Here is a 72,089-nt window from a genome sequence, read left to right on the forward strand (position 1 = left end):
AGGGATTATTTGTTAAATATAACAAATAGTTGTGGGTCTGATTGGTCCTAACACTTCAATTTGATACTTCTGGGATGTTTTCAACATTAAATAAAAGGATAAAACTTGTTTTTGAGAAATGCTCATTGTCAATTGCTCCAATTGGCAGCTACATGGGATTTTGTATGGCAGTATGCTTCAAATTCTAAAAAAAAAACCAAGCAGGATAAATTTCCTTCAAAAATCTACAGTTAGAGTAGATATCTATTATTTCATGTACAAGAGCTTCATCCAATATATTTGCGCATATGCTGATTTTATCTTATGTTTTATTTGTGAAGTAAAAGCATGCTGAATGGAATGATGTGAATCTCCGGCAGGGACGGAGCCAGGGGTGGTTCATTAGATGGATTGCCTGAGGGAAGAAACTGTTTCTGTGTCTGGTCGTTCTGGTGCTCAGAGCTCTGTAGCGTCGACCAGACGGTAACAGCTCAAAGAGGGAGTGTGCTGGATGTGAGGGGTCCAGAGTGATTTTACCAGCCCTTTTGCTCACTCTGGATGAGTACAGTTCTTGGAGAGTGGGGAGGGTTGTACCAATGATTCGCTCAGCAGTCCGGACTACCCTCCGTAGTCTTCTGAGGTCAGATTTGGTAGCTGAGCTGAACCAGACAGTTATTGATGTGCAGAGGACGGATTCATTGATGGCAGAGTAGAACTGGTTCAGCAGCTCCAGTGGCAGATTGAACTTCCTCAGCTGGCGAAGGAAGTACAACCTCTGCTGGGCCTTTTTAACAATAGAGTCAATATGAATGTCCCACTTCAGGTCCTCAGAAATTGTGGTACCCAGGAATCTGAATAATTCCACTGCAGTCACAGTGCTGTTCATGATAGTGAGTGGGGGGAGAGCAGGGGGGGTTTCTCCTGAAGTCCACGATCATCTCCACAGTTTTGAGCATGTTAAGCTCCAGGTTGTTAAGACTGCACCATACAGCCAGCTCCTTGACCTCCTGTCTGTAAGCAGACTCGTCACCATCCTGAATGAGGCCGATCAGTGTGGGGTCGTCTGCGAACTGCAGGAGCTTGACAGAGGGGTCTTTAGATGTGCAGTCATTGGTGTAGAGGGAGAAGAGCAGTGGGGAGAGAACGCAGCCCTGAGGAGCTCCAGTGCTGATGGTGCGGGTGTTTGGATGTGAATTTACCAAGCTTTACTAACTGCTGCCTGTCTCTCAGGAAGCTGTTGATCCACTGACAGACAGTGGTGGGGACGGAGAGCTGTATCAGTTTATTCTGAAGGGTGTCTGTGATGATGGTGTAAAAAGCGGAGCTGAAATCCACAAACAGGATCCTCACATAAGTCCCTGGTCTCTCCAGATGCTGCAGGATGAAGTGCAGTCCCATGTTGACTGCATCATCCTCAGACCTGTTTGCTCTGTAGGCAAACTGCAGGGGGTCCAGTGAGGGTCCAGTGATATTTTTCAGATAAGCCAAAACCAGTCTTTCAAATGATTTCATGGCCACAGACGTTAGAACCACTGGTCTGTAGTCATTAAGTCCAGTAATTTTGGGTTTCTTTGGGACAGGGATGATGGTGGAGCGTTTGAAGCATGAGGGGACTTCACACAGCTCCAGTGAGCTGTTGAAGATCTGTGTGAAGATGGGGGCCAGCTGGTCAGCACAGATTTTTAGGCAGGCTGGTGACACACCGTCTGGGCCTGGTGCTTTCCTTCTTTTGTTCTTCCTGAAGACCTGGCGCACATCTTCTTCGCTTATCTGAATTGTAGGTGTGGGGGAGAGGGGGGTTGCTGGAGATGTGAATGGTTGTGTGGAGAGGTGTTCAGAGCGGTTGTGGGGTGATTTTTCAAAACGACAATAAAACTTGTTCAAGTCGTCTGCTAGCTGTTGATTCTCCACAGTGCTGGGGGATGGTGACTTGTAACTGGTGATATCTTTCATACCTTTCCACACTGAAGCAGAATCACTGGAAGATAATTTTTTCCTTAACTTGTCAGAATAATTCCTTTTTGCCACTCTGATCTCCTTATCCAGTGTGTATTTGGCCTGTTTATACAAGACTTTATCCCCCTTTCTGTGAGCATCTTCTTTGGCCCGATGGAACTGTCTGAGTTTTGCAGTGAACCATGGTTTGTCATTTTTGTAGGTTAAATGAGTCCTGGAAGGAATGCACATATCCTCACAGAAACTGATATATGATGTTACAGTCTCTGTGAGCTCGTCCAGATCGGTGGCAGCAGCTTCAAAAACACTCCAATCAGTGAGAAAGAAACAGGCTTGTAGATCCCGCTCTGTTTCATTAGTCCATCTTTTAACAGTTCTTAATACAGGTTTTGCAGACTTACGTTTCTGCCTGTAGCTCGGAATAAGATGAACCAAACAGTGATCAGAGAGTCCTTAAGCTGCTCGTGGAACAGAGTGATATGCGTTATTGTTGTGTAACAGTGATCCAGTATATTACTCTCTCTGGTGGGACATGTGATCTGCTGTCTGTATTTTGGCAGTTCGCAGGAGAGACCTGCTTTATTAAAGTCCCCGAGAATGATTAAAACAGAGTCTGCGTGTTGTTCTGTGTCTGTGATCAGATCAGCGAGTTTCTGTAAAGCTGTGCTCACGTGCGCTTGCGGTGGAATGTAAACACTCACGAGAATGAACGAGCAGAACTCCCGCGGCTTGCAGTTAATGAAGAGCATTTCTAGATCTGAACAGCACATCTTCTTTAACACAGTTACATATGTACACCACCTCTCACTGATGTAAAAGCATGTCCCGCCGCTGCGCGATTTCCCCGTTGATTCCACATCCCGATCTGCTCTGATCAGCTGGAAGTTAGCCAGATGGAGCACGCTACTATGGCGGTATGTCGCCATTCAGCCAGGTTTCCGTGAAACACTGAGCAGCAGAGTTAGAAAAATCCTTGTTTGTCCGAGAGAGCAGAAAGAGTTCGTCCATTTTGTTGGGTAGAGAGCGAAGATTCGCCAGATGGATGTTAGGCAACAGCATTCAAAATCCATGCTGTCTGAGCTTCACGAGCACGCCGGCTCACTTCCCCCATCTGCACGTCCTCCTGAAGCGTTTGACCAGAGCTACGGCTCCGTCAACTACAGTGTCCAGCAAAAATGACCGAATAGTCAAAATCCGGTAAAAACTTTTGTAGTGTGTTCTGCCGAATGTTCAGCAGATCATCCCTGGTAAAACTGATCATATTTGAGAAACAAAAAACAGGAAAAACAAACAAAAACCGTACAAACACTGAAGAGCAAAGCACAGTAGCTGCCATCTGCGGCGCCATCTTAGTTGGTCCACCACTGATCTAAGCTTGGCCACCCCTTTGGCCACCCTGCTCAAAACTGCAGTTTTTGTCCCCTTTTTCTTGACAAGAAATGCATTAATTAAGACGTGGAACCTTTGTATTTTTTTGCATCCACATCAAATGGGAGACTTTTCAGACGCGTGCTCCAGCTTTGCCTCAGCGCCAGGTCGCGAGTCAAATGAGCGCGGAAAAGGTACACCAGCCAAATGTGCTTCAGTAGAACAATGAGATGCTGTTAGGCTATATGTCAGTAAAATAAACTTTCCTGTCTTGTTAGCCGTCACTGTGCTCACGGCGCACGCTCTGATCGTGTCATCATAAATAAGCGCACAAGAAACTATGACTTAGTTCACACTCCAGGTCTTAATGCTCAGATGGGATTTTTTTTGCTGAAATCCGATTTTTTTTTGCACTGTTGTTCACATTGTCATTTAAATGTGACTGCCATCAGTCTCATGTGTGAACCATATATGGCCCTGAAGTGACCCGCATGCGCAGAAGACATGACGTCAGACGCAGCGCACTGTGTTTGCGGAAATAAAAATTGATGCTGCTCGTGTTAGCGGCATGTGTTTAGTCATTTTTAAGTTAATGTGCAATCGGAGCCTAAATAACGAAGTGATATTATGGTCTATATATTATATGCCATTGTGATTTTAATCTTCCCGCCTCCTCCAGCGCAGAATTGTGACGTCTGTCGCATTTCAATGATGTAAAAATCGCATGAAATGCGACATGGCCGTTCAGACTGAAGTCACTTTGCAAAACATCCGATATGTATCCGATTTAGGACCACATATGAAAGTGGCCTGGGCCTGATTTGAAAAAATCGTATTTGTGCTGTTCAGACTGTCATAATAAAATCAGATAGGGTTACATTTGGGAAAAAAAGTCGGATTTTGGCCACTTTAACCTGCAGTGTGAACTAAGCTTAAGAGCATACGACTGTCGTCAGTTAATTCATGAAATTACCAAAAAGGTGATTAATGCTGCAAACTGTGGATGCATGTATGTATGCAAAACATTTCATAACGTCTCTCATATGCATACTAAAATATAGGCTATCGTGCAATTCGAGATCACAATTAGGCGCAAGCTGATATGTATTTTAATTTGAAATTTAATGCACAAGTAAATGTGAGCACAGTGCACTTATACTAGAAAATATGCGCTATTTACAAGTACAAACGAAAATGAAACCATTTAAATGCATAAAACAACTAATTTTACATTCTGGCATTTATGTGCTGTTGTCTTCCGGCCTTTTTCACATTCTTATCACTAACTGCATATCTCATCCATGAGTATGTAATGTTAGAGAACAAGTTTTGGAGGGTTTTGAGAACCAGAACCAAACTGACTGAGTAATAAAGCTATAGTGAGCCCCTTTATTAAAATACCTGGAGGTGAGGAATAATACAAAAATTGTCATATTCACTCAGTATTACTTGATATAATAATTCACAAATATCTCAATTACAATTAAGTAGAAATTAATTCTATCCAGCTGTGTTTTAGGCACTAAAATAGTCTAGTACTTTATAGTCAACCACATTTTTATATTGAAATAATGAAGATTTCTTTGCCACCCCAGGCTGGTTGCTGCCCACTCCCTGGCCACCCCTATGAAAACATTCTGGCTCCGCCACTGATCTCTGGCTTCAACAGCTCTGGGCTGTTTTTCCCAAAAGCATCGTAAGCTTAAGTACACCGTAGACCCAGTGAAACCAATGGAGCTATGATCAACATAACCTTATGATGCTTTTGGGGAACGCAGCCCTGATAAGTAATAACGTGATATGCAGCCTGTGTTAACATTTATTATAAGAAAACATTACAAATGTTTCCTGTGTTAACATAAATATTTCTGACTTTCAAAATAAAATATAAATATACGGTAACACTTTATTTTAGGGTCTCTTAACTAGTTGCTTATTAGCATGCATATTACTACAATATTAGCCATTTATTAGTACTAATTAAGCACATATTAATGCCTTATCCTACATGACCTTATTCTACATCCCTAATCCTACCCAATGCATAAACTTAACTACCTTACTAACTATTAATAAGCAGCAAATTAGGAATTTATTGAGGGAAAAGTCGTAGTTAATAGTGAATAGTGTTGCCTATTCTAAAGTGTTACCAAATATAATGTAAATCAACGTCTTTATAAAATAAATCAGCACTTATGACAAGTGATTAATTTGATCCTAATTTGAAACTGGTTTGTACAATAATTCTTTATAATAATTCTAATAATTTCTGTTAAAACTGCTGTTAAAACTACCATGAATGAAGCACACATGCTTATGTAACCCCGTCGTCCCAAGAAGAATAAGGGAAACTCAAGTAGGCAGCAACAACAGTGTGTTCTTTGTGAATATAACCATATAAATATTTTATTGGGCAATATTAAAACAGCACCACTGAAATTAAACATAACATTAATGTAAACAATATAAAAAATTAAAAAAAAAAAAAAAACATAACTCCAGTCTCAGCAGACCACAGGGTTTCATATGTGCTGGCAATAGGCCTATTGTTATTTGTACATGCTCAAATTGGTCAGCGGGTCATTACTATGCCTCTTCAGTGGATTGTTTGAATATAATCTTTTGATTACAGCTGTTAATAAGAGCTGGTATCCACCTCTGATAAGCAAGAAACAAGTTAATAGGGGCTTGCCTGCCTCATGGAACCTGGACAGACAATTGTTATGTGAATCTTTTACCCAAATCAAATTCCCAAAAGAAAGAAAAATTGAACGGAAGATACTTCAACTTTTGTGAGACCTACCTCACACTTGCATCACACAAAAGGATTTCAATGCGTCTTTGCTCGCAACTCCCAGCAAAAGTCCAGTCCCGCTGGAAAAAATAAAGTAGTAATAGTGATTTCACTTGCTGAGATTTTTAACCTATTCAACACCTGAACTCCAAGCATGATGCGGCTGTCCAAAATATTACACACTGAGAGCTCCACTGACAGCTGCAGATAGTGTTTGGAGTGAAGACCATAAGAACAAAACCATTCGAATGACATATACCAATCATCTTGCCAGGGTGGTCCAGCAGATCAAGGACAAACTGGAGGAGGCTGTGGATGTGTTCCAACGTGTAGATAAAGCACAGACTTTTTTAGAGAAAAATTATTGAATAACATGTTTAATTCTTTGAGTTCTTCCATGGGGACACCATTAAAATTAATTAATAACCTCACTGTAGCCATTATGGGTCACACCTCTTACCTCCTACTAACAACCAAATTGTCTTTTCATCTGCTATTAAACAGCCCTGTAATACACCATACAGCTTCGCCTGCATGGCACATGGTAACCAAAAGGAGGATTAACATGGTAACATGCTTCCAGTTCATAATCACCTTTTGTACATGGTTAGGAGAGCCACTGAAGGCTCCAGCTGTGGGCCACTGATTCCAAGATAGTGACATGGCCTGGGACTCATCTGGGACCAGTTTAAACTTGCCATCACAGTTTCTATATTGCTACTACATTCTGTTTCTCACTCCTCAAGCTTCACTATCCCTCTCTGTCTCATTCCTCCTCAGAGTCATGTATGACTGAAGGTCAAACTTTTCAGACTGACAAACCCATCATATTTAAGGGAGAAATTTGATAAAGCAAATGTGACAGGGTTACTACTACTACTTTAATGTAATTCATCCATACTTGGAACACCAAGGAAGTGTTATATTATGGAAAAACCCTTCAATCAAGAAATAAAAATGGATTGTCAGTTAATGTATCAGGACACAAAACTTAACATGGATATTGATAGTACTTAGAGTCCAAATTCTCAGAATATTTGAACTGCATTTATAACAATTATTTGACTGCTTAGTTCTCCTATGCATGTATATCACAAATACCTAAAAATGGGGATAAAGTGGTGATACCATAATTGATTAAAATTGTTTATTTTTTGTTTGTCAGTTGTAATCAAAGGTCCACACCAGGGATCTCCAATCCTGCTCCTGGAGTTGCCATCCTGCAGACTTCAGTTCCAAACCTGCCTGCAATTATCAGGTAGTCCTGAACACCTTGATTATCTGGTTCAGGTGAGTTTGCTTGGGGTTGAAGTTGAAATCTGCTGGATGGTAGCTCTCTAGGAGCAGGGTTGAAGACCCCTGGTCCAGTGCCTCATGGATCTGACTCAAATGCAATAGGAACCTGGCAGAAACCTCTAAATAACACAGTTATTGGAGGTAAGATTTTGCACTGCATAGAGTCAATATTTACACTTCTATTGTATTGCAATGTTTTTGTCATATCTTATGTTATTACAGGTACAACCATTAGCACTAACTATGATGCATTGTAAATTCCTGCCAGGGGCTGCTCATATTTTTTCATTTTGTAAGATTACAACTTTTTTTTTTTTTTTTTTTTTATTGTTATAGTTTTGGTTTTTGGTATAATCAAACATATAAATAAACAAACAAATATGTTACTAAGTATACCTACAGTATATATAAATTATAGCTATTGTAAATGTGGTAATTAAGTTACTTACAGTTATACACTAGTCCCCATCAGTAGAAATCACATTCCAACTCCCACTCCCTCATCAGCCTCTTGGAATCATCCTAACCGTTCCCTCTGTTAAGAGCGCACCTGCCAGTCTATATCTGGATCCCACCAGTTATAGCAAAAAAAAAAAAACCTTGTAAGAGTGAACAATGACACTCTTAAATTCATGCTACATAACTTTACTGATGAAATACAATTTGTAGTTCAAATTATGTAACATGAAGAGTGTGAACTGTTGTTCATTTTAGTTTATAGTGTTTTGTTTTCTTATAATCCATAGAAGTGCTGTTTCGGAAGCTAGAAATGATTGCAAGTAAAATTCACAAAATAATATTTTATTACAGAAAACACATTTGCTTTTGGTAGTATGACTAAATCAAATGAAGATTAATAATTAAAAAACGACTGAAGCTCTAATTACATCTACTTCATTCAATGCACATGAAACTGCCGTTAATCACGTTACTTTATGGTATAAGTATCCATGCAGTGAGTACTCCTATAATTGCATATCAGAGAACAGGGGTTGCTGTTCAGGGAACCCTGCTACTGTCCTGCAGAGTTCAGCTCCAACCCTAATGACACCTGAACACGCTAATCAAGGTCTTCAGGGCTACTTGAAAGGAAAGTCAAAGAAACAGAGTTGGAACTGAAGTCTGCTGGAGTAGGGTCACATGTTCTCTACACATACAAATAATTTGCATACCATGACAAGTATATTAATGCTGCAAAAAGCATGGGAGGTCATATAAACAATATTATGAGGCTACAACAGACAGGTGAAGGTTCAGTGGGTTGAATTTATTCAAGTCCTAATTAAAAACAGATATGAAAACAGCTATGATAACTGAATGACAACAGTGGCCAGTGATGAGTCAGGAAAGAGAGGAAACATAAAAAAATACACATTATCTTTTATATAACTAGTATTGCAACACTAGTCAGGCCTCATAAGAAAAGGAGGAGTCCATTCACATAATACACAGATTAAGTTTCTTCAAATAGTGAATTTTATAGTGTTTAAATGATCTTCTTGAGCTCGTCGTACAGAACCAGGACGAAGGCTCCACCCATGCCTCTGAGCACATTGGACCAGGCACCCTTGAAGAAGGCCTTTCCACCCTCATCACGTGCAATCTTCTTCCAGCAGTCAATAGTGCCGCTGTACATTATGTCAGCTAAAATAAGAAGTAAAAAAAAAATTAACGATGATATTCAAGACTGAACATAACCAAAGAGCAAAATGGCTTCTATAATTTGGAAAGAACATGGAAAGAAACAGGGGTTGACTGTTACCTCCTTTACGCCCAGACTGCATCATCATACGACGGCGTACTGTGTCAAAGGGATACGATGTGAGACCAGCGACGGCAGTGACTGTCTGAGCAATCATCCAGCTGACCACAATATGGGTGTTCTTTGGGTCAGGTAGCATTCCTGTAAAATACATATATTTAAATTAAATACCAAATTTAGTTTTACCATGCTATTGTTCAATACAGATTAACCATTTTGCATTAGTGGCTTATTAAAACAATTTTCAGAACTACAGTTTCAAGGTGTTATGAAAATGAAGTGGCCAGACTTTGTGTGGTGTGAAGAAGTGTTAAGCTATAACAGTTCTGATTGGCTGTTATTGTTTCACAGTTTTTTGTTTTTTGTTTTTTTTTCCCCAGAGTGGACAGTAATGATTAAATTATTCGTATTATCTAGCTGGGCTCTTGATGTGCGATAAAACTATTATAAAGGAAATATAAAAATACTAAAATAAAATGGAAAAATATAAATTCTCACCAAAGGTGGTAAATATTATGCAAAAATACTGAATATGCTAAATTGTGAAAAACACTGCTAAAGTTCTAGACTAAATGTTAACATGCATTTACTCATCTCACGCACAAAAACAGATTCAGTATTCCAAGCTCATAATATGATGCAACAATTCAATTGGTTAAATAGTACAAATATCAAATGTAATTAATCCCATTTTATTAGCCAATGTCTGACCTTTGATGATCCAATTCAACCATACTAATATGCAAAAATTACTTTAGATAAACAGCTTTGCATTTCATTTTTTTTTTTTTTTTTGCTGTAGAGTGTTTATCTTTCTTCTCCTGCATCCTATTCTTCATGCAATCCAGAATAGAAGCACAACTGAAAGGTTTGCTTGAGCCATGGCCTCTACATTTTCTTCAGCCTGAGGCTTATTCATTTCTCTTTTGGTGTGAATGGGCTTTTACTTTTATCAAAAATATAGCTTTCTTATATCAAAAACAAGCAAGCAAGCCCAGTCCAGTCCAGATGATAAAGTAATGGAAAATTAACATAACACATTACTTAGTTACATTTTATGGAAAGTAATGCAATTAGTTATTTTTAAGGGAATAACGCAATACTGTAATGCATTAAACCTGCATACATTTGACTTTGGACATTATTAGCTATGTGTTGTGCATAATGGTAAAAAACATAAAATGATAAGAATAACAAAGAATCAAATTTAGAGTTAGTCTAAACAGTTTAAACGATTTTGAAATATGCAGCTCATGATGTTGCAATCTGCCTTTTGGCTAACTCTAATAAAACCTACCTTTTGCAGTGTCATAGATGCCGAAGTAAGCCGCCCTGTAGATGATGATGCCTTGCACAGACACGTTGAAGCCCTGATACAAGCCTCTTAGACCATCAGACTTGAAGATCTTTACTAAACAGTTTCCAAGGCCTGTGAATTCTCTCCCTGCACCAGCTTTTCCGACATCAGCAGCCAAACGTGTTCTGGCAAAGTCAAGGGGGTAAACAAAGCACAGAGATGTGGCTCCAGCAGCACCACCAGAGGCGAGGTTACCAGCGAAGTACCTCCAAAACTGGGTACGCTTGTCAACACCATCCAGAAAAATCTTCTTATACTTATCCTTGAAAGCGAAGTTGAGAGCCTGCGTTGGGAAGTACCTAATGACATTGGCCAAGTTTCCTCTCCAGAGGGCCAGGAAGCCCTGCTCCTTAGGAATGCGTACTATACAGTCAATAATACCTTTGTATTGTTTGTCTACTGTGATTTGCTTGCTGGCATGCTGGACCTGTAAGAAAAGGGCACAATTTTACAACCAATTAATGTATAAAACATCAGTACATCATTGAACACAACCATTTCCAATGTTCTGCATGACCACCAGTTGCACATAAAATATTTCAAAATCTATTCTAAACTTTTTTTGGTCATTTTTTTTTTCCAGAAAAGAGACATGCTTTTGAAACATACTTTTGTCAACATTAGTACAAAAACGGAACCAAAGACAACAGACACTGACAAGGACACAACATATTTAGTAGCAGTGATGGTCTTGGTTGCGACCCTCCATAAGGCTACAACAGGCCTGGTCCTGTAAATAGATTCTCCTTGCCATGACTTTGTTTACAACTATAGAAAATTCTGGTTGATCGCTAACCAGAATAAAATAATGCACTTGTTGATTAACAGCGATCACAACAACTCAAACATCCACAGAAACCTTAAAATGCTCAAATAGCTTTAGACAACTAGCTATAATCCAATAGACCTCTAAAATTAACAGATGCAACAGGGTTCCCACACTTTTTGAATGAATTACCCATTCACCCCAAAGGGCAGAGCATTATAAGCAGGTGCCTATGAAGGGAGCAGGGTAATTGTGGCCTGGTTGGAATACACTTGGCAATGGAAGACCACATCATTTCCACATTATCTTCATTCAGAATGTTACCATGACAATGCAGTGGGACATCCATCACCCATTAGCTGTAGAAATCAGATTTCTGTTAATACTGTTGTTGTCCACTCTGACACGTAACTCGTACTTCAGCAAAGGGTTAAAGGCATAAGTTGAACTTTTGTGTTGCGTCCCCTTTTCACCCTCGAGGGCGCAAAATCCGTTTAGAAACGACTACTAGGCTACTTTTAGATGGCAGATCAAACTTGATGTAAAATATCATACTCATTCATAAAAATGACCTTGCACAAGTGGAAACGAGAGCGCCTCAAAAACAGATCGTATGTAGTTTTATTGTGTGATAACACTCGCTGTCATATGCATATAGGCTTTGAACAGCAGTCTCTCACTCTCGCGAATGCAGTGCCAGACATAAGTTACCTGAAGGAGCAGCTTGACTCTTTCTATGGGAGCAACAGCAGTCTTGGAGATCGCGGCGGCGATTCCACCGGCCAAAAAGTCCTTGGCGAATGAAAGAGCGGTCTCACTCATTGTTCCGTGATGCTGTGTACAGAAACGCTATTCGCCAGATCCAAATGACCGAATTTATAGATGTTCTGTGACTTTTCTAAAGCCTAGATTGCGAGATATAACTGGAAGTCTGTTATTTTGTTATTGGCCCATCTATACTTTAGGGAGGAGAAAACCTTACGTCTATAAATGCCACACCTCCTAATGTTATTGGAGGATTTTTTTTTTCGTACTTAGACAGAGAGCGAATATTTAGCATTCTTTAATGTTTTTGTAGGAGCAGCAAGCGTGTCACTGCACAACATGAATTTTGTCCTTGTCAGTGTGCCTTTAACACTGAAAACAAGCCTGTTATCATAACAGAAACACAGCTTCATATTTTTATCACTTTTCCCCGCTACTTGAACCTCTCTGATCTATTACTTAAAATACCCCTAAAAAAATTAATGTTTTAAAATTAATTACAGCATGTTTGATGAATGTTTATGTTTTCAGTTAACAACTATGTCAGTAGCCTATTTATAGTCTATTCAAGTCCATTTTATTTTTATAGCGCTTTTCACAATACACAGGTTGCAAAGCAGATTTTCAATTTTTAGAAACTGATTATAAAAATGCTTATAATATTTTTGATGCTTTATTTTCCATATTGAGCAGTCCAGAGCTGGGTTATGTGATAGTTAACATTTGACAACGATAAACAATTAGCTACACATTAATTACTGCAAATGTACAGTATAGCCTACTATACAGTATATTCAGGTAAAGTTGGGTATATGTACAATAGTTATCAACTGAAGTAATTATATTTACTAGGTAAAGTTTTCATTTCGATTCACAACATTTTGGGTGTAGTGATAAACTAATACTATTAAGTTATGTGCATTATGCCATGATTAAAATAATTTATGTTCTGCATCTCCCACCGGTTGTCAACAGTAGTTTATGTTCTGTTTAGTTCATCAGACTGTTTTTGAATTCTACTTGGATTTTAGTTCAGGGTTTATCAGTTTCCTTGGTTTTTGATACATATATGCTGCCTTCAAAAATCGAATGCTGCCAACTGGATTCAAGCCTCTTCGCTGTCTGCCACAAGGTAACAGTTTACAAAATATCTCTAGATGCCACACAAGACAATTCTTCTCTGGCTATACAGTTATAATACAATGACAACAATTACCTATATATTGATTAACTGTAAGATTAGGGAGTGTCTTTAAGGTACAGAACTGAAGGGAAGGAGCAGGTATAGCGCCCGTCTAGAAGCAGCAGCAGTTCCCCCACTGTGAGGTAAATTATAAAAGGCTGAAGAAATGCAGATATTGATCCATTGAAATGCACTGGTTGCAATTTGAAGACACTGGACAATGGACATCAAGCTGTGCCAGAGGTGCAAATGGCCGCTTTTATCATGTTCGTTTTGTGATCACGCTAGTTCCAGTGACTTATTTCTTATTAGTTTTCTGGTAACTTCCCTTTGTTGGTGAAATGATGGGGTTCCGTGACAAGGTTCCAGAGAGGCGTGTAAAGGGCGGGTTTTAGTGAAGCGCAGCAGAGCTTCTGGCCTGACGGTGGAAACGCATCATGATTTTGGGCTCGGTGCTACAGGTCCGAGGCTATTGGCCCGACAGTGGAAAAGCGGCTAATCTCTGGGAAGGCCATCGTCTCATCTGCAGACTAAGAGTTCCTTCCTGGGATCTTTCTATAGTCTAGTGGTTCCCAATACTGGCTGGACATTTTAGATGTTTCTCTAATCAAGCACATCTGATTCAACTCAACAGCTCATTAGTAAAGACTCCAAGATCTCAAAAACGTGCAATGTTGAGAGTTCTCCAGGACCAGGTTTGGGAACCACTACTATAGTACTAGAAGGTTTATCAGATGCCATTCGAGCCCATGGAGTCAGCTCAGAGAAATTTCTGACCCTTAAAGTTGTTAGCATTAACATCACTTAAACAAGTAGGAGATTTGCAGGCCCTTTCAGTAGCCCCATCCTTCTTGGGCTTTGCCCCTGGACTGGTCAAATTTATTCTGCAAACCTAACCCTAACCACTCAGTTGGTTATACTTCAAGCCTTATTCCCTCCATTGTTTCAATCACCAGAGCAAAAAAAGGCTTCATTTATTGTGTCTAGTCCAGGCTCTGAGAATTTATGTGAACTGCTCATCCCAGTGGCATAAATTAATTATTGGTATGCTTTGGTGGGCACAGCAAGGGTTCTGCAGCTACCAAGCAGTGTCTATTGCAATGGATCACAGATTTCCTTGGGCTACGAGGTATGTGGATTGTCTTCACCTCTAGGATTAATGGCATCCTCTAGGGCTGCGGTTTTCAATTTTGGTCCTGGGGACCCACTGCTCTGCACATGTTGTATGTCTCCCTTATTTAACACACCTGATTCAGATCATCAGCTCATTAGATGATGGCTCCATGAACTGTGCCAGATGAGACATACAAATTGTGAGATGAGATGAGATGAGATGAGATGTTTGTGCTGTGGCAGACTGGTCCTCTCTGCACACATGTATAAGGTTTTACAGTTTGGACAAGGATTCATCCCCAGGTTTTTCTGGGTTAATCCATTTTTTTGCTTATAAGGTATAAACAGGCATCTTTTCAGTATGTCGGTGTTGGTACACATATTCCCATAGCACCAACAACATGCCGGAGTGTCGAAGTTCCCTTAGTGGAAGAAGTGGATTGAGAAACAACGTGACAAAGCTGATCAGTATGAGAGAACTGTCGTGCTGGGGGACTCTACTTCTAGTTCCTCTGCAAGAGAAAGTGAGGCGGAAGGAGTAGCTGCAGCCGCAGGTCCTAACAAGGCGAGGATGTTTACGAACATTCTCAGTCAGGACATCTTTTTAGCACTAGATCGTACCAAAACCAGCAATCGTTATACAGTCCACACGCACAGTCTACTGTGCTCCATGCTTCTGGTCAACAGGTTGACGAGTTCAATATCAACCGCTTTTCTGTTCCGCGAGCTTTTCAGCAGTACCGTAAGGAGCGCTCTGCACTCCATGAAGCAGTGAATGATTGGGGTTTGGAAAACGGGATTCAGTCTATTTGCTTCGCCACAACCTGAAGCAATACAGGTAGGAAGAACGGAGCTTGTGTGTTGTTTGAGCGACTGTTGGGACAAGATCTATTGAACTTGTCTTGCCGCCAACACCATATTCACAAGATTATGTTGGAGGAAGTCATTCACAACAACCATGGGTCCATCAACGGGTCAAGATATTGGCATCCTCAAGAGATTAAACAGAAATTGGCCCCAAATGGCCATGCTTAACTACAAGCCCAGAATTGATGACAATGTTGCCAGTGTTTTGCAGAATGGGGCAGACAACATCCTTCAGCTCTGCTTCCAGCAGATAAAGGTAGTTTAGCCTCGGGATGACCATGAGATGTTGGAGCTCATCACCTTCTTGCTTTGGGGCGTCCCACTCAGAGGAGTTCGCTTTGCCAAACCAGGGACAATACATCAGGCTCGCTTCATGGCACAATTGATTTATGCCCTAAAACAGTTTTGCCTTCCGAGACCCCCACAAGCTCAAAGAATTGAAGGAGCTTTGTGTCTGAGGGGTGAATCTCTATGTAAAGTCGCGCCTCCCAATCACTGCACCCAAAAATGATCTGGACCTCCTGAAGTTGATGGCTGCAGCAGATGACAGAGCAGCAAAGGGTGCCCTGAAAAAACCTGTGAACCAACTCTGGAATCTCAGTGAGAAAGTGGTTGCACTGGCCCTGTCTGATCCAGATGTTACAGTGGAGGAAAAAAAGGCAATGTTTGCTGCAATGGAGACTGAAGTACACAAGTAGCTAGAGAAGAGAGTGAATGTAGACCTAAGTATCGGTAAAAAGAACACTCACAACTTCATTATTCTTGATTTCTGTCAGAACTTCCTAAATGAAGATCCTGGTACCTGGGCAAAAATCACAACTTGTATCACAGCTGAGGAGATTGAAAAAAGCCAGACGGTGACCAATAACAAGTCAGAAAGAGGCGTTGTGCTTATCCATGAGTACAACAAACTCCTCTTAAAGACTGAAGAACAAACACAGTTCATTATGCAGATTGTCAGAGAGCACCGAAATCTGTTTCACGATGCCTGCAAGAGTACTATGGCTGAAGGACTTGTTGGATCATCATACATATCTAGTTCTAAGTTTACTTTCTTCACCAGTGCAGTAATTTCACATTTTAACATTCTGCTTTTACATCTGCAAGAACTTTGTGGCTAAAGGACATGATAGACTGTCAAGGATCACGATCTAGATCTAGATCAGATCACAATTTTTCTAAGATCAGTTCTCATCAGCAGCATTGTAATTCAACATTTTAAGACTAACAACATTATTTTGTGTTCTCATTTTTAAAGGGGTGGTTGACTTTTTTCTAGGCTTGATTGTGTTTATAGGGTGCAGTCAAACATGTGTTCATGCTTAGTTTTTTTTTAAAAACGCATTATTTTTCACATAATTTACCTTTATTCTACACTGTTCTGTCCCTTCTCCGATAAACTCCCCAATTATTTCCTGGTTTCATGAAGCCCCTCCCTCAGAAATACGTGATGGGCTCAGATTGGTTAGCTGGCCCAGTGTGATTCGCTAAACCGCATCTAGTGCGCGTCCAAACTTCCCGTCCCTCACCTTCGGTTATCAGTTTGAGCCTGATTGAGAAGCAGATGATGTTAGTGAAGAGGATCACGCAGGACCTGTGCAAGCACACGGCTCTTAATGGTATGTTTTTTTGTTGTTGATTCATACTTTTAGATACATTGTTATTTGTAAGTGCTACTGTTAGCTTTTAATATACGGTTTTATCCTGATTAAAGCTTTAATACAGCACAGCAACCGCACGCATGTCCATGTATAACGCTTCTCATTGCTATGTGAAAATAAGTGCATAACTGGAACAGTTTGACGGTCTGACGATCTGAATGAGAGAGAGAGAGATGCAGAGCAGGGGGATGCGAGGAACAGTATTAAGAACTGCTGCCTTAGAACACTGATTTTGAAACTTGTGAATCCATTAAAATCGTTAGAAGACAGAATCGCGATTCATATATGAATACATTTTTACGTGCACCCCTAGTCTTCCTCTTCTCTAAAGCAGCACAACATGGCCTCGCCCCCTTCGCTGCATGTTCCTGGGGGCGGGGTTTATCTGGGTTTGTGATGTAACGGACCTGGGAAGTAGCTCATTGTAGTCCCTATGAGACGTTTTTGTAGGCATTAAACTGCCATCATTTTAAAAGACCATATCTCCGTTTGCATTGAACTTTCAGCATCATAACTTTGCATTTTTGTTTCTGCTCAAACTGCAACATTACACACTAAGTAACATTAAAAAAGTGAAATCGCAATCAACCACCCCTTTAACCTAATTCAGTGTTTACTAATGGTCTTGACCTGGCCAGAGACCAGCATTATTCTTTCCGGAAGTTCATGAAGAACTCACCAAGTCGTGGCGTGCCCCTTACTCAGCTCATGTCCACACTTCTGCCTTCACCATTCTTCACCTCTATTAACGGCACTGAGCAAACAGGGTACAAAAAAACTCCCCCTCTTGAAGTGGCCATCTCTGCTCATCTCTGCCCACTCACGGCCCGGGGATGGAAAGCCAAGGAAGTTCAACCATCCCAGCCCTGCAGGAGCCAAGGAAGTTCAACCTGAAATGGAAACTCTACCAGATAACAAATTAAATGATATGGGATGTCTCTGAGAAGTCAGAGGTCGACCTCTTCGCCTCAGAAGACAATTTCATTGCCTAATAATTTTCTCAACAGAGCTTTCCAACCTGGGAACTAACTATGGCCATCACGCAAAATTGGTCACCCAAATTTCGGCCCGTTTTGGCTTTGCCGTCCATCAGGTGAGTGGGTGAACTGCAGATGCTCTCGATGAGCACTTCCTGCCTTAATTTTGAGCCTAAAGACTGCAAATTCTTCCACAAGCCAAGGCACGCCTACATGCCTAAGGTGCTCTCCACTCCATTTAGATCACAGGTTATTACACTCTCAGCTCTTCTTGCTTCAGACGATTCTGATGAAAATGGCATTCAACGCTGACTTACCAAACATTAACAAATATGTGGCACTATGTGGTGTACTGTTCATTATGTGATGCTAATGCTATTTACATTACTGTTTAAACATTTCAGCTTGATAAAAGAACTAACCAACACTAACCAGTACTTTTAACAGTTAGCTTTTTACATGTTTCAAATCACCTGTTACTGAATTAAAAATGATACAGTAATACAGGGTACAATTGTTACATTAGAAAATACACTTACATTATGTATTATTATGTATTGTACCTGCAATGTGAGTCACAAACAACCATCAGAATTGCGTTGCTGGAACATCTTGTGACCAGCAGATGGACCCCTACCAAAAAGTGATAAGTAGCTTGAGCAAGAATTCAAGAGGACTGCTGATCATGTGCTAAACAGATTTTATTCTATGTTGTGGGCTAAACTCAAGAACACCAGTTAAGATGTGTTCTTTTGCGAAGCTATGGTGCATACCTTGTAAATCACAAATTATTTGAATTGAATTGAATTTATTATTTTTATTGTATTGCTTTATATAATGTTATAATAGAATGTTCATGAAAAGAAAATCAGAAATATTGAAGGAATTGAGTTCGTTTAGAACTATATTCTAAAATATCTAAATATGAAAGATTCCATCAGAAGCAAAAATAAATAAATAAATAAAGAGTCAATTGATTGACAAGTGTATGCTCAGCCAAAGGCATGCTATCACATACACAAACATATGCACACACAAACATAAACAGAGGCAGCAGGTGCTCTTACTTGGGTTTTAATTACATGATCTCTGATTCATCTAATTGATATGCTAATGAGGGTGTAATTAATGCATGAGAGAGAACATCCGCAACCTCTATTAATTAATGAATAATCATCATATATGCCCTTGCATATTTAATCACACATGCATTTATCAGGTTTTTGTTTGTTTGAATTTGTTTTTGCAGAAATGTTTCAAGAATCACTGTATCCATGCAGTTTCAGTAATACATTAAACATACATTTTAAAAAGTATGGAAAACATAAGACAGATTCCCTGTTTAAGACTGAGCCTTGAATATCCAGAAGATGTAATACCAATAATGCACTTATAGAGAGATGTTTAGTGCCCTCCTAAAACAACAGCAGAATTGTGAGTTACTTATACTACTATCATTTTCTTCTTAATAACGTCACCTCATCCTCCTTTTTCTTATCATTTCATCCCAAATGTGACTATTGAACCCAACCACCCAAATGTGAGCGCAACAGTCACTTTCTCTTTTGTCTCCCTCACACAGTGCTCATCTGTGAATGGAGAATTAAACATATAGGTAATGATATTATATGACTGCAGGCATGCTTTTACATCATTGTCTTAGACTGAATGCTGCTTTAGAGCTGTGGGTGATTGATGGCTCAACAGACTCCAGACAATTAGCCAGTGGATTTTCCCTCTATTGCTGGGCATTGTGTGGTATCCATCTGCTGCCACTGGGTATGAGTTTAATTTGTTATTCAACCAGAAACCGTCTCAGCATAATTAAGACTTCAGTTATGTCAGTTCACCCAAATTCATCTCTCCCAGTGCATAAACTCTCATATTTCAGATATTTGTTTTTTGTATATTGTCTTTGCCTAATCACTACCTATATGGTAAATGACAAAAAAAAAATTGATTTAATATATCAGAAAATTTAGATAATTTCTGAGGAAAATTCACTGCAATTTCTAAATCCTATATCATACTTTTAGAATCCACCCCATTCTCTAATGATATTTAATCATAATGACCAAGTTATTCAATAAAATATATTGGATATTAGCAATTTTAAAAATAAAGTCAAAATGGTGGCAGTTTTATAATAAATGATTGTTCTCTGAGAAAGTGGTTTGGAAGCATGCAAGCATATTCTATATTCTAACAAAAACAAGCAATGAAGCACATGCACTACATATTTATGTGAAAGTGGACGTGTGGCCAAAATGTATTGAATGCATGTGTGTGAGAGAAACATTCTATTTTTGTTTTGAGAAACACACAAGGGACTCTGTATTCCATCTGCCATTGACGCCCAGGGGACCCAGAGAGGAAGTGTGAATCTGGAAGAGTTATAATGTACCTCACTAAAGGATTCGACAAAAGTGTGGCAAACAGCCTTTAATATTTAAAAAAAAAAAAAAGCCTTTATCCTCCAAATCCATGGCCCAAACCTTTAACCCCATTTAAATCATTTTGTCAAAAAAATTCAGCAGCTCCGAAGGTATCTCAGCAGAACTTAATTGCATCCAAACATACACATTTTACATGAGTATTTATGCAGGTTGTTGGCCATGTCAAAGTACTGGTCTCAGAGCTAATTATTGAGATTATACATAGAGGACAGGGCAGAATATTAGGTCTGTATTTATTTAAATTCCTCTTCCAACTTACTGTTAATACGAATGAACAAAAAGCATTACAGGTATACATTCTTCATTTCAAATCTGGTGACCATTTTCAGCAATACTGAGAAACTGTTTGTCTGTGTGCTGTATACACATTTAGGCAGAATATATTAAGTCATACCTGCATATATACAGCACATGCATTGATTTGTGCATTGCGTTATAAACAGATGTTGTTTTCATGTATAACATTAATTTGCTGGTCAAAATAGAATTTAATTTACTGATCCTGTTTGTCAATGCTCCAGTCTATCAGTTAACATCTAATGACACAACCATTGTATGTTTGTAACAACTTCATCAAGACATTTTAACTTTAAACCGTCACTTCTGTCCAAAATACCACTTCATAATCCATTATAATGCTTCCTTTAGTGAAAAAGTCCATCACTTGTCTTCTCAAACCAAAATCCACCCACATATTTGTTTAGAACTGTTTTTACTTGTTAACGCTGCTTGATCTGTGCACATTTCTCCTTCTAGTAATGGTTTTAAAAACACTTTAATGATGGATTTGTTTATTACAAACAAAGATTTTCACTTCATATGAATTACTTGTGGATTTTTATCAGCTGTTTGGATTTTCATTCTGACGGCACCCAATCACTGCAGATGATTCATTGGTGAGCAAGTGAGGAAATGCTAAATTTCCCAAAATCTGTTCCAATGAAGAAACAAACTCATCTACATCAGGCCTGAGGGGAAGTAAATTTTCAACAAATTTTCATTTTTGGGTGAACTGTTCCTCTAACTACAGCCCTGTCTTTGGTTTGTTTGAAATAACATAACTGAAAAACAAGCTCTAATGTTTACTGAAAGGAAGAAACAGATGGGAATTGATGGCCATGTAGAAGATGAAAGTTTTCGTGCATCCTAGAAATATTTTGAAGTGCTACTAATATGAAAACATGCTCATAAATAAGATCTGATCTATTGCTACAAATGCATAATCCGCAAAGAGTGTCCGATCGAAGATAATCTGAGAGTGGTGGTGATTACTTTAGTGTTGATTCCTTGAACAGAATACGTAAAACTACTTAATCCTTCATGTTCTTGCCCTCTTGACTTAATGTTGACAAAGTATATACTTTCTAACAAACACGTTCTTAATAAAGTTCGAAAAGGATAAAATATTGCCTGTATATTTAACAACAAAACTCGTTTACATAGTCACTATTTTAATACGAATAACAAAATGACAACATGTAAAATGTTTACAGAAAAACAAATACAATTAGATAACAATAACAATAGCAGATACAATTATGGTTCCTTATATTAGTACTTAACCTAAAAATATAACTTATATAGTTTCTGTCATTAAATAAGTCAATATATGAGGTAATCAGTTCATAAACCTAAACCTAAATAGACATTTTGTGTTTCTCTAAATGAAAAGCCTGATATATGCTTTCAAAAACACAATTTCAGTTTAGGGATGTAGATCTATCGGCATATAGTAACAAAAAAAATCTCAGTTTTGACACAATTGACATCCCTTTTACTGGCATCTACTGCGGTGAAAGTCTATTGACCAATATGCCTGCTGAGAACATATGGCCAGAAATGTGTAACAGTTCCAAGTCTCGTGTTTTCTAATAAAATTATTCCTCTTTTGGCATTTTGCGGCAGGAAGAACCTTTAAAAAACACCATCCCTTTGGCAACCTCACAATCAGAGGCAAACGGTGTTCATAGAGTGGACATGTTTTATGAAGGTTCCCAAAATCTTTTGAAGATGTGGTTGTGGTTTCTAATACTCTTGATGGGTCTTCATCAGAAGATTAGACAACTGTATCTCATTCTCTCAGTGTTGCTTGTAAGAGACAACATTGATGTCTGTCCAGTTCTAGCCACTAACTGTAGAGCTTATGACTGGAAAAGACTCATCCTCTACATTGGGGGAACCACAAGGCCTGTCATTGCTGCAAATGAAAAAAGAAAAAAAGAGGTTATACTGAATAACAGTAACGTATAGCTATTCAGATAGATAATTCAATAAACAGTTACTACACTATGCCTATACCGCCAAAGCTAGAGTTACTGTCGACACACAGACAAAATGTTATGAAACCAAAAAAATGAAAGTTTGCTGAAAATTTACTGACCATCAGGCCATCCAAGATGTAGATGAGTTTTTTTGTTTTCTTTATCGGTACAGATTTTGCAAAACATTCATCACTTTAACATAACATCACTTGCTTATCAATGGATCATCTGCAGTGAATGGGTGCCTTCAGAATGAGAGTCCAAACAGCTGATAAATACATTGCAATAATCCACAAGCAATCCATATGACTCTAGTCCATCAATAAATGTCTTATGAACTGAAAAGCTATGTGTTTGTAAGAAACAAATTCATCATTATGCATATTATGATGTTTTAACATTGCTTCGGACACAAATTCAAGCCCTCTATCCATAATATTGCATTCTCCAGTGAAAAAGCTTCTAAAATTGGTGGATTTTAATGTTGGGATGGATTTCACTGGAAGCAATTTTATGGATTATAGATGCAATTTTGGCCAGAAGCAACATTAATGGAGAAATTCATCTCTGGACTGGATTTGTGTGGATTATTGCGATGTTTTTATCAGCTGTTTAGACTCTCATTCTGACGGCACCCATTCACTGCAGATAATCCACTGATGAGCAAGTGATATAATGCTAAATTTCTCAAAATCTGTTCTATAAAGAAACAAACTCTGAGGGAGAGTACATTTTTTAATTTTGGGTTAGCTATTCCTTTAACAAGCAAAGTATCCAGAAAGAATGCCTGAACATTTTGTAAAGTTTAAAACAAATAAGTTAATAAATTATGATTAGCAAATTTAACAAAAAAAAAAAAAAAAACTTTATGGGTAACACTTTAGAATAGAGAACACATTCACTATTAACTACGACTTTTCCCTCAATAAATTCCTAATTTGCTGCTTATTAAAAGTTAGTAAGGTAGTTGTTAAGTTTAGGTATTGGGTAGGATTAGGGATGTAGAATAAGGTCTTGTAGAATAAGGCATTAATTACTACTAATAAATGGCTAATACTCTAGTAATATGCATGCTAACAAGCAACTAGTTAAGAGACCCTAAAATAAAGTGTTACCACTTTATGAAAAAACTTTCTTGCCCTGCCACTAAGGGTTTACAGAAGCTTGAACAAAAAATTGTTTGGTAAAGTTAGAAAGAATATCTCTAGTACCTCTAAAGCTGGGGCCTCCTGATGTTTGGCAAACAGGTGATGGCGAACCTTGTGGTCTCAGGACAGGAGCAAAGGCACTTTTTTGTTTGTTCGAGGATGGGAAAGATGTGAAGGTCAAAAGGGAGGATGAAGAACTGGAGCCAGGTACAGTGGGGCTAGATGGCATGACTGAAAAAAAAAGTCAATACTTATTTGATTGTCAAAATTCATTCTGTATTTTCAACAGAAGGATAATTAAAAATGACAGGAAAAAAGGTGCAAAGGATCCAAGTAAAACTGAAAGGAACTAAAACTCACTAGCATAAGGAGAGCTGTTTGGTGAGGCACTGTTAAAGCCAGGTGACCCTGAAACACCCAGACTACTCATGGGCACTGCTCCGTAACTCATGCCCCCATTGGATCCATAACCTGACTGCTGAGGGGTCGATGCTGAAGTGTAGCCCCGTGGTGACAAACTGCTTGGGTTTCGGGTGTAACCTTAAAAAAAGAGAAACTGCGATATTAAGCCGATAAACCAATAAACTTTTTCTTTAAAAAAAGTACAAGGAAACAAATGGGGGGGGGGGGGGGTCATATTTCAATGCTATGTCCTCTGAAGAGCTTGCGCGCAATTGACTGGTTTCAGCTCTCTGCCTTGTAAACGACTCCTAATTAATATCGTTAACATAAAACATCACCAATCATCATAGTTTAGAACAGCGAGCTGAAAGAACAGCTTATATTTTTAAAAACCTGCAATACTCCGACAATAAAAAGTGCGTACGTCTGCTCAGACCCTGACGTGACGCTAAGCACTTTTCCACATCAAAGACTGTCTTTATAAATATGAACGTTGGCGTGGATTTAAGCGTACGCACACTCTATGATCACGTCTGAGCATACGCACGCTTTATATATGAGACCCCTGGAGTAAGTTAAAGAAGAGTAAGAAGAATAAAAGACATGTATAGGCAAAAACTTTTTTTTTTATTTTATTTTTTTATTCACCAATCAGTTTAGGTCTCAGGCTATTTTTAACCAAACTTTGATTCTCAACCATGGTATGAAAAATTTAACAGAAAGGTCTGATATAATATTTAACTATATGCAATATGTGTAGAATGTCCATAAATTGGTACTCCCATTCTATACAATGTATTCATACATTGTATCTAATTTGAATGTTAATGTGCTTTTGGGGCAACATGAAAATGAAATGAAAAGAGAAAAGAGAAATTTGGTCAAAAGTCTATGCCTGTTTCTCAATAGAACACACACACACACACACAAATATTTGGAACACCAAAGTCCATTTGTTAAACATTCGTTAAAGTTACTTACTGGACAATGTTGTGTCCTAAAATGCCTTTAAGACTGAATGCAGCCGTTTGTGAATCCAATTCACGTCTGCGATGATAGGCGTGTGAAGTGCAGACACCGATGCGGGAGAGGTGTGTCAGACTCTGGGCTACTTTTCTACTATAAGTTAGCATTTCTAACTTGGTTTTGGGAAAATCAGCCTTTGGGAAACTACAGTTTTAAGGAGAAAATACTGTGCAATGGTGTTGATTAATGGCTTGGCATGTGGTTTGTCAAAAAGCATATTAAAAAACACCACATAGACAAATAAACAATAAAAAATAAAAACGTCATTTTTACTACAGGCCGGGAGACATTAAAGATTTATTTTTTTGAAGGAGGAGAGCAAATTATTAATTATTATTCATTAATTATTCATTTTTTTTAATTGAAGGGATGTCATAGAATAAATTCTGGCTGTGAGTTCCAATGTATTTTAAGATGAATTGGTCCACAGGTTATGGCCAATCAAGTTTAATGATTCAGTAGGTTATGGTGTATAATGAAGATGTTTGAAATGTATGTGGTTATTTAATAATATTATTTAATTAAAACTATTATTAGAGATGAAATTTAGTAACATATATGGTAATCTGTGACAATGACTAAGACAAAAACTTCTGAATCGTAGGGCAATTGTCTTAGGGTCCTTACCTTGGCTGCTAGTTTGCCCAGGTTCACAAATGCTTACACCCAGCTGGGTGGGATAAGAGCTGAGGCCCATGACGCTGCCATGGACAGGGGAACTTGGCATGGCCTGCAGCTGACTGTGAGGTCGTGGCACGCTGTACAGAGCCTCGGCTATGTCTGCAGCTCGTTTCAGCAACATGTCCTGTGTCGACAGAACAAAGAAATGTTTTCATTCAAGGCAATACACAAAAATAAAAACTATTGGGTGACATGACACATGTTAAAGGGATAGTTTAAAAATAATTTACTCACCCTCAATTTAATAAACAAAAGAAAATATTTGGAAGAATGTTGATAACCAAGCAGTTGATGGTAGCCATTGACTTCCATAGAATGAAGAGAAAAAAAAGACCACACAACTCCTATGGAAGTCAACAGCTATGGAAGTCTATGGAAGTTTGGTTACACACATTCTTCAAAACATTTTTATTTGTAATCAAAAGAATAAACAAACTCATACAGGTTTAGAACAGCTTGAGGGTGAGTGAGTTTTGGGTGAACTATCCCTTTAAGAAATTCAATTTGTGTTGTATGGAGACATTACAGGAGACTTATTAGTAGCTATGTACTTGCAAATAAGCAAATTTGTTTCACTGACCAAATTTCCTTGCTTCCACTGAAGCACAAATTATGCTCTATGGAACATTTTTATATTATGTTGAATAATATTCATGTCGAGATGATCAGAGAAAACATGTGGAGTTCATACCAAAGGGGAACAGACTAAATATATATTCATATATATGGTAACACTTTAGTATAGGGACTAATTCTCACTATTAACTAGTTGCTTATTACCATGCCTATAACCAACATATTGGCTGTTTATTAGTACTTATAAAGCACATATTCTGCATTACCATATTCTACATCCCAAATCCCACCCGATACTGAATTATATTATATCTACTGCAATTCAGTGGTTACCTGATTGCTGGTGGTATTTCCATAGAGTGATTCAACAACGTCTGCTGCTCTTTTAAGTAACATTTCCTAAAATAGAGAAAATCAGTTAGTGAGTAAATAAATAAGTTTGTGTGTACTTTTTACAGCATATGTTAACAGTTGTGAGCATATAGCAGTATTTACTAACCTTTGCCAATTTGTCGGGGTCACCAGGATGTCGAGGGATCAGCTTTTGAAGTCTCTGGAAACCGTAGTCAATAGTTGGCTCATTCAACGCTAGAGATAACCACACTAAGTGAGAATCCATTCATCTTTAAAACATCCCTCCCCATATTCCACTGTCTGCATAATTCCCAAAGTAAGATTACAAAGGAAGCAGGTAAGGCATTTTTCATTGTTCAGCTAGACGGAGTTTCACCCAAAACTTCTGTTGGATGAGCCATAAGATGACATGTTGGGCCACTCAAATAAACATGGCAATGTTTAGGTGTTCTGAAAGTGGCAACAAGCCAAAATGCTTTCACTTTTAGGGAAGCCAAATAATTTGTCTCTGCATTTTAAAGATGGATAGGAAGTAGTTTGACATAACACACTATCATTAAATTTGTGATTCTGCATGGGTGCGGATGTCTGGGTGTGTATTTACCTGTATAAATAAAGCGCCCAGGAGCTCCTTTACAGAACTGCTTAGATTTGTAAGATAGAGTAACTTCTACAACCCCTGGTATGTGTCGAGGAGGAGTTTGAACTCGGATAGCATGAGGAGTGATTAACTGCATGAACAATGACAAAAAAAACAACCTCTTTAAGTTAATTGTTACAGAATGTTGGTGCTCAATCCTTGAGGCGATTTTCAAAATATTACAAAAGCTTTCCTTATTGCAATTTAAAGCTTGCTTCGATAGTCTACAAATGCATACCTCACTCCACACGAGCATGCTCCCGAAGACCACCTGCAGACCATCAAAGAAGTTTTCCCCAATCACAATTACCATAGCCCCGCCTGTAGTCCAACCTTCACTAGGGCTGATGGCTTTGATACAGGGAGTAGCTGTAGTAGAGAAATGGCATTAATGAAAATGACATTAAAGATGCAAAAAATTATTACTCAAGGTCAAAGAAACATCCCTCAGTAAGTTCTACATGACCATAGAGCTACTCGTTCTACTCTTTCAGATAATTTAGATCTGCCATTACAACTTCATGGTTAAAACCATCCTCCCCTTGTACAGTATATAACTGCAAAACTCAACAATTAAATTTAGCTTTTTTAATGTCATTTCTGAATCTCACCGTATTCCATGTTGGTCTCCACGGTCTCATTTGAATCCGTTCTACGAGAGCGACGTCCATGTTTAGAGTTGTTGTGCACAAACATATTATCAGAAATGGCTAGTACAGGACCATCCACACTGACCGTAGTCGACAAAACCACCTATTGGAATGCAAAGAAAGACATATTAATAACAAACAATTTAAAGGAGATTCGTGCAGTACATTAAAAACTTTAGATGTCATGCCATTAAAAAAAAAAAAAACACTGATTTGTTATCTCAAAATATCGTCGATATATCCTCGCAATGTCATCTTTAGAAACTTCTGCTGCTGATTTAAAATTCAGTTTTATAGCTCTTTTTGAATCATTTGCCATCAAGAGCATTACACAAATAGGAGCCAAAGAGTTAAAGATAAAATTGTAATAATTATAGAATGTCCCCAAGTATTAATGAAATTGTTTGTTCTCATCCTTCTCTGGCTTTTCCATGTTCTCCTGTATTCTTATCCCAATAATCTAATTTACAAGCTCACTCTTTTTTCCCCATTTTTCCATCTGATTTATCCCTACTCTGTTTATTTTCTTTATCTAAGGACAACAGTATTCAGATGTCTGTAGCCTAGTGTAGACTGAGGGTCGAGGCCTATACACTGGATGAATTTGAGGCCGACAATCATACAATGTTTTTTTTCAACATGTTTAAAATGATTGGTGTATGGTTGGTTTTGCCATTCTTCTTGCACAAAGCAAGTCTTTGCCAAATAAGCATCAATGAATATAACATGATTTCTCCCAATTGTAAAAAATAAAATAAATAAAACAAAACATTGACAAGCTCATGACAGCTAAAAATCCCAAAATATGCCCATCCTAGAAAAAAAAAAAAACTACACATTAAAAAAAGGGTTTCAAACCATATACCAAAGTGGGTGTTGTTTCAAAGAGAAACAAGTTAATATAAAAACAACGAGAATCTATATGCTCACATTGCAGAGCTAAAGATGAAAAAAAAACCTGTAAACGCATAAGAGGAACCAATATGAGGGATGCAGAAAATGCAGTATGCTGCAAATAAGAAAAGAAAAGAAATGTCACACTAAAAAAATGAAATAAATGCACAAAAACGAATAAGGAAGGACAGCAGGGAAATGAAGATCCGGGGATGAAATATCAGATAGTGGCTCCAGTAGTGAAAGACAAGTGGGAGGAAGTAAAGCAGAAGGGTCCCCAGTGAGCACTTCCTGGGTCACAGAGCCTGACCTTCCCCATCTGGAGCCCATCACTCAAATCCTGACAACTTCCTGAAGAACCTTGGCTGATTTCCTGATGATCCTTGCTTCTAATCCTTCTCTGCTTTTTCTCTGATCACTCTCTGTCTCTTATGAGATTTTGTATTCAGACGCTTTATATAAATCTTTTTATAAATCTTATTTTCTATTTGTGTTTTTTTCCAGTGGAAAATAAATTAAAACAAGATAAATGTATCTGAGAAGCAAAATTTAATACAGTATTAAGAATACTAAGATTTTTCAGAGAATGCATCTTGAAATGTTTTTTTTTTTTTGTTCTTTTTTATTTTATAAAATTAGTGAGATTTGTACATCTTACAATTGTACATCATCTTGTACACAAGATACATCTTAATCTTTAAAAGAAAAAAAATACATTCAAGATGCATTCTCTGACAAATGACAATGTCTAAACCAAATTTACTTGCAATGTGTATAACTAGTTAAGGATGTTTGGATATTTTTACTGTAAATAAAGATTTTGATTAAGATCTTTTTTTGAGTGTAAAGAAAAGAAAGTCAGCAAAAGGAAATAAATTCTGTGTGAATGGGTTCTACCTTATAGACAACATAACATTTCTGCATTTTGCAAATAGCATTTATTTACAAATAAATGATCAATACCTGAAATCTCCTCATGTCTCGGGGGTTCCCTGCGGTCTTCAGACAATTTTGATTGCACTTTAGGAAAAACTTCAAGAAAAATCTGTGGGAAACACGGAAACACACACACAAAAAAACACATATGTTTTATTCAAGAAAGAAAATGAGTATTACATTTAGCAGACGCTTTTATCCAAAGTGACTTATAGAGATATATATATATATATATATATATATATATATATATATATATATATATATATATATATATAAAATATGTATGTGTGTATGTGTATATATGTATATGTGTATACACACATACGTATGTGTATATATTATATATATATATATATATATATATATATATATATATATATATATATATATATATATATATATATATATATATATATATATATATATATATATATATATATATATATATATATATATATATATATATATATATATATATGAATATGAGATTCACTGATGTATCGGCCAGCAATCAGTATCGGCCGATAAAAGCAATTTATTTCACATGTTCTAAATCAGCCGATGATAAGGGCCGATTATACCCGTCAATTAAAAGGCAGCGGAAAAACGTGTCAGACTACAACTCATACTGAATTTAGGGCTGTCAAAATTAACGTGACAAGGCATTAAGCTTTCAAATCCTGTACATTCTATCACAAAATACAAACAACGAATGCCGTTTTGGCACTTTTAAATGTGACATGACAGATCGCTATTGCACCTCAGTTCAAGTTAAAGTCTCTTCCAGTTTAAACAGTTGTTAGCTTTTAGTTCGAGTTTTCCCTCTTTCCCTCACTTTTAAATAGCCTAGTTTGAAAAAGCACCATGCACATTTTACTTTCACTTTTAAATTTGCAGCGGTTCCATATCAAGCAGTGGTTTGTTTTTGTTTTGTTTGAGTTTTCCCTCTTTCCCTCACTTTCCTTTGCTTAAATGGGTATAAAAGCATTTTACTTTCACTTTTAAAATTAGCAGTAATTCGGCATAAATTGCTTAAATTCAATTCAAGCAACAACAAAATACAATGTAGAACAACATTGTCAACAGGCTTTTCAAAATCCAAAATATTTTTTAAATAGGCGCTTTTACATTTCATTGTGAAACTCTTCCGCCATTGTCTTTTTCACCTCACTCTTCTTGTCAGTCACCTCAACTCACTCTCCTCAGGTGATAAATGAAATCTGATCTGTGATGCGTGACTGTTGTTCATTCGGTGCGCTGCATTGAGCAGCCACTTTCAGTTTTAATTGTAGTGTCCTCTAACCGAACTAGATTAATTTTATTACTATTAAAAAAAAAATTTTAAAAAATAAAAAAATAAAAACAACTGTGGCGGACGGTGCTTCGGTGGGAAAGTGACCAGTGTTGCGGCTTAACACCGGTATCGCCGCCAACACAGTCCATCATAGCAAGCCTAAAAAGTACAACAATAATAAAACAGTACGCTACAATCTAACTTATATAATGTGAAAAAAATTACGAATAAGACGAGGCATTGCATAGGCTACACCAGAACGTTTAGCAAACACTGAGGAATCAAATAAATAAAGAACATTTAAAAGAAAGCCTCCATAGCATAACGTGTGAGATAAACCGCAAAGACCAAACCAACATGTTCACCTTCTCTGGTTTAAGAACCAGTCTTTTATTTTACTTTCACTTGAAAACCAAATCCTCCATCCTGCCTCCATCGTTTCCTCAGTATTCCCGCCATTTTTTCCGCTCGTGCTGACCTGGTAAGTTTAAACCAGGCTCTGCTCCCAAAGAGCACTCATTGAAAACGCCTCTCTCACTCTTCACATGATCAGAAATCTTACTCCTGCCGCACTGTGCGGCTCTGAAGCGCACACTTTATGCATGGAGCCGTGCAGATCATGCACTGGCACAAATGCGACCACGTCAAATTTTTAACTCCCACATAACTATCGGTATCGGCATTGGTATCATTCTGAATAATTGGCTATTGGTATCAGCAGAGAAATTCAGTATCGGTGCATCTCTAAATATATCTTTTTTTTTTTTTGCATGTTTGTCACACTTTAATGTTTCAGATCATGAAACAAATTTAAATATTAAATCAAAGATAACAACTAAACCCAACATGCAGTTTTTAAATGAAGTTTTTTATTATGAAGGGAAAACAAAATCCAAACCCACATGGCCCTGTGTGAAAAAGTGCTTGCCCCCTAAACCTAATAACTGGTTGGGCCAACCTTAGCAGCAACAACTGCAATCAAGTGTTTGCGATAACTTGCAATGAATCTGTTACAGCGCTGTGGAGGAATTTTGGCCCACTCATCTTGGCAGAATTGTTGTAATTCAGCCACATTGGAGGGTTTGAGCATGAACCGCCTTTTTAAAAAGTCATGCCACAGCATCTCAATAGGATTCAGGTCAGGACTTTGACTAGGCCACTCCAAAGTCTTCATTTTGTTTTTCTTCAGCCATTCAGAGGTGGATTTGCTGGTGTGTTTTGGATCATTGTCCTGCTGCAGAACCCAAGTTCGCTTCAGCTTGAGGTCACGAACAGATGGCCGGACATTGTCCTTCAGGATTTTTTGGTAGACAGCTGAATTCATGGTTCCATTTATCACAGCAAGTCTTCCAGGTCCTGAAGCAGCAAAACAGCCCCAGACCATCACACTACCACCACCATATTTTACTGTTAGTATGATGATCTTTTTCTGAAATGCTGTGTTACTTTTACGCCAGATGTAATGGGACACACACCTTCCAAAAAGTTCAACTTTTGTCTCGTCAGTCCACAGAGTATTTTCCCAAAAGTCTTGGGGATCATCAAGATGTTTTCTGACAAAACTGAGACGAGCCTTTAAGTTCTTTTTGCTCAGCAGCGGTTTTCGTCTCGGAACTCTGCCATGCAGGCCATTTTTGCCCAGTCTCTTTCTTATGGTGGAGTCATGAACACTGACCTTAACTGAGGCAAGTGAGGCCTGCAGTTCTTTAGATGTTGTTGTGGGGTATTTTGTGACCTCTTGGATGAGTCGTCGCTGCGCTCTTGGGGTAATTTTGGTCGGCCGGCCACTCCTGGGAAGGTTCACCACTGTTCCATGTTTTCGCCATTTGTGGATAATGGCTCTCACTGTGGTTCGCTGGAGTCCCAAAGCTTTAGAAATGGCTTTATAACCTTTTCCAGACTGATAGATCTCAATTACCTTCTTTCTCATTTGTTCCTGAATTTCTTTGGATCTCAACATGATGTGTAGCTTTTGAGGATCTTTTGGTCTACTTCACTTTGTCAGGCAGGTCCTATTTAAGTGATTTCTTGATTGCGAATAGGTGTGGCAGTAATCAGGCCTGGGTGTGGCTAGAAAAACTCAGGTGTGATTAACCACAGTTATGTTTTAAGGGGGGGGGGGGGCACTTCATTTAAAAACTGCATGTTGTGTTTACTTGTGTTATCTTTGATTAATATTTGATATTTGTTTGATGATCTGAAACATTAAAGTGTGACAAACATGCAAAAAAAATTAAAAACAATCAGGAAGGGGGCCAACACTTTCACACCACTGTATATACACATATATACATACATATTCGTGTGTGTGTGTGTATATATAAATATATAAAACAGATGGAAAGCTAGTGTTTGAGGCCTTTTTTAAAGAAAACAAGCAGATGGATTTTTTTATTTTTGTTACATATACACTAAATATAAAGAAAACAAATAGAACAGAAAAAGCATAAAGAAAGCTATAGTGTTAGAGGCTTTCTTAAAGAAAACAAGCAGAGGACAAATAGAGTGCACGTCTTAAAGGGTAAGGTGGCGTTGTTTTTTAATTTAAAAAAAAACAAGACAAATAGATCATATAGAATTAAAATAGAGAGTGCTAGAGTTAGAGGGTCAAATAAAGATGGAAGAGATGTGTTTTTAGCCATTTTTTGAAGATGGCTATAGACTCAGCTGCTCTGATTGAGTTGGGCAGGTCATTCCACCGGGAGGGAACATCTTTATAATGGCACAATAAAGCGACATTCACTTGCAGAATGCAAGCTTCTAGAGGGCACATAAGTCTGAGGTAGTAAATTTAGGTAAAAGAGTGCATAGCCAGTGGTGGTTTTGCATGCATACATTAATGCCTTGAATTTTATGCGAGCAGCTATTGGTAGCCAGTACAAATTGAAGAATATAGGAGTGACATACGTTGTTTTCGGCTCATTAAAAATGAATCTTGCAGCTGCATTCTGTATTAATTGTAAAGGTTTGACAGAACTGGCTGGAAGACCTGCCAAGAGGGCACTGCAATAGTACAGCCTGGACAGAACAAGAGCTTGAACAAGGAGTTGTGTAGCATGCTCCGAAAGAAAGGGCCTGATCTTCCTGATGTTGAATAAAGCAAATCTGCAGGACCGGACCGTTTTAGCAATGTGGTCTGAGAAATTCAGCATGTCATCTATCGCAACTCCAAGGTTTCTGGCTGTAAATGTAGACGGAGAGGGAGAGACTTCAAATCCCAGAAGTGAACTGTATAGCAACAATGGCCTGCTTCTAGTTTCTCACAAACAAACAAACAAAAATGTTTTAAAAGGGAGGAGAAACCACTTCCTATATATTTGGATATACTTTGAACTTTGTACTTTTTACTACTGTCACCAACACATGCAAATGCCAGAAAAAACTTGTGACATGCCCTCACCAATAAAAAAACATGAACAAACATTGCAAGAAACCACACTACATTAAACACGGGCATGTGTTTTGTGTGCTAAATTACTGACTGCCAAGTACACATACAAATCCCAAAGACATTTAGAAACCAAACACTAATTCTGGATATTGTTGGTCCTTCACTCTTAAAAATAAAGGTTTTTAAAAGGTTCTTCACACCGATGCCATACCATTTTTGGTTCCACAAAGAGTCATTCAGTCAAAGGTTCTTTAAAGAACCATCTCTTTCTTACCTTTTTATAATCTGAAGAACCTTATTTCACCTCAAAGAACCTTTTGTGAAACAGAAAGGTTCTTCAGATGTTAAAGGTTCTTTATGGAACCATTTAGACAAAAAAGGTCTTCTAATAATAACAATGTAAGTTTTGCACTGTTGTGATATCTAGATTTTTTGGAGTAAAGTCTTACTTTAATATAGCCAATTATAAAGAACTAAGATTATTATATATACACACATTGATTACATATATTTTTGATTTATCCATCAAAAGTATAAAAACTGATTCCTGGACATATATAGATTATGTAAAAGTGTTCAATAAATAAATACATAAACATTTGGTTGATGTCTAACTATATTGCATATAACCAAAAATTAAATACAATACACTACAATACACTAAACTCTGGGCAAACGGGACTAAAATGTGTCGGATAACTTTTTGAAAGTTTGAAAGAACAGCATTTATTCTCATGTCTTTTTTACCTTTTTATAATCTGAAGAACCTTCTTTTGCCACAAAGAACCTTTTGTGAAACAGAAAGGTTCTTCAGATCTTAAAGGTTTTTTATGGAACCATTTAGACAAAAAAGGTTCTTCTATGGCACCGTGAAGCACCTTTCTTTTTAAGAGTGTATGAAATGTAATGTTGTTATGTTGTTTTATTTTAAAGACATTTTTGTTTAGTTTTATGACACATATTTTGTACAGCATGTCAACTCTCTAAAGTAAATTCTAAGTCCTAAAGCAAAACCTATTTTTAGTTTTGTAGAATTGACAGAAGAATAATAGTTTTTATAATTAACTTTGTCTAAAATAATTTTCTAGGCAGAAACCACAAGACTAGTCCATCCCAAAATCAGGATGAACAAATCGAGCCACACACAAAAAAAAAAAACTATTATTGTTATTTTTATTGTTGCAATTGTTTATCATTTCAATAATATCTAAGATCGAACAGGCATGCTTGCAAAATATGGTGCAAATCAGTTCAGCAGTTTGTGAGAAGTTACTCCATAAACATCCGAACCACTGTCTGGCAACCCTCTTACTCGTATCTTTCAACACACTTGTCATGGTTTTGTGTGCCGTTTCATGCCTGACCCATGCTCCATGTTCCATTCTTTTCACTTTAACTACATGATAAACTTTTTAGCCCTTAATGAAAGCATAGAGCACAGCTGCAAGCAGGCACATCGAAACGAACACATTAACATGCATTAGTCACTCCCCCACTCACTTAGCATGCAAATCTCTAAGCCTCACTGCCTTGCACCTTCTGCCATGTATCCATTCACTGCATCATAATTAGACCTATCTTGCATAATTAATTAGGACTCCTGGAAAACCTTGCAACTTCAGCACATCACCCCTCTATCTCTGTTTTTTAATAAGGAAAATTTAAAAACAACAATGCAAGTTTTGCACTGTTGTGATATCTAGATTTCTTGGAGTAAAGTCTTGATAGCGGGCCAATAATAATTATATAGAACTGGGATGATTATATATTGTTTACATATATATTTTTGATATATACATTAAAAAAAACTTAAACTTTTGAACAACTCATTCATTGACATATATAGATTATGTAAAAGTGTTCAATAAATAAACAAACAAACATTTGATTGATGAGTAACTATATAGTATATAACCAAAAATTAAATACACTAAACTCTGGGCAAACTGTATTGAGATGTGTCAGATAACTTTTTGAAAGTTCAAAAGAACAGGATTTATTTGAAAGACATTTTTTTGTAGCATTGTATATCTCTCTACTGCCACTTTGATCAATTTAAATGCATCCTTGCTGAATAACGGTATTAATCTCCTTTTTTCCTACTAAACATTCATAATATGAAATGTTTAAGTACCAAATCATCATATTAGAATGATTTCTGAAAGATCATGTGACACTGAAGACTGGAGTAAATTCAGCTTTCCCTTTACAGACAAGTTACATTGTAAAATATAATAAATTAGAAAGCAGTCCTTTTAAATTGTAATAATATTTTACAATATGTATTTTAAAAAATAAATAAATGTAGGCTTAGTGAGCATAAGAGATGTCTTTTAAAAACATGTATAAAAAACTCAATGATTCCAAACAACCCAAATAAAATATGGCATAGTTTTGATTACTATAACTGTAATTATATAGAAAAATGTAATACCTATTAAAGAATGAGTAGATATTTCCAACCATTACATTTAGATAATTTTGATTCATGAATCATTTTGCCATTTCTTTGTGGATTAACTCTGTTATCTTGATGGCTAGAAGTTGGTCACACTTTAGAAGAAAGCAGAGTATATCCGATATATTTAACACTTGAATAGCAAGTAATATCCATTACTGGACAGACGGTTGACCACATACTGAAACAAAGGCTGAGAAAGAGACTGCTAATATTCAGAACCATCACTCATCAGTATTTCCCATTCCGTCTTAGAAAAACAAAGCAGTGTCATGACATAGAGGGAGAGGGGGAAGGAAAATTAGGAAACCAGATGTGCAGCATCGAAACTCTGACATGCTGAAAAGTTTGAGCAGCAATACATCAACAACTGTATGCCACATGTGTGTGAGAAAAGCCACTCGTCTGCACAAAAACATTATATTCAACCCAAAGCAACATTTAGAATGTAACCATGAAGACGCAAACCATGATGAAGTGTCAGAACTACTTACAGCCATCGTATACTGATTTTCACATTTTGTATATACACATATTCCTGTATCTATTGGATTCATCAACGAATAAGCAATCCAAAAAATAAACACAACAAAATGGGGGTAAAAGCTGGTGTTGAATTGTGTGTTGTAGGTGAGGATTGTGGGGGAGCCTCTGAGGGGTTTTGGGTAGCAGAGGTTAGCTAGGGCTGGTCATAAATACTCTGGGCTCCCAGAATCCCTTGGCAGACTTTGAGGCCAGACTGGTCGAGGGGTTAACAGAGCACGTTCCCAACCTCTGACCCCACTAACAGGGCACACATAGAGGCTCTAAAAATCAATACCTCCATCACCACATACCACACCAGGACCTTTCACACATGCTTCCACAACTAAGAAAAATAAAAGCAACCAACCAACACGTCGTCTCTGGACTCTTGCTTTTTCTGAAAAAAGATTGTTTTCATCATCTGCTTTAAAGACTCTTTCAGAACTTGTGAGAGCTTGTATTTTACATTATTTAAATTTTGTAAAATTTCTTTATTACATTTTTTAATATTTAATTTATTATCAGCATGACAATGTAAGTGATAAAAAGTGAAAAACTAACAATTTCATATTCGCTATCATGCACTTGAGTTGGCATGGACTCCGCAAGGTGTGCAGATCCTGATAATGCATGTTTTCACAGTTTTAGGTTTCATTTGAAGCAAGGAAATCTGAACTTTTAAATAAAAGAGTTCACATGCTCATGTCACAAATTTGCTCATTTGATTAGTAACTTAGAAACTGCACATAATCTTAACTATTTTATATTAATTTAACAACAAGTGTTCGGTTTTTTTAGTCATTATGGTCCTAAGCTGTGAAAAAGTTTCACTGACCACCTATGACTCACTCAGTACTATAAAAAAGTGCCTCAAGAAAAACTAGTTAACTAGAGCTTTCCTCCTAGTTAAGCATTTTCATTTCTTATTCTCCTCCCTATATTATAAAGCACTTTGTAAACACAGTAGTACAAGGTTCTATTCATCTTTTTCAGTCACATGACTATTTGGCTCACCTTCCATATTTTATGGCCATCAGTGGGGCAAAGAAATGGCCGTGAATACAAAAACACATGAAGAAAAAAGTCTATCAATGAATTTGATTCACAAATTAAATCACATATACATATACACACACACACACACACATGCTCACACTTATACATACAGATGAAACAGATGATACTTTCAGAGCTTTACGCAGTTCAACAAACAAATAAATTCCTGAATTTCCAGTATGGTCCTAGGGACGTTTTTAAAAATATGCGTTATGCTCAGTGCTTGCCCCGAGTATGTCTGTGTAAGCGCAGATTTATTTATCTAATGCGGAAAATTAAAAATGAAATTTCTGCACAAGCCTTCATCTTTGTGGGGAAACAAAGCAGGGCAATCTGCATGAATACAAGAGTGGCAGATAGGAGAAAAGAAGGAAAAGATGTCTGCTTAATTAGCCAGTAATGATAGGATCTGACAAACAACATCTGTTTCCAAATTGGGAGTCTGTTTGTTTGTGTGTTGTGTGTGTGTGTGTGTGTGTGTGTGTGTGTGTGTGTGTGTGTGTATGTGTGTGTATATCCTTGAATGGAGGATGCCAGCACTCACTTTACTGAACGTCTCAAACAGAACAGCTTGATGTGAGTTTAGAGAACAAAAAAGCATGCAGCCTTCAAAAAAAAAAAAAAAAAGACAAGTGCCATAAAAACGCAATGGGTTTGAATGCTTTTGTAATGCACTATATTTTATAACCGATATTAGAGAAAATGCTTAATTAGCATCAGTCTTGCCATCCAGTCTTCTTGAAATATTTTATCTATAAATGCCAGTCTGTGTGTGTGTGTGTGTGTGTGTAGGCACGGTGCTTGACGGTCTTAAATTTCACTAATGAGTTAATGATGCCCCCTGGTGCTAGCCTGGCCCCTCTGTTTGTTTGTGTGTGTGTCTGCTTGCCAGCAATCTGGAGGAGATCCAGAAGATCTTATCATCCAAGCTAATTCTGTATGCCTCAACATTCCACTTTCTCTGCAGAAATACATTCCTGTTATTTGTGTATACTGCAGGTTTTGGGATATATTCATCAGGACAGATGCCCTGAATTAGTTTACATCATTGACGTGCATTTGTCAGAGATGACAATGTAGTCTCATGTGTGTGCATATGTCTATGTGTGTGTGTGTGTGTGTGTGTGATGACTCTGTCCGGACTCAGGTCGGGGTTGATAGGGCCATTGACAGCTTCCCAGCAGGCCTGCTGTGAGCCCTGTCAGTCTCCCTACTATTTTCTTCCTCCCATTCTCCTTCAGCACAGTTCCTCCCTCTCGCTCCCCCCTCACTCCTGTCTGCATGTGTACACATTTGCTATGGATTAGCCACGGACATTATATTTTAACACCATAGGCAGCACTGTTCCTCACAGCAGTGACAGAATCACCTTTCCAAATCATGCCCAATCTATTGATGGACTGCAACCAAAGTTTAGAAACATTAAATCTTAAAATACAATCCAGAGAAATGGATGCAACCAGTGCTAAATTTCAAGTGTCAAGCAAAGACTTACGTAATGTTAATTTCAAGTGTCAAAGCTATTTTTTATTCTGCCATCCCCTTTACTTGTCCTATAGTAGCTACCATTTGTTGGGTGTTGGTTCTGCTGCCGAACTAAAATTTCCCTTCAGGATCAGTTAATTGTCTTTCTATTGATCCTGTAGTTTTGCACTCCCCTGGGTTTGATTAGCAAAGCGAGAGGGAACAGATGGTACCATTCCTATTATTGTGAACCCCCCCCAAATCAGAGTATTCATCGCAGAGACAACTAGGCATGCGAACGAAATGTTATGTCAGACCAGCCTTTGAAACAACAGCCCCAAATGTGTTAATGACTGTTTTTGAGTCAACATCCTTATACTGCTACTGTGGCTCTTAAATTTAGTGTGGTTTTTTTTTTACTATCTGGCTATTTTTTTATTGATAAATTGTGAAATCAGGATTTCATTCATTCAAAGGTAATGTTAGTACAGTATACACATTAGTAGTCAGCATTAATATAGAGGACTGGTATTTAGAACTACATCCAAATTCTGTGGAGATATTGCAGATTACTAAATTATTAGCTTTTATTACTTTTCAGCAATCATCAGAACAACTTTTGGAAACAGTTATGACAAAAGAAAACAAAACGACAAATGAGCATACCAATCCATCAGCCTTAATTATTCTATTGACAAGATTATACCACATTGATTATTTAAGTTTGTTTCCACAAAACCCACCATGGGATTGATCCCCTTTCAACCCGCTCTTTCTTTTCAACAGCTCTGTTTCAACCCCCACTGGTCATACACATCCATTTATTGAACCTGTGTGGTACTGACTTGCTAAACCTCAAGCTGTTAGCCATACAGCTGTGCATTTACCACAAAGGCTGGATATACCGGAGCTTTCAGAAGCATTTATTATCTTTCTAATTAGTGCTACTACTTTGACAAACTTTTCCTAATCCAATTTAGGCATGTTTTCTTAACATTAAAACTACTTTTTTTACTCACATTTACTTAACTGAATGACTACTTTTTGTTCTGCATTCTTTTTACAATAATAAAAAAAAAAATTATAAAAATGTGTGTATTTTTTTGTTTGTTTTTTTAAACAAACGATTGTGATGGTTTGGTTCCTGATTGGTTTAGTCAGTATACCAGCATATGCCAACCAGATCATCCTTATTGCCAATTTACATGAGACCTTTTAAAAATAGCAGCTTTCAGGATCAAAGTATGTGGCCAAAGCACACTGGTGGTATTGATCAGTCATGGACTGTTGGATTGACAAAGTTGGTCTTTAAATCAATTTAATTCTAACATAGGCACAAGCACATGATAAGACTATTAGAAACCAACTAGCATAAATGAAGGTTTCAAATGTGCCAAAATTAGTATGTAATATAACATATGGACAGGTAATGATGCAAAGCTAGGCTGTAAACTCTTGCAGCAAGAAGAACCAAAGAGAGATGTGGGGCTTAATGTGACAAAAGCCTCCTTCAGGATCAGCTGAGAGCCATTCTCTCCCCTTCTGCTAATAACTGGATTAGTTGTGGAGGCAGAAAGGGGGTGGAGAGACAGACAGACAGAGCAGCAGGTCCAAACAAAACGGACACAGATTAAAAAAGGAGGGGGGGGGGGGGGGGGTGTAGGTGCTTTGGGATCACAATTCCCACATGCATTGGGGAGGTATCCTGATGAGGCTGACTAATTATATCAATATTAGGGAAAAGGGTTGTAGGTGGCAAAAAAAGAAAGAAAATGAGAGCGTGAAGGTTAAATAATGTAGAATTTAGCACTGGAAACACTATTTTCTGGAATCTAAGATATTAAATATAATTCATTAGTCCATATTCCGCAATATTCATTTTTTTCCATAGTCATGATTTTCATAATGGTGCACAATGCGTTTGTTTACTGCAGCCAAAACTGAGAAGTACAGTATCATAATGCACTAATGATGCAATATATAGGCTACAGGGAGAAGGAAAAAAAGCATCTGTCCATACCGAACATAGCTGTCTAAAACTAAAAAAAAATTAAAATTTTTTATTGAAACTCTGGGTAAATCTGGCCATGTTTGGAGATTTAAAAATAGAAGAACAAGAGCGAAAACTATAAAAACAGCTGTGGTGCTAAGGAATTCTGGGAAAATCTAAGACAGTCCATTTTTTCCATTCTTGACTTGAGAAAGAGAGCGCAGATCCTCAGAGACGCTTTATAAACAATGTTAGCTTGGACAGGATATCAAGCAAGATCTGAACATAAAGGAAAGTATATTATCCATATCTTTGAAAGATAGCTTGTGGTAATCAGGTTGTGGGAGAAAGAGTGATTCGGTGCACAAGAGCGTTTACATGGGGCATTTAAGAGTTTTTTATAGGAAAAGGAGAAAATAAACAAGAAATTGACCCTGTTCCACTTTATATTGTGTCCCTAATACCTGTGTGCTTACATAGTAACTAAATGTGTATGTAGTATGTAACCAAGCAAGTACATATTGGTACATAGTATCTACAGCTCTAATGTTTGTGTAACTACACATATGTAAGAACCCTCAGAATGGTATGTGTAAGTACAAATGTGTAACAGGACATTGGTAACAGCACATTTTGGTAATGAAAGTACAAATGTGTAACAGGACTAACAGCACTTTTTGGTAAAGAAAGTGTTATACTTTATATTAAGTAGACAATTCCTATGGATTTACCTTGTAATTACTCTGATGTTACACAGCAGCGGCCAGTAAGTTAGGCTTTACATATAAATTGTGGTCGGTGTCCAGGAGGTTACACTTTACATTAAGTAGACAGTTCCTGAGGAGTATTACAGTGGTGCACCACCTCCAACTCGAGATCCAACTCCTCCCACTTTACATATGCCTAAACCTACCCATCTCCACCCCCTGGATCAAATTGTTCCAATTACTCTTATACATACGGCTGTTACAAAATGTAGTCATAAAATTCCTGTTACACATTTGTACTTACACATACCATTCTGAGTGTTGTTACATGTGTGTAGTTACAGAAATAGTACAGCTGTAGATACTATGTATCAATGTGTACTTACACTGTTGTTACATACTACGTACACATCTAGTTACTATGTAAGCGCACAGGTATTAGGGACACTTAATATAAAGTGGGGCCACTGACCCTTTCTAAGCAAGGAGGCAAAGAATAAAGAAGGACTGATTTTGTTCATTCTCAAAACCCAAATCACCATCTAAAAGTGTAATATTTCTGATATTCTTTACATATAGACTGAACTGGTTTGGTCCCAAAGAGCCTTTATTGGGCCTAGTTTTAGTATGCTAGTCTTAGAGGGCTAAAACATGTGCCATTATTTTTCTAATATCAGACTTTATTGAGAACTGGGATCTCACAAATCACAACTCCATTGAGTTCCCTCAAAATGATTATATCTCAGGTTTTTCTTCCCTTTAAATCACACGAAATAGAAGCAAAATAGACTGTGGACTGTATGCACATAAATCATTCAAACATGGTCCTGTTTGAGTCAAAAAGAAAAGATTTGTAACTGGACTTACCTGTCAATGATGACAGGGTCAGATGGTGTCTCATTACGATTGCCGCAGCTTTTTTTCTCACAGCAGCGACTTTGTATGAAAAAGAGAAATAATGAATGATTAAAACTTGCTCCATAAGACCACTACAATTAAGACAGTCAAGCAATCTGTCACATTGATTGTGAATGATCAAGCTCAATCGCCCCTTCTAAAGCACACACACACACAAACACGACCCTACACAGAGCAGACAACCCACACACACACACACACACACACACACCCCATCAGTGGACCTCCTGTCTGTTCACGGACACGTCCCCCCTCCTACGCACCCCCCCACCCCACCTCATGCACCACGCCACCAGCATAACAAAAGTGCCCCCCCACCCCTGGCCATCTGCCTATATGCTTTCTCCTTTCCCTCACCCCACAGCCCCCCTGTCAGACAGAGTCACTCCCCAGCTGTGTAGCCTGCCCTCTGCACCCCCTTCCCCATCAGCTCTGTTATTAACCAGCTGTGAGCGCCCACTCGGGCATCTGCTGGCTACACAATGGGGGCAGAGCCAATTCTGACTCCCCCTTTGCCCTCCTTAATGCTGTCCTCAAGCCTGAGGTCACTGCACACCCCCGTCTCTTCTGTCTCCTGTGACACTTGCTGTTCCTCTTTCTCTTAGCCCAGCTACCATGCACTCTTTATAGACATTAACTTGTGCTTATTCTGTATAGAAAATGTGTATTATCAATCATTTTGTTCATGATTATCATTTAGCATAGTCTGAACCACTACAGGCTTGCAGTTTGCTTTTATCATTACTGGGTGAATTTTTCATATACAAATTCAATCATTTCAAAAGGTAACCACAATTGGAAATTGAGTAAAGTCAAAAGATTCCCCCATGCAGATTTTGTTTGTGGTTGGTTACACAAATTTGACCAACAGAAAGCTGCTTGGTTTAAAAGTGACTTCCCCAATTTCTCTAACGTGACTGCACCTTTAGTGAAACTGACTCTAGAAATACATTTTTGGTTGGTTGAACATACAGAAAATTTCCTGAAGATGTTTATCTTTTATGTAAACTTCTAGGGATTCAAACACAGAAGCTCCTACTGCTATTATTAACATGTTACCCAAGACAAGATAGCATGTATTACTACATTTTAGTGGATTAAAATGGGGATGTTCTGAGCAAATGGCTTCTACAGGGGCTGAAATCAATTATTAATCAATGCAACTCAATATTTTGTAGAGTAATGTACATCTGTACATTTCCAATATTTTTGTACCTTCCCTTAATTATGAGAGGTTATGGCCTTGTCCTATGATAGCAAATAATGTTAGCATTACTTATGCTATAGAAGAGCAAGAACCTTTCAGTGAACCTTTAATAATCTGAACAACCTTTTCCCACTATAAAGAACCTTTTGCACATTGGTTCCAAGGATGTTCTTCATAGAGCCATTGATGCCAAAAAAGAACCTTCATTATTAAAAATGCAGGTAGACTGATGTAAAGTATGGGTCGTTGTAGAGAAAACTGAATTTGTTTCATGTTTTCTTAAGTTCAAAAAAGTTCAAATGCTCCAAAAAGTCATCCCTCTTAAATGGCACCAAGTAGATCGATAGATTTGATTGTTTTTTTTGTTTCTGTTTTTTTCTCACCTGCACATGACCTCATGAGTTAGCAGAACACGGCACATTTCTGGATTCTTGTTCTGTCCCTCATATGATATAGGCTGAACCAAGAAAAACAGTTAAAAAGAGGTCATCAACACATTATAGAGCAAAACTAAGAAAGTGTTTCTTACGGTTAAAAGGATTTTAGAAAAAGAAGATGGTGCTTTACCTGTTTAGTCACAGAATCAATGAGACATGCATAAAGGTCTTGTTCTGTGCGAACACCTGTCAACAAAAATAACAAACAAACCTTGTTGATACCATACAGGTTTTGATACAGAAACAACTTTGGAACCTCATTGCCATTGGATGAAATAGTACGAACGAGTAGAATGAGTTCTTTCTTTGATAAGAAAACAAAAATAACCATTTTAAATGTCCATTTAACACATAATATGATCACATAATTACTGCTTTTTGCTCTGCAAAAACTAAATATTGAATGCTTTATGTCCCAACAGACAGAATGATTATCTATGTGGACAAGAAGGTATACATATGATGAGAAATGTTGAGCATACCATTACTATATAGGAGCTGGAGCTTGTAGTGAGTTCCATTATTGGTCTTTTCCCCCGTCTGCTCCTTAGAAGAAGAGCAAGGACAAACATGGAAAGAACAAAGAATTTTGATTACGCAAAGTTGACATTTAATCAAGCATACAGGAGTTCATGATTGAGTAATGTCTACAAATCACAGCTATACTAAAAGGTGCTGCAATATAGGTTTTTAATGACTTTGGTGCATTTACCACTCAGAAGCAAGTGGTATTACTGGCAGACATTTCATTTGCATCTCTTCTCATTCACTTTAACCACTGGGGATGCAGGTAACTGTTGTGCTATAATGTATAATGCAACTACATGCATTTTATATTACAGTATGTGGTATGATACTGTAAACTGAGGCCTTACTGTGGAGACTGCCAAATTACTGTCATTTTGTAATATTTGAAAACACACTTAAGAGAGTGCAAACATTAAATTTACCACTTGTGAAAATAGTATTAAAGTGGGGGGAAAAAAACTAATGCATACTTTCTTAGAGTTTGAGAATCTACATTAGGTTAGGAAAGTGCAGAGGAGGAATGAAAAATAAGGAAAAAGGGGCATACATAGACGAGATTTGCGCGGAAGACGTTGATGTAAAAGATGCATCAGAGCGCAAGAATGGCTTCTCTAATTTTCCTGCATTTCAAATATTCCTTATGTTCTGTAAGTTGTATCAAGTTTTGTTTTCTCTCACCAAGCTCAAGCTTTAAATCTATGTTAAACTGTAGGAAACAATCAGAAATCCAATAATGTTTAATCATGAGAATCATGTTATAGAATATACCTTATCCTGCTCCACAAAGTCAACAAACGCTGTCCTCTCCACTTCCACAGGCTGTCCATTGCGGTCATACAGTGCCAGAACAAAATGGAAGAAGTTGGACTTTCTGAGATTGGAGGGAGGCTGCTTTTCAAAGTGAGCACGGGATAAGGCCAATCCACTATGGATGTAGGGTTTTGCAGAATAAAAACAGATGATTTATTTATTCATATTTTTCACAATTCATATAACTGACAATGATATAATACCATCCACTAAATTCAACACAAGTTCAATACAATTCTTAATGCATGTCTTTGACAAGATAAAAATGAAAAACATGCCTGTTTGGTGGCAGATTTCCACTGATTCTGGCAAGAAAAATGTTTGCTTGCGTCTGAATCTTTAAAGACTTTGTCTTGCTGAAGACAATAACTATAAGCCTAAAAAGTTTATCTGAGCACAAAGAAGAAATAGCTTATAATTTAGCAATTGTCTTTTTTATATTTAATTAGCTGCTCTCACCAAAGTTCTTTTTTTTTTTTAAATAAAGGCTAAATCTTTGAAGAAAAAAAAGTTTATATTCTATTGTTTGCAGCAAGTTTGTATTATTATTTGCAGCAAATTTGTATTATATTGTTTATATTCTATTGTTTGCAGCAATATCTGATATATCAGAAGTTTTATTGTATAAGGACATTTGTTCCAATAATAGACTATAACATTTGATGACTCATGACAATTCTCAAAATTTCATAAATTCACAGCTAATTAAGAAATTATAGATTAATATGCTACAACTAACAGCTGTCTGTGGCTGCGTTTTCCAAAGGCACCGGTGGTATCTGTATATTTTGTGCAAATGCAGCTCTGGGCCATTAAAATCGATTCATTTATAGAATTAAAAAAAAAAACAGATTATCACCACTACAGTCTGCTTTTTTTTTTAACTCCTCAGAATAAGACTATTCACTTGTATAGGCTATATACATCTTTTGATACTGGATAAAACATAGCCTATGCTTAAAGACATTTATGCTACACTTCAAGTGAGCAAGCAATGAAAAAGAAAGAAGAACGACACAAACAATCGCCGTTCAAGTGACGTACTCAAGCGTTTTAAGTAATATCATCATGGTTTCTTTGTATGGTCTTGTTTGCCTCTTTCACTCGGCTCGTGACTCTTGTCACCTCAAGCTATTGACCAGAGCACTGAAGGCTGATCTCTGAAGCTACTAATCTCCGGTGTCATTTTACGTTCACCGCCACAGAAGAGCCTGTCCTGTTGCTAGATATTTTTGCAATGTTATAGAAAACAAAACACACTCTTAAAGTTAACAAGCAATAAGTAGTTGAATAGCCTACTACAAGTACTATTTCTACTACGAATAGATGTAGCCTATTAATGATTAAAAATATAAAAATAGCAATAAACGTAGCATGTTACATTTGGTAAATAAATATTTTGTTAACTCATACAATTATTATTATAATTATTTAGGCTAATACTCATTTCAATTCCAATTCATTTTCTGTTATTTTTGATGGTGTATAAATAGGCTACTTTAACTTTTACACGTAGACTTGAACTAATTAAAAGAATTTAGTGTAGCCTACATCGGTGCAGAAAAGCCTACCTCTGTGCCGCTATGTTTGCATCAATAACGCCGACATTCCGCACCCAAGAACGAACAGGATCCATTTCTTCTTCAAACGTTCCCACTTTCAACCCACTGATGTTTCTTGTAGGGTGATCTTGACTCCCAAACATTTAAAACCAAATTGAAATGAGAAGGCAACTTCTTGTGCAAAAGCACTAGCCTATAACAAAGTTGAAATTCTGCGTATCGCTCAGTAGATGTAATGATTTCCCAATTTTTAGATTACTGGGATTCTCTGAAATACTCCGTGCTTCTTTTTGGAATTTTTTTTTTTTGGAAACTTGCTTTTCTTGGCGTAGATTTGTCCTTCTTCGAGACCCATTAAAACGTTGTCCTCTCGCTCACCTGTTCTACGGGAGCAACATTCACTTCCCAAACAAAGTCTGCAGATGTACTGCTACAAATAAAGCCACTCCGGATAGGAATGAAAACATCTACAAGGTGCTCTGAAGATGTTATGTGCTCTGCCGATTACCCTGTAACTGCAGAGGATGCATATACCCGTTAAAACCACGAGAACGTGATGATGCTGAGAGAGTCTACTGGGACCCATGCTATCTGCCAGAGCTAGAAAAAGAGGAGGGGCGTATTTGGAATCATGAAAAGTCCCCCTTTTTGACGTTCTTGCAGTAACTGACGGTTTGTTGGATTATTCAAAGGACATCGCTTATAGCAAATGAATAAGATTTATTTTATCTGACGTAGGCTATTTCAGTTTAAATTTCATTAAATATCTGTTCGTTGGACTAGCCTATTTAAAGCACATCACTTGCCAAATTACTACAAACAGGACACATCTTTGAAAACGAAATTATAAATTAGAGTAAAAAAAATAATTGTTGTAATGGATTTACAAGAATTAGCCTACATATATAGTCTTATAAATAGCTGTAGGATTTTAAAACAATTGTTTTATTTGCTGTTTTTTTATATAATTTATTTGAATAAAAAAGTAAATGCATCTATTACAAAGAAAAACGAATATTAAATGAGTCTGAACGGCTGACATCTGCGGGTAGAAAGCAGCAGACGGCCAAAACAATGAGATTTTTCTGAACTTTTTTTAGACCATTTCCTCTCTGTAAGAAGAAGCTTTTCCATCTTTTCTTGCTACTGGATGGGGTTATTGTCTGTGCGTGGGGCTCAAATAACTAAACAATGAATGCGAGTCCCCCACCAAACACACACCACCACCACCCGGCTTATACCAACCATCTGCCAGCACGCCTCGGAGTCAGCTGTTCACCCCATTATGTGACCTGTTGCGGAATCCATGCATACTCTGCAACTCCCTATTTCACTATACCCACACCACTGCTATATCTGTAGCTTATTTCATATGAAAAAAAATCCCGTTGTTTCGTAATCGATAATAAACATTTCTTAACTTTGACTTTTCGAAAAGCTGGCGCCGCACAGGAGAGCTGATGTTTTACCCGTTAATGTGATTAACCTGATCTCACGAGAAAATATAGGGCTAGCTATTTTACGAGTGTGCAATTTCGTACCCATTTTGATTCGTATAAAATTGTTGCCTACGATTTGTTGAGGCTCCATCCATAAACGCACCCCAAACCTACCTCGTGGGACAAGTAAAGGAAAACGAACTTGTAGCAGATGAACCCATTCACCATATAATTATCAATATATTTCTCAAACTCCATTCATTTACTTGGCCTACATTAAAACACACTAGCCTACTAAGAGAGCATTTTAGGCGATCTATATTTCCTTCTAAGATTTAAAAGACGTGACTTAAAGAATTTCCCACCTTATAATAAAATTATTATTCGCTGCTTATTACTTTATCATTATAAAGTTGGTGTATATACACATACACACACACATATAGCCTACCTATTTCTATATTCAGATGGTCTTCCCAGAGATAGGACATAATGTTTTGCCAGCAGGTGTTGAGGGTTATATATATGCAAGAACAGCATTTGTAGAGCTCCATGTAGCCGGAATTATTTAATTGAAACTTGTTTTAAGAATAATAATTACAATAACTTCCTAATCTTCGTAATGTGGCGTCATTTTCTGTGAGGAATAATCGAAAAACGTTCAGCCCATGCCTCTGTCCTGCTTAGAGGAGAATGGAGCACAAGCAAATATAGTGAGATCAATTAAAATATACAACATTTTAACGTGTCTGTTGTGGAGTAATAATGTACCAATATATTAATGTTTTGTATGTTTATAGGCTACCCAATGAGGCTGTCAAATTTCCTGGTCATTTCAAGAGAAATTTTGTACAATTAAGCTGAAGTGGTGCGATTTGTTAGCAAATGTCATGTCTTAAAGAGAGCAAAAGCCAGACTCTAAGCGGAATTAGGCCATTTAATAATAATAATAATAAAGTAGCCTATGTAATATAATACCAGGAAACAGGAGGCAAAACTATCTAAGAGTTATATTATCCACCCATTCAGAAATGTTTATCTTAATTCATGAGGCTAGGCACTGCATGCAAAAGTGATTCCTTTGGTTGAGTTTAATTATTTTTATTGCAATGACCTAAGTTAGCCTAACATATATCTAAACATTTAGCAAATTATCGTATGTTTCAAAACAGGTACAGCTCTGTAACTTTACATTAACACATTTCTTGTCAATTTATTTTTTCATTAGCAATAATGGGGAGTTTTATCTTTTAAAAGAAGAATGCTCATTTACACGCACATTTTCTTAGACTAAACCTCTCCAATGGGCTAAACATCAAGCACTCATTTTCCTTTAATTAGCTGGATAAGTTTTTCCGATGCATTTTTCCCATACACTTTTACTTGTGTAGCGCGTTTGATATAAACACTGTTTCAAGGTAGTTTCACAGACATACACAATGTTAATGTTTTGTTCATAGCTACATAACACCCATTTAGAAGTTTAGAAAGGCGACAGGTCAGTTTACATTTGGCAAGAACAAACAATCAAACAGTTGAAATTTTATATATATATATCTCTCTGTGAGTTTATTTAATTTAATTTTATTTAATTTATTCATTTTTTGTGATACGCTTCATATGGGATAATACACGTTGGAAATTGAGCACTTTTCGATGCCTTGTTTCTCGGTCGCCATAAATGGTTCATTAAAAGTAGGACCTAACGAAATACTAGGCTTTTTATGAACTATGAACTGTAGCCTATTTCGAAAGAGAACTGAAGTGAAGTCCTTATGTCCACAATTTGTACTTCCGTTCAAGTATTAAACTGTTGGAAGATGCATTTTATTTTATTTATTTTTTTTACAGTGCCAGAACTGTCATTGGTACCCCTTAAAAAATACGCCCTGCATAACTACCCTTGTTAAACAGCCACGTGCTCAGCACCCTCCTACCTCTACTCATTCTTACTTGTCCACATCTCCTCCAAGAACCTGCGATCGGTAATTGAGCGGCGCCTCGTGGTGAAGCACGAATAGCCGAATCCCTGACACTACTGAAGAAACTGCCGAAAACTTCTGTGAGCTTAAGTCTGATGACATTACTGCATCCTGCTAAATCTTTCAAAATATGCTTCAATGCTTTCACTGTGTCTTAAACAATGTTTCAAGTATCTACAACCCGAATTCCGGTAATGTTGGGAATTTTTTTTATTTGAATAAAATGAAAACTAAAAGACTTTCAAATCACATATTATATTTTATATGTGTATGTTTATAATATGCCAATATTTTATTCCCAATAGAACAAAGAATATAACAAACATTTAAACTGAGAAATGTTACACTTTTATCCACTAAATGGGCTCATTTCAAATTTGATGGCTGCTATAGATCTCAAAAAAGTTGGCACGGGGGCAAGAAAGGGCTGAAAACGCATGACATTTTGAAAAGATTCAGCTGGGAGAACATCTAGCAACTAATTAAGTTAATTAACATCAGGTCTGTAACATGATTAGCAATAAAAGGGATGTCTTAGAGAGGCAGAGTCTCTCAGAAGTAAAGATGGGCAGAGGCTCTCCAATCTGTGAAAGAGTGCGTAAAAAGATTGCGGAATACTTTAAAAACAAAGTATTCGTGGGCGCATTTAGTAATGTCAATGACAGAATCATGCCGATGAGTGATGCAGTGTCGTCTGAGGGCTCGAAGACCACAGGCATCCAACAAAGGTCTTCGGCCTTGTCCCTTATGCACAGAGATGTCTCCTGTTTCTTTGAATCTTTTGATTATGTTATGCACTGTAGATGATGAGATTTGCAAAGCCTCTTGCAATTTATTGCCACAGCCACATCACCCTGCAGCCCAAGACTGGTTGCCCACTGAAATGAAGCAGGGTTGAGCCTTGTGAGTACCTGGATGGGAGACCTCCTGAGAAAATTAGGTTGCTGTTGGAAGAGGTGTTAGTGAGGCCAGCAGTGGGTGCTCACCCTGTGGTCTGTGTGGGTCTTAACGCCCCAAAAAACTGTAAAAAAGCACCGTCTTTCGGATGAGACGTTAAACCGAGGTCCAGACTCTCTGTGGTCATTAAAAATCCCATGGCACTTCTCGTAAACAGAAGTGGGTAGAGTACCCAAAAACTGTACTCAAGTAAAAGTACTTCTAGAAATATTTACTCAAGTAAAAGTAATAGTCTGAATAGTTACTTGAGTAAGAGTAAAAAAGTATCGGATAAAAAAAAACTACTCAAGTAGTTAGTTACTAGTTACTTTGGATCATATAGGTACTGAATATAGTCTATTTGTATTTAGATGTATAGATTACATTTATGTAATGTGTATGTGTATACACACACACTGCCGTTCTATCTATATATATATATATATATATATATATATATATTTGAATGTAATTTATTTCAGTGATGCAAATCAGAATTTTCATCAGCCTTTACCCCAGTCTTCAGAGTCACATAATCCTTCAGAAATCATGTTGAATTATTATCAGTGCTGCTCTTTTTAGCTTTCTATTCATCAAAGAATACTGAACAAAATGTCACGGGTTCCAAAAAATATTAAGCAGCAAAACTGTTTCCAACACTGGTAATAAATCGATATATTATAATGATTTCTGAAGGATCATATGACTCCGAAAACTGGAGTAACAGCTGATGAAAATTCTGATTTGCATCACTGAATTAAATTATATTTTAAAGTAAATTAATTATGTATTATCCTATAACTTCTGACACTGAAACCTCTGAAAACGCCTCACATGACTGCTCTGAACATAACGAAACAAATGCATATTGACGGATCTTCTGTTCTGCAAAATGTAAACAAATGTAGCCTATATTTTTGCAAGTGTAAATATAGTAAAAATATGAATATTAATTGTGTCTAGAACAGGCCGCGCGCCGCTGCTCAGAGCTAACACGGGTTCCGTGGGTGTTCACTTCATACTCTGTGACAGCTTATTTAATGTATAAATTATACATTGTATTTAATGTAAGGTACATGTACAACAAACTGGTAATGCCATAGTGGTATCGTGGCCTATACCTGTGGAACAGTAGACAGCACACGCGGTGTTCAAAGTATTATTTACCCAAAAAATGTACTCAAGTAAATGTAACGAAGTAAATGTAACTCGTTACTACCCACCTCTGCTCGTAAAGAGTAGGAGTGTAGCCCCAGTGTCCTGGCCAAATTGCCATTACTGGCCCTTGTCAATCATGGCCTCCTAATAATCCCAATCCACTTGATTGGCTCTATGTCTCTCTCTCCTCTCCACCTGTAGCTGGTGTGTGGTGAGCGCACTGGCGCAATTGTACTGTGGCTGCCATCGCATCATCCAAGTGGATGCTGCACACTGGTGGTGGTTTGAGGAGAGACCCACCACCCAATTAACTTAATTAGTTGCTAGATGTTCTCCCAGTTGAATCTTTTCAAAATGTCTTGCTTTTTCAGCCCTTTGTTGTCCCCGTGCCAACTTTTTTGAGACCTGTAGCAGGCATCAAATGTGGCTCATGTGATTTGAAAGTATTTTAGTTTTCATTTTATTCAAATTTAAAAAACGTCCCAACATTTCCGTAATTCTGCTTGTAAAACCTCAGTATACAAGTCTGCAATAGTGTACTGTTCTCCACAGCCTTATAATTCATTTTATTTTCTATAGATTTTATTTGGGCTCATGATCAATAAGTTGTTTGCATTCGCCCAAACTGATTTGGCAGAACCAAACCCAGCCGTTAGCGCGAGCAAGCGGGAGCAGCCGGCAGAGAATTTTGCTTGGTCTTAAAGCCTTCCTCAAACGGCTATGTTCACAAATAAAAAAATCTATTAGTGCAAAAAGAATGATTAGTTATCGGTTGAGAATTTCATATGGTCTGGTGGTCACGGCGTATGCCTGCAAATATGGGACACACTGCGTTCGATAGGCTGTAGCTTTCATACGGGATGCTTCTTTGATGCTTTAAATATAGGCTGATTCCGTATTATATATTCATTTATTATACATCCTGTCATTAACCTGCAGGCTGCAAGAGGGGCTGCAAGAAAATATTAGCCTAAATAAAAAGAGCGGGGCTGCTGTGAGTGCAGTCAGTCTATAGGGACAGCATATTTTAACCTCAGTGGCATGACAACACTGCAGCCCTCGAGGCCCAAAAAACAGATTGGCCCAGTGGGGACAGCAAATTAAGGTGAACTATCCCTTTATAAGGACTGAGGGAAAGCATAGCAACAAAACCAATTAAGTGCCAGTGTCAAGTTTTCACTGGTGTGCAGAGTGTACAATGAGCGGTGATTCATGGCCAACATTTGATTTAAATTTATTGACTTACAGAATGCCACAAAGAAGATGAGCTCTTACATGGTGTACGGCAATCTTTTTTAAATGGTACGAGTAAACAGCTTTCTGCAATTCTGCCCAAGTGATTGCTGTGGTAACAAACAATGACAAGTCCTTGTCATTGTATTTGACACATGCTTGGCATTGCATTTGCACCGCTAGTAGGAATTCTGAAGTTAAAAAAGGTGACCAGCAGAGACCGCATTCAGCAATGTCAACAACTGGAGAATGGTGAAGTGCCTGGACTGGTGTCAATCCATCTATCACAGTTTTCCATGTTCGTGGAGTTTCATATGGCATGCGTTAGAACAATCAACATGCACTTGTGTCAATAGTAATTCCTACTGTGCTAGGTTAGACCCTACTATGAAGGAGCTAATTTAGTCCCCCCAAAAGTGATTTGTATAACTAAAATTGCTGCCAGTTCCTGCAGTGCAAATATGCCAAAAGTGGGTACTTCAGCCAATAGTTATAGGAGCTATGAAAAGTTCCTCTGATGCTAAAGCACCTTATATCTGAGAATAAAGATGATGTTCAGAAGACTATTTTGTTGCCAAGGCCACAGACCATATGGAATTAATCTCACGCACAATGCAAAAGCAATTATCTACTGCTCGTGTCCAGTCATGTTGTCTTTGTCTAATTCAATTCAGATCAGGACGAGACATTCCTGTAGGCTTGTTTGCGGACTTATAGGTCTTACTGGTCTCATAGATGCAGCTTCAGTTGTGGTATGATAGATACCTTGTCAGTAAGTTTGTGCACAGTTTAACAAGTCACTCAGCCTATGTCACAGCCATCTGCTTGTGTGCCCATATCAGCCACCAGAGGGCTCTCTTCTCGGATCATTATCTGTCTGATGTTGTTAGACATTATCGGTTTGATTGTTATTAGGCAGTCGTGGCCTAATGGATAGAGAGTTGGACTTGTAACCCGAAGGTTGTGGGTTCGAGTCTCAGGTCCAGCAGGGATTGTAGGTGGGGGGAGTGAATAACCAACACCATCTCCTCCCTCAATACCACGACTGAGGTGAGACCTTTTGAGCAAGGCACTGAACACCTAACTGCTCCCCGGGCGCTGCAGCATTGGCTGGCTCTGGGTGTATGTTCACTACTGTGTGTACACTTGGATGGGTTAAATGCAGAGAACAAATTCCGAGTATGGGTCACCATACTTGGCCACACACCACTTCCCTTTCCCTTTCCCTGTTCTGGACTGCAGTTCCCACCACTCTTTGCATGGACTATCAGACCTCATTGCTTTCAGCTTTGTGTGATTAGCCACCCCTATATATTCCATGTTCACTTAGTACGGTCTTTCCGCTCTGTGTTTTTGCTAGGTTTTGTTCTCTGGATTATCTTGTGCCGGTGTTTCTTGTCTTTTGCCTTGTGTGGATTGTTTTTTATTAAAAGATGCACTTGGATAATCTTCTACAAAGTTTTCAGTGTGCTTTTGTGACAATACTTCAGCCATCACAGATTCATCATCAAGTCAGTGTTAATCAGCTTTAGCACCAAAGGGCATTTGGATTCTTCCCACAGCTACAAAGAAGCAGCGGATTGGAATGAGTTCAGGCATTGGCAGCACTGCGCCAACAGGGGTTGGGAGTACGAGGCTTGACTCAAATGTTTTGGAACATGGCGGTGGGGCTGGAACTTAGCACTATCGAGTTTATGAACATCTTTAAAGAATGCCTTGATTACCCCTTGCCTCTATGGGAGATGGAGGGACTCTCCAGTACCGTAGCCAAACAGTAACACCAGGTCAGTCTGTGCCCATTGCAGTACACCCGGAGATGCTCGAGTTTGCTACAACACCTCCAGAGAACAATGAGGATTCACTATCTTTGACTCGTAAGCGAAGGTTGAGAAGGAAGAGGGCAGATGTCCATTCCAGTAGCTCCAGAGTCTGCTCCAGAGGAGGCTGTTCCAGAGCCCCTTCTCAAGATGGCCGCCATGCCAGAGCCTCCAGCCGTTATGGCCGCCATGCCAGAGCCTCCAGCCGTTATGGCCGCCATATCAGAATCTCCAGCCATCATGGACGTATAAAAGGCTCCTGGAGAAAGCTAGACTTTTATTGAGGGATTTCTATTTTGATAGTTTAAAGAGTGCATTTCCTGAAGCATCCAGTAAGAGGCATTATCTTTAATAGTTTTGCTGCCTGCTGTGTCATTATATTACTGCGTGATCAGCAGCTGTGTACCTAGAAGTTTCTTCCTGCCTGTGATTTGGATGTTTGTTGGTGTTTTGGTGTTCAAAGTGTTAGTACCTGACCATGATGCAAGTTAGGATTATTTAACTTTGTACGTTTGTATGGGCATGCACGGACATGTAAAGATTCACGGATGATAGCTTGATAGATAAGCAAGATGGGTGACGCAGTTTATGCTAAATACAGAGTGGTTTACATTGTAATGTATCTATTATCTGTAATTATATTAACTTTTGATGCTACATACAGATTATCCAGTATTATTGCCCCTTTGATGTTATTTGGCAAATTGCATTTAGTAATATGTTTTACCACCAAAGTCATTTCATGTGACCAAATCAATAGTAATATCTTCAATTGCACATCTCCTGCATATTTAGAGCTTTGACTGTTATTTAGAGATTAAGCCCTCAGAGTCCACTCTTGAACCCGCTCCAGCCCCGGAACCCTCAGAGTCCACTCCAGAGCCAGCTCCAGCCCAGGAACCCTCAGAGTCCACTCCAGAGCCCGCTTCAGTCTATGAATCCGCACCTGAGCCCACTCAAGTGTACAAGTTCATTCCAGAGTTCACTTCCATTCATGAATCCACTCCAGAGCCCACTCAAGTCTATGAGTTCACTCCAGAGCTTGCTCCAGTTTATGAGTTTGCTCCAGAATCAATTCTGGTCTATCAGTTCACTCCAGTGGCAACTCCAGTCCAAGAGATCACTCCAGAGTCCACCCAAGTCCAGAGTCAGAGCTTCTGCTGCAGAACCTCCCGAGGGGATGGCATCCACTTCAGCTCCTCTCTGGGTGGTGTCGCCCACTCCTGAATAGAGGTCTGCAAGCCCATCGCAACCTGACGGGGGCCGACACACTGAGTCCATTCAGGCCAGGCTCGGGCCATTTTTTTTTTTTTACAGATCGGGCTCGGGTCGGACTCGGGCTCATGTAGCTTCTCTCCTTTAATTGTGCCCATATTATGCGTAGCGCACCCATGGCGACTGTATGAAATAATGATTATATTATAAATACTACACATCGCCTACGCAATACGCAGCGCATATTCACACGCATTAGCAGACAGGTGACAGTTGACCATGCAGAGCATCAGGGAAAATTTGGAGCATGGTTACTAATAAAAGTTCCCAATGCTTCGGGAAAAGCTGCATTTTGGATCATCCATGCATTTGATGATGATCCTGACTCGCCGTCTCCTCATGGATGCGCCTTTAGAGTTTTTCAGAAGCGCTCCTGCTCAAAACCGAAACTGCTTTTTTCCCCTTTATTTAATGTCTTTATTGCATGCTTTGTTGATATTTTTTTTATTTCAGCTTGCACTCGCCGCACAAATGACTGGATATGCAACAGTGCACATTAACCTAGGTTAAGCCTTTAAACTAACATTGTGGAGCTGTTTTATAACTATAGATTTAATTTTAGACAAGTCGTGATAATTTGAGAAGGCTAAATAAAACACAGGCTATGATCAACTCACTGCCGCTTGGTTGTTACTTTAAAAAAAAATAAAAAACTTATTTAACAAATAAAAAAAAATGCTCCAAACGTTTTTTTTTCTAAATTAACTTAAAATAACGAAACAAAATACAATCACTTTGCCATTTCCTACAAAACTGAAGTATTTTAATAGCTGAAACAGTAAAAGCTGTTTTGGGAGAAGGGAAAAAAAAAAAAAAGACGGGCTCGGGTCGGACTTGGGCCGGTAATTCTGATAAGCTGTTGGACACGGGCCGGGCTAGGCTCTACTCCTGAACTCTCTGCCTGTCCGGTCACAGCCAAGGAGGCTGTACCTGAACTTTCAGTCTGCCCTTTCACGGCCAAGGGGGCCATTCCGGAACTCTCTTTTTGTCCCGTTATGGCCGCAGAGGCCGCTGTTAACCTCTATGCTTTCTTTTACACCCCAGTCTGAGCCATCTTTGTGGTCTCCTGCACCTTCAGCTCCACTGAAGTGGTCCTCAACTCCATCAGCTCAACCTTGGTGGTCATCTACTCCATCACGGGGATCTTCATTCCCATCTACTCTACACGGGCCTGGCCCACCATCCCTCCCCCGATCCCCCTCCATTCCACCTCCCTCCTGGACTTCTTTGACATTTGTTGGAGCATCTGGAACCCGCTCCTTAAAGGGGGAGTTGTGTTACAGCCATCTGCTGGTTTGCTCATGTCAGCCACCAGAGGGCTCTCTTCCCGATTAGCCACCCTTATATATTCCATGTTTACTTAGCTTTTGTTGCTGAAGTATTGCCTTGCTACTCTGCATTTTTGCTGGGTCCTGTTCTCTGGATTACCTTGTGCTGGTGTTTCTTGCCCTTTGCCTTGTGTGTATTATTGTTTTTATTATTATTATTATTATTATTATTATAAGCTTCACTTGGATTATCTTCTACAAAGTTTTAGTGTGTTTCTTTTTATTAAAAAAAAAAAACCCACACACACTTGACCCTCTATCAATTGCATCTTTATTCTCTAACTGCTAGCTTTTCTTGAAAAACTAACACTAGCTTTCTTTTTTCTATTCTATCTACTTGTCAAAAAAAAAAAAAAAAAACAACAACCTTGCTACGTGTACTGCTTTAGGCTAACCGAGACTTGTCATAGCATTTGCATGTTGTTGCTCTTTTGTTGTAAAAATTTGGAAACCGGCACCTTGGGGAAAATTGGTGATATGACACTGCAACCTGAGAACTCAGCAGTAACAGTAAGTTACAATGGGTCTCAGTTCACTTCACCTGAGATCGATGCATTCCTTAAAGAAAACGGCATCAAAGGTCATTAAGTCAGCCATTCTACAATCAGCACCATGGAAAGCAACAGTGACTGACTCCCTCCATATCTACAACGCTATACTACATGCTATGAGAAGCGTTTCCTCATTTGAATAACTTCATGGTAGGAAAGTGCACCCATGGCTCAATTTTCTTTGCACCCCACCTTCTGGTCACAAGTCTATGCATAAATGTATTTCAGCATGAGAAACTTGAGACATGAGCCCATTTGGCCAAAGGACTAAGTACATTTGACTCAGGAACTGAGGGATAACACAAACATTGTTATAATGTTCATATTGTAATTAAGTATTTTCTCGCATTCATTAAATATGCAGTTTAGTGTATTATTCACATAATAGTGAAACTACTGATTTGTAGCAAATTGTGATGCACTTTATTTTTCATGCACTGTTATTGACTACAGAAAGAATTCATTTAACTAAGAGTGATGACACTGCATTAATTTACCACTAGATGGAAGGCAAGTTTCTTAGTTGTAGTTAACTGTGACACAAGAGAAGCGAAGTGGGAATGCTGAACGTATTCATATTGTGATGCAGGTCTCTTAATTCCAAACACTAATTAAATTTCTAACTTCAAAAAACTTTTATTTTTATACATTTAGATTGGGGTATTTTCTTGTGTATGTGCCTTTGTGATTTAACAGAAATTCCAACTAGCTTTTTTTAAATAAACTGTTTCTATAAACTACTTTTAATTGTATTTCCGTTTTATTTTTATCTATGAGTATATGTTTCAACTTACAGGACACCATAAACTAAAAGTACCAACAGTGTACCTGTTAAACAACATTGAGATTCCTTAAAAAATTGGTAAAGAACAATTGGCTGCTGCACAAAAATCAGATCCCTCATTGGTGAGATGCAACATGATTTCCAGAAGTGATACCCTTGCACTCGGTCAAAGATCAACTGGTAATCAGAGAATTGGTGAAGTTCTGTACTACCTTTGTTTTGCCCGGTGTCATGCAAACTGACCAAGGAATAAACGTAATGTCAAAGACATTCACACCAACTCACTGAGTTGTGGGAAAAACACTAGGTATCCAGTCCAGGGGTTAATACCTACTAAAAGTGGTGCAGGAAAGGAAAACCAGTGAATCTGTATCAGGGTCATGGGCAACTAAGGCTTATTGTGGGGAGCAAAGGCTAGCCTGTGTGGTCCAGTTACACAGAAGGGCTACTGTAGCTCAAACTGCTGAAAAACAATGCATTATGCAGATTGACTGCTGAAAAACAGACAGCATTATGCAGGAGGATGAGCAATCTATTTTATCTGGCCTTTGAAAGATGCAGCCTTGGGAAACAGCTAATGCCTGCATCTGATGGAAATGGGAATGCCTACACCGGATGGGAAGAACTTTCTAATGACTGAGGGTCTGACACATGTCATGAATGCATTAACAATATATATTTAACCTGGCTTCCTAGAGACCTACTATCCAGTTTATTTCCAACCTTTTTCAACACACATACCTATGAACTATCAAGCGACCATGTTTGATTAGGACTAGAGCTAAACTCTGCTGGACAGTGGGTCTCCAGAAGCAGGATTGAAGACCTCTGCACTAACATTAATACCTGGCATTTAATTAAAAAGGATGACTATCAATCCTGTGCATACCAAAGTATTATCATATCGGACCATGCTCCGCTTATTCTTGACTTGACTTTTTTAAATCTGTCTTCACCTAGGAGGAACTGGCGTTTCAATACCTCACTCTTGGCGGATGAGAATTTTATTTCCTTTATCTCTGACCAGATTCCTTTTTTTTTTAGCGTTAATAAAACACCAGATGTTTCAGACTCCGTAGTGTGGGAGGCTCTTAAAGCATATATAAGAGGCCAAATTATTTCATATACCACTACTAAAAGAAAAAATTCCAAAGAAAAGCAAATATCTCTTGCTAATGAGATATCTAGGTTGGATGAACAATATGCTAAGTTTCCCACACCAGATCTGTATAAGAAGCGTCTTAAATTGAAGTCTGAGCTCGATTTACTTTCGACCAATGAAATAGTGGGCCTTTTGAGGAGAACCAGGAGTGTTTTTTATGAAAGTGGGGAGAAATCTGGGAAAGTATTGGCTAATCAGCTGCGCGGGTTCCAGGCAAAACAAATTATAAGTGGTCTTCGTTTGGATAATGGAGAGATAACAACTGATCAAAGTACTATTAATGAAAAGTTTAGAGATTTTTACTCTACTTTGTATGCGGCTGACTCTTTTCAGCGGGAGGATGTTGAAGATTTTCTTGGTCGATTAAATGTCCCCACCTTATCAGCTGATGTCTGTAACCTTTTAGAAGAACCAATCTCACAGGAGGAGGTGATAGCTGCCATTACTTCCCTACAATCTGGGAAATCCCCAGGACCTGACGGCTTTCCGTCAGAATTTTATAAAAAAATTTCTGTACAGCTTGCTCCTTTTCTGACTAATGTTTTTTCTGAGTCTTTTAAGACTGGAACTCTTCCCCCAACTTTAAATCAAGCATGTATCTCTTTATTGCTTAAAAAGGATAAGGACCCTTTGGATTGTGCTTCATATAGGCCTATTTCTTTGCTTAACTGTGATGTGAAAATTTTAGCGAAGGTGCTTGCCTCAAGGCTTGAAGATGTTCTCCCTACCATCATCTCTCCTGATCAAACTGGGTTTATAAAGAATCGTCAGTCTTTTTTTAATATTCGCCGTTTACTTAATATAGTTTATTTTCAGCATCAGTCCGTTCCAGAATGTGTAGTCTCTTTGGACGCCGAGAAGGCATTCGACAGGGTGGAGTGGGAGTATCTTTTTTTAGTTTTGGAAAGATTTGGATTTGGTCCGGTCTTTCTCTCTTGGATTAAATTACTTTATAGCGCTCCCTCCACTGTAGTCCTGACCAATGGTTTATCTTCTCAACCTTTTAACTTGCATCGCGGAACCCGGCAGGGCTGCCCGTTGAGCCCATTATTATTTGCCCTTGCTATTGAGCCTTTAGCAATTGCTCTACGTGAGTGTCAGCAGATTACTGGAATTACACGTGGTGAGGCCGTGCATAAAGTAACTCTGTATGCAGATGATCTATTGCTTTTTATTTCTAACCCGCAGACTTCTTTGCCTGCAGCTCTAACCTTACTTGAGAAGTTTGGCCAGCTCTCCGGCTACAGACTTAATCTGCAAAAGAGTGAACTTTTTCCGATTAATAAAGTAGATATGCAATTACAGTACTCCAACATACCACTGAAGATAGTCAAAAATAATTTTACTTATCTTGGTGTCTGTATCACTCGCCAGCATAAACATCTTTTTAAACATAATTTTGGTATGCTTCTTGAACGAATTAAGAAGGATCTTTCTAAATGGTCTCCTTTAAAAATTTCTCTCATTGGACGCATTAATTCCATTAAGATGGTGGTGCTTCCTAAATTTCTTTATCTTTTTCAGTGTTTACCTCTTTTTATTCCGTTGTCATTTTTTAAATCTCTGGACTCGGTTATCTCTACTTTTATTTGGAATGGTAAACATCCTCGCTTGCGTAAATTATACCTTCAGAGGCCTAGACGAGATGGTGGTATGTCCCTGCCTAATTTTAAATTTTACTATTGGGCTGCTAACATACGAAATACACTGTATTGGTGGCATTATCACCTCCTACCTAATAAACCATCCTGGGTGGACATGGAATTATATGCCCATAAGCAAATTTCCCTTCCAGCACTTCTTGCAGCCAAATTGCATTTAATTTCTTATACTTTTGTCGATTGCCCAGTGGTGAAACACTCGCTGAGGATTTGGACTCAATTTAGGAGATCATTTTGTTTTAGGGATCCTTCTCTTCTTAGCCCTGTTGCCCGTAATCACTTTTTCTTACCTTCAATGCAGGATGGGTCGTTTAGGAGTTGGTCTGACAAGGGGATAAGATGCTTTAAAGATTTATTTATTGACAACTTATTTGCTTCTTTTGAACAGTTAGTGTCACATTTTGGTCTTACTAAATCTGATTTCTTTAGAGTCTTGCAAGTAAGAGATTATGTTAGGTCATTTTTATCTGATTTTCCAGTGATCCCTCCTGAAAATCCTTTGGATTGCTATCTCTCGTGCAATATATTAGCTAAGGGCTCAATTTCCATAATTTATAATTTAATGATAAATCAGGCATCTTCCTCTTTAGACAACATCAGGAGAGCTTGGGAGGAAGACCTTGGTGGACCACTCTCGGATGACACATGGAACTGTGTACTTAAACAGGTTCATTCATCATCCATGTGTGCTCGACACTCTCTTATTCAGTTTAAAGTAGTACACAGAGCTCATATATCCAAAGTTAAATTAGCTCAAATGTTTCCTGGTACTAGCTCTTTGTGCTGTAGATGTCAGTGTGCTGAAGGTACTTTAATTCACATGTTCTGGACATGTCCCAAACTGGAACGTTTCTGGCGGTCAATATTTAACACCCTTTCTGTGGTTCTTCAGTGCAGATTAGAACCAGAACCACTTGTGGCATTGTTTGGAGTTGCTCCAGAGGAGTTACAGCTGTCTGTATCAATGTGTAAAATTCTTGCCTTTTCCTCTTTGTTGGCACGTAGAGCCATTCTATTAAAATGGAAGAATTCTCTCCCACCCACACATATTCAATGGATTAGAGAAACGATGTCTTGTTTATACCTTGAAAAGATTAGGTACTCATTAAGAGGATCGGGAAAACAATTCTTTAAGTTGTGGCAACCTTTCATCGATTATGTTGACAATTTTAAATAATACCCTTTTCATTGATTTGAATTTACATTTTGTTTTTTGTATTTTATCTATTTATTTCCCTCTTCTCTCTGATGTACACATGTATGCACTGAATTATTATTTTTTTTTTTCATCATTATTATTATTATTATTATTATTATTTTTTTAAACTTGTAATTCCTTTTTGAATTACTGGACAGCATGAGCGTTACTCCGGGGTTGGTAAGGATTGGGAGATTGTTAAATGTGATATCAAAAAATCAATAAAAATATTCAAACCAAAAAGGATGACTATAAGTACTAATGTTTCTGTATTCTAAGTTAGTTCAAGGCTGGGTCATCTTACTGATTTCCTATGGCCTTTGGATGTGTGGAGAAGTCGGTCTTCTGTAAATTCATTGGACTTCAAATTTTACTCCAAGGCTCTCATTTATCAACAGTGCGTACACAGATGTGTGCATAATGAGTGGTAGGAACAGTTTTACACAAAGTGTGGGATCTACCAACTTATAGGAATATGTGTAAATAAGCACAACCCTGAGCATGCTTATGCAGAAAATCTAGTGGTAGAATGGAGATACTACAAAAAGAAAGTGCCGCTGCCTGTTTCCCGTGTCCTTTAATTGCAAATGCTCAATTAATAATTTCATAGTTCAAGCTAGACATCTGCATAATTGGTGTGTTAAAAGCTATAAAAGACAGCAGGGAAGTAATTAGAAATGTAGCTATAGTGTCATGGTTGAACTTGCTTTGCTGGAAGATTCAGCAAACCATGTGCTGTGCAGAAAACACATTTTCGCCACGCTGATCTGTTTAGCGAGAGCCCAGAATGGCTTCTCAGTCGGTACCGCTTTCTTTGCCATGATTTTGGTGAACACATATACATTCATGTGATTTATAAAAGGAAGTTTTGTCCCCAGATTCATTGGAGGCATTTCTGAATGCAAATGACCATGAATGTGAACGAGCATGGTGCTTAAGAACATGTGGGATTTATCAACAGTGATTAGGGGTCCAAGTAGAGACACTTTCTGCTTTTTTCATCACTACACAAAAATTAGATGCTGAAATGAAGTGATTTTTCACATGATATTTATTTTGCTTGTGTACTAAAATATCATAAATTGATAATAGCCATAAGTAGTTTATATTTTCCACAATTAGCTCATAAACATGAGCATGTGCATTTTTGTCTCAGACACCCATTCTTAATGCTCTAAAGCTGGCTAACCATTTATTGCAAATGTAATAAATGACAAAATTACAGTTTTAAATAATTACAGTTTAAAAATAAATTTATTTGCTTTAATTCAGATTCAGTAAAACAAAATAGGAACAAATATTTAACACTAGAAAATATATGGCAAACCGTACAAATGTAAACATAACAGTAAAAATAACAATATACACACTTGTATGTTCTATAAACCTACCCCTAAAGCTACGCATCACTCAAAACTTTCTGCATTTTTACATTTTCAATCATTCTGTATGATTTATAAGCTTGTTTCATCATGGGGACCTAAAAAAATATTCCCATAAGGTTAGAATTTACTGGTATTACTATACTTGTGGGGACATGTGGTCCTCATAATGTAGGTAACACAAACACACATAGCCTCTGTATGCATTTTATTTTCTATGGTTGAACTGTTACTGTATGTACATAGCAATCTATAAAGAGTGTCTCAATTGTACCCACTTTACCACCTTGTATATTTCTTAAAATGCCATGTAATCCTTTTAACATTCATGGTAGAAAATGTCCATTAATAATAGACTTTTTTTTTTTTTGGTGGTGTTGACGGCAATGTGTAATCTGAATGTGACCCTAAAGTGGCCCATGTGGTAAACAGTGATTATGGCCCAAATAGTGCCAAACAAATGTGGGCCACCTTTGGCAAAAATTTAGCATTATCGACAAAGGCTAATCAGGGTGTAAACCAAATGTGGTCCACATGTTTCAGCAAATGTGGCCCAGGCCTATATTAAAGCACATCTGGGCCTGTTTGGCAAAAATATGGCACAGTAAGCACTGGCTATTGGCTAATGTGGCTGTGAGCCTAAAGTGGCCCACATATGATGCCACAAATGTGGCCCAGTCATCCTAAAATGTATCTGGGCCAGTTTTGGCAAATATATGGCACAGTGAGCACTGGCTAATGTGACTGTGAGCCTAAAGTGGTCTGCATATAAAATGACAAATATTGCCCAAATAATTAATAACAATTTGGGCCACTTTTGCCAAATATATGGCACAGTCAGCATTGGCTGATTAGTGTGTAAGCCTAACTTGTCCCACATTTGACATGGCCAATATGCCCCATATATTATAGAAGAGATAAGTTTCCACTTCTAGTTTGGATGTAGCAATTGACACTGGCTAATTTAAATTATTAGCCCATTTATTGAAAATTTAGACCAGTTCTGGTTTATTTTATTAATTTATTTTCATGGCTGATATGCGGAGCCCAGATTTAGGCAAAAATTAAAATCAATGTGTTCTACTTTTTTTGGTTTATTTATGGCTGACATTGGGCCTTCCTTTGGCTTGCTTATGGCCCAGATCTGGCAAACAGGAGCAGACCTCCCAAGTGCCATCATTCCACACGGTATGTGGGCCAGATGAAAATGTCAGGTGTGGGCCTGGGCCCGTATTCCTAAAGATTCTAAGAATCAGTTTAGAGAGCTCCTAATTTAGCTTAAAAATGTCTAACTAGGAGTCTTAGCTTAAAAGTGATTCAAGACCAATCTGAGAGCAACTCTAAGGGAGGAAAAGACAAAGGCTGTGTCCAAATTCAGGGTCTGCATCCTTCGGAGTACTCATTTGAAGGATGTTACGTCACAGCGCCGCGACGAAGGCTGTCCAAATTCGTAGGATCCTTCAAATGCGGCCCACAAATACGTCCTCCTTTTCCCCGAATTGGAAGGATGGGTGTGGTGGATCCTTTCCCGTCCTACCTATCCCATAATTCTTTTCGGCAGAGCGTAATGGTGGACGAAGCGAGCGGTAGCGGAGTGGGAGAGGAGTTTCTCTGACAAAACAAGCTAAAGTTTATGCTTCGGCTCAATGAATTTGTAGGAGAAATTAGTAGAATACTTAAAAACAAATAAAAATAGGCTATAATGGCTTACCTGGATGTGACTGTCTTGTAGTCTGATATAAAAAACTCTCCGACAACGAGCAAAGAAAGTATTTAATTTATTTAATAGACTCTATGCACGAACACTTCCGCGTTTGGTCTCAGTCCGCTCAGTTACATCCGGTGCAGCACCGGAAGCCGTTTTCCCTATTGGCGATAACTGTGTGAAGATGGCGCAGGAGAGGATGACACACTACACTCGCTGTTTACAGGAGCTTCCCCGGATAACGGTTAATGATGTTAATCGTATTGTGAGGCAATCAGCTGTTACACCCAACAGTAAGAAAGAGAAGGGCTTCAAATTATATATTTCGAGTTATATCGACAATTTTGAGGGTGAGTATTCTCATGCTATAATGTTATACGAATATCGATTCTAGCTGTCTCCGTTTCTCACAGTTCATATATGTCTTTGCATTATTTGTGTTTATTTGTTTATATATCTATCTAGTTACATTTTATGTACATTGTTTGCATCTTATGTGATATTTTTTAATTAATATACATTTTGGATTTTACTTTATTAACGTTACTAACTGTAAGTAATATCTCAGTTTCTAGTAAGGATAAGGTGACAGGAGAGATCTGCGTGAGGGCGACATGTTTCAGGTCGATGAGGAAGTCAGAGAAGCCGCATAGTTTGAGAGTAGGAGGACACGATCAAGACTTTAGCTAAGCAAAGTTAACGTTTTAAATAGAGATGCACCGATCGACCTGTGTTGTGCCAGATATTGCTTGTGCAGCCTGCCTTGCCACAGCAGAACTGTTTTGTGTCTCCGAGCAACACAGGGGTTTTTTTAGTTACTGAATGAATCCACGATTTTTAACAAATCAAGTGAGTCAATGATTCAGTAATCCATTCATAAACACAGTTGCTTGCCTCGTTTCTGAATGAATCAGCTGTTTGAACAAATCTGTTGAACTCACTTATTCAAACAGCCATTTGCTGCCACCTACTGGTTTGGTTTCACTTTATTTTATTTTCATTTAAAATTATCATTGCATTTTTTTCAATATTTCCTATTTGTATGTTTAAAAATATTTTATCTATAAAATATTTGTAAAATAAAATGTATCTTATAACATTATTTATGCATTTTAAATTTTGCAGTGTAAATTAATTTATGCCACCTCAGCTTCATCAAGCAGTTTGAGCAAATACATTTAATGCCACTTAAGATGCAGCTTTGCAGCTGCAGTGGAAAGATGGAGTTTGTTGATACTGATTTCATTTGAATGGTAACAGCTCCATAGCTCAATTTCAGAAAAAAAAACAGAATCCGAAGAAAATTGTAATCGGTGCATCTCTAATTAAAATAATAATAATAATAATAATAATAATTGTTGGTTCTACATCTGTCAAAAGATAGGCATAGGTAAAATGTAATGGAATGTATGGATGATAGTAATTACAGTATATGGCTATATTTAAAGTCTATTTATAAATAATATTAATTGCTAATTCTTGCCATCTTGTTTAATTCAATTATCTTCACAGATTGTATTAAAGGACTCTCGTCCTGTAATACTCTCTCAAAGCAGTTGTTCCTGTGTTGCTGGCACAGCAGTGTGCAACCACATTGTTGCACTACTCTACCAGGCAGCACACTACTCACAGCTTGGCCTTAGTGCAGTTCCTCCAGTTCGCAGCTGCACTGAAGCTGAGCAAAGCTGGCACAAACCAAGGACAATGGTGAGTTTAAATCGATTGCTTATAAAAATGATATATTTAAAGGTAAGTTATGGATAATACAGTAAATTAATTATTAAATACAATAAACATGTTTTGAATTTAAAATTGTATTTACTAAGTTGTAAAGAGTATTATTAAAAGATAATACAAACACTGCTCTTTAGGGTACATAATTTTTCTTGATAATTTCTTGGTAATTTCTGTGAACAGTGGCCATTATTCAGAAATATTTGACTGCTGAATTGACCTACTATAGTAAGAATATTAGTATTGTAAAATATTTTTTGTAATAATCATATTATTATTATTATTTTTATTATTAACATGTCTCTTGTGTATCCCTAGGGAATCAAGCCTGGTCCTGTCAATAAAATGGTGCTTCTGTCTGCAAGACCCAAAGAAAGGAAACTTGCTGAGGGATTAAGGTGAGACACTTCAATTCTTCATTGTAGTTTTTTCAAATTCATACAACAACAACAAAAAAAGATGAATATGTATGAAATAAAAAATATGAACGATTAGACAACAGATTATGAACTAAGGAATTTACCTTTTGATGAACATTTTTATTCCATTTTAGGAGTACCCTTTACAAGGGTGTCACCAGTGAGCTGCCTGACCTGTCAGTCCTGCAAGTGGCAGAGGTTTACAAGGACTTCGCCAGTGCTACAGCCCCTTTGATCACCACAATTGGGATTTCCAGTGAGGATTCTTTGGTGGATTCTGCCTTTGGCAAAGTTCAAGCTGGAAGCGTGCTATCATACCAACAGCCACCAGCAACAACTCGCAACATTAGTACACATCCTGATGCCCCAGCACCACCACCTTTGCCACTTCATGGTTACAGCCTTGACACATCTGTCTGCTTGTTTGTCCACAGCAAACATGAACAATTACACATGAGGTCATTGGAGGTGACTTTGGAAATGGCTCACAATATCGAGACAGCCACCAAAGACCAAAGTGCATCCCTTGATTGGCATTCTGTCAGAAAACCAAGGGTAACATCATCTCGTTTTAGGGAGGTTTGTCATGTGCGTGGCCAGAGCTCAGCTGAACACCTGGCTGAAAGAGTGTACAAAGGAACTCGCCAGACAGCACACATGAAAAGAGGACTGCAAATGGAATCTGCTGCAGTTGAGGAATACTGTCTCCTGCAAGAAGTAAACTATTATCCTTGTGGATTTATGATTCATCCCGATGCACCTTGGCTGGGGGCTTCTCCTGACGGGATTATTTTTGACCCTAAAGAGCATCATGTTTTTGGCCTTTTGGAGATCAAATGTCCAAATGTACAAAGTTACGTAGACTGTCCTTACCTTAAATTTCACAATGGCACACCAGAACTGAAAGAACAGCATGCCTACTATTGGCAGGTTCAGGGACAAATGCTGATCTCAGGATTGGACTGGTGTGATTTTGTCATTTATGCACAGGATGACATGATGGTCCAGCGCATCTACAAAGACATCAAAGTATTTCAGACCATTCGAGAGAAAGCTGACCATTTCTTTTTTTACTTTTACCTGCCAAGATGCCTACAGGTATAGAAAACACACAAACAAAAAAAACACAGAAGACAAATAATCATTTAATATTGTATTTACACAACATCACTGTACAGGAAATGTTTAACACTGTATCAAAGTTATTTATATTTACATATTTACATTACTGCAGTGCAAATGTTTAAAGTTATTTATATATTTACATGTTTACATTACTGCAGTGCAAATGTATAAAGTTATATATACATGTTTACAGTACTGCAGTGCAGCCAACATTGTATAAAATAATTTATATACATGTTTATATTATTTATTACAAAAATAAATCTAAAATCAATCTCCAACAAATGTTTTCTTGTCTTTAATCCTTTGCCCAAGCTTTCACTAATGGGCCATTCTGGTAATTTACAAGGAGGCAAGCAACAGTGTATAGCTGGTTGATGCTCCCTGTAATAGAAAGAGGGATGACTGTGTCAAACAGCTTGTGTTGCTTCACCCTGCGGATGAGACGCTCAACGTGGACCCTCAGCCGAGCAATGGATTGTGTCTCCCTCACCTCATCAGCCGACATCTGTTCCCTCTTCGACAGGTAAGCAGGTCTGTAGACTTTGCATGGCACACAGTCATCAACAAGAAACCCTTTGTCAACCATTATTGCCATACCAGGTTTCAACAGAGACACAATCCCAGACTGCTTAAAAAGTTCCTTATCACTGACAGAACCTGCATACAGGGATGAGACAAAGGTGACTGCGCCATGTGGTGCCATGCCGATTAATCCCTTGAAGGTGCAGTGGGACTTGTAAGTGGAAAAGACTTCACTTTGAAGCAGAAGTGAGGATGGAGTTTGGCAACGCAATTCTGTGCAGTCAATCACCACTTGTGTGTCTGGGTAGTCCTGGAACTCATTGGGTAGATGAGCCTTGATTGCCTCCTCAGACATCCAGATGCGGACAGACCCAAGAACAGTGTACAAAAAATTGGCCCAGGTTGTAATAATTCGGCTAACTGTGGACTGATGGATGTTGAATCTGTGGGCAAGATC

General features: G+C 38.0%; 3 protein-coding genes across 3 annotated transcripts; 1 reads left to right on the forward strand and 2 right to left on the reverse strand.

Annotated features, from left to right (window-relative positions):
* Window positions 1-8,180: 8,180 nt before the first annotated feature.
* Window positions 8,181-12,230, reverse strand: LOC306870616 (ADP/ATP translocase 2). The gene is made up of 4 exons (XM_079417999.1): window positions 11,990-12,230; window positions 10,453-10,939; window positions 9,156-9,296; window positions 8,181-9,037 (listed from the first exon to the last, which is right to left on the reverse strand). The coding sequence occupies exons 1-4, from the start codon at window positions 12,098-12,100 to the stop codon at window positions 8,880-8,882; spliced, it is 897 nt and encodes a 298-aa protein (XP_079274125.1). The 5' UTR covers window positions 12,101-12,230; the 3' UTR covers window positions 8,181-8,879.
* A 9,508-nt stretch (window positions 12,231-21,738) lies between these two features.
* On the reverse strand, window positions 21,739-48,731 carry ebf2 (EBF transcription factor 2). Its single transcript, XM_079420305.1, has 16 exons — window positions 48,228-48,731; window positions 46,615-46,771; window positions 45,801-45,858; window positions 45,449-45,504; window positions 45,265-45,338; window positions 43,624-43,692; window positions 29,896-29,977; window positions 28,000-28,141; window positions 27,627-27,757; window positions 27,353-27,479; window positions 26,894-26,982; window positions 26,728-26,793; window positions 25,765-25,942; window positions 24,070-24,249; window positions 23,773-23,940; window positions 21,739-22,497 (listed from the first exon to the last, which is right to left on the reverse strand). The coding sequence occupies exons 1-16, from the start codon at window positions 48,359-48,361 to the stop codon at window positions 22,466-22,468; spliced, it is 1,743 nt and encodes a 580-aa protein (XP_079276431.1). The 5' UTR covers window positions 48,362-48,731; the 3' UTR covers window positions 21,739-22,465.
* A 19,282-nt stretch (window positions 48,732-68,013) lies between these two features.
* LOC306871690 (uncharacterized protein) lies at window positions 68,014-71,549 on the forward strand (the record flags this gene model as incomplete). Its single annotated transcript, XM_079419785.1, has 6 exons — window positions 68,014-68,179; window positions 68,398-68,489; window positions 69,342-69,536; window positions 69,882-69,961; window positions 70,117-71,080; window positions 71,423-71,549. 6 exons carry the CDS (start codon window positions 68,014-68,016, stop codon window positions 71,483-71,485), a joined length of 1,560 nt encoding a protein of 519 aa, XP_079275911.1. The 3' UTR covers window positions 71,486-71,549.
* Window positions 71,550-72,089: the final 540 nt, after the last annotated feature.

Source organism: Barbus barbus, assembly GCF_936440315.1.
Source record: "Barbus barbus genome assembly, chromosome: 6".
NCBI lineage: Eukaryota > Metazoa > Chordata > Actinopteri > Cypriniformes > Cyprinidae > Barbus > Barbus barbus.

Bases quoted from the DNA above. Each gene is read 5' to 3' on its own strand.
- LOC306870616 (XM_079417999.1), bottom strand. From the start codon at position 12,100: ATGAGTGAGACCGCTCTTTCATTCGCCAAGGACTTTTTGGCCGGTGGA. The intron at 10,940-11,989 runs GTAACTTATGTC...CTTTTCTTACAG, and splicing joins GAGTCAAGCTGCTCCTTCAG to GTCCAGCATGCCAGCAAGCA. The intron at 9,297-10,452 runs GTAGGTTTTATT...TGTATTTTACAG, and splicing joins CATCTATGACACTGCAAAAG to GAATGCTACCTGACCCAAAG.
- ebf2 (XM_079420305.1), bottom strand. From the start codon at position 48,361: ATGTTTGGGAGTCAAGATCACCCTACAAGAAACATCAGTGGGTTGAAA. The intron at 29,978-43,623 runs GTAAGTCCAGTT...TGTTTCCCACAG, and splicing joins GACCCTGTCATCATTGACAG to ATTTTTCTTGAAGTTTTTCC. The intron at 28,142-29,895 runs GTATTGATCATT...GCATTCCAATAG, and splicing joins GAGACATGAGGAGATTTCAG to GTGGTTTTGTCGACTACGGT.